This window comes from Mauremys reevesii, linkage group 8 (genome assembly GCF_016161935.1).
Source record: "Mauremys reevesii isolate NIE-2019 linkage group 8, ASM1616193v1, whole genome shotgun sequence".
NCBI classification, from domain to species: domain Eukaryota; kingdom Metazoa; phylum Chordata; order Testudines; family Geoemydidae; genus Mauremys; species Mauremys reevesii.
This window is the reverse complement of record NC_052630.1, coordinates 64,821,527-64,893,615: the sequence shown is the minus strand read 5'-3', so window position 1 is coordinate 64,893,615 and position 72,089 is coordinate 64,821,527. Positions and strand designations below refer to the sequence as shown.

General features: G+C 41.4%; 1 protein-coding gene across 6 annotated transcripts; it reads left to right on the top strand.

The window, feature by feature from the left end:
* The first annotated feature begins 33,683 nt into the window (after nucleotides 1-33,683).
* On the top strand, nucleotides 33,684-58,868 carry ZBTB41 (zinc finger and BTB domain containing 41). 6 transcript variants are annotated; one of them, XM_039485723.1, is made up of 11 exons: nucleotides 33,686-34,070; nucleotides 35,065-36,303; nucleotides 39,443-39,650; nucleotides 42,718-42,787; nucleotides 44,773-44,920; nucleotides 46,148-46,277; nucleotides 48,569-48,664; nucleotides 49,499-49,605; nucleotides 51,118-51,223; nucleotides 52,150-52,238; nucleotides 52,549-53,017. In XM_039485723.1, exons 2-11 carry the CDS (start codon nucleotides 35,181-35,183, stop codon nucleotides 52,575-52,577), a joined length of 2,106 nt encoding a protein of 701 aa, XP_039341657.1. In that variant the 5' UTR covers nucleotides 33,686-34,070; nucleotides 35,065-35,180; the 3' UTR covers nucleotides 52,578-53,017. The 6 variants fall into 6 exon arrangements, with proteins under 6 accessions (XP_039341658.1, XP_039341657.1, XP_039341653.1 ...); XM_039485719.1 differs by lacking the exon at nucleotides 52,549-53,017 and adding an exon at nucleotides 53,353-58,868 and having other exon boundaries at nucleotides 33,905-34,070; XM_039485722.1 differs by lacking the exon at nucleotides 52,549-53,017 and adding an exon at nucleotides 53,353-58,868 and having other exon boundaries at nucleotides 33,949-34,024.
* The last annotated feature ends 13,221 nt before the right edge of the window (nucleotides 58,869-72,089 follow it).

The following is a 72,089-nucleotide window of genomic DNA, read 5'->3' as shown; positions in this document are numbered from 1 at the left end:
ACAATAGAGGATTCTCTCCAAGAGATATTTACATAGAGATTTAAAGGCTGTTTGTTTATGAAATAGTACAGTGACTATAAAAACTGTGTCTTGAAAATAAAAGTTCCAAGAAGTCTTTTTCCAATAGTTGTCCTCTTGTGAGATGTTTGGAAAAGAACATTGGTGCAAGCAATGACTACGTAACACAATACATCTTCCAGTAAGAAAACTAATCAGAAACTAGACTTGAATGTATAATATATGTCACATTAGTCTTCCTGGCTCTAAAGTTTTGTTGTTGTATTTTTGAACACTGCTAATTTATGTAAATGTTTCTGCTGGGTTTTCAGGGTCTGATTTACGTTGAGCTGTAAACTGTACAAGTAACAATCTGACTGATGCAGCAACAGAAGGTGACCCAGATTACAAAACACTGTACGCTAATGCCAAGTCTTCTTTAATGGCAGCTGCTCAAAGCTTTGTCTTATTGCAATTCCAACTCAACAGTCACAAATCACACAGCCTCTTCACAGAGACACACACTCTCGCTGTCTTCATTTTAAACATGTTCAATAGCTACTGCCTTTCATAAACATACATCAGCTTCACCAGCTGAGGCCATTTAGTCTCCTTGGATTCTATTTACTGTCATCCAGCTGACAAAATTATCAAGGAAACCCATTGTGCATACTTCTGCTTATGTGGAAGTTTGCTGAAGAGATTTCTTTAATAAAAATGATCAGATGAAATATCAACTTTATTTACAAAGGTTAAAATCAAGGCATTTAAACCACAAAACAAATCATATTTGTTTAATTAATTTTCTTAGAGTTTTTTAAAAAATGATTGCACAGTAGTGCTTAGACAGTACCGTGATGGACACAATAACAATACATAATTTAGATGAGCAGTTAGTATAAAAAGTAATATGTTGGATTAGGAAACAAAAGATCAATCTCCATATTAACACATCATTTTAAACATCCAGGTTTAAATGGACTGTTTGTAAGGTTCCAAAAGTGCAAAGTTTAAAATGGATGTGTATTTTTATATGAATATTTCTTATGGGTTTCCTAGCACCCAACTTTGAATATTCAAACAAAAAAAATGCCAATGCTTTCATCCTCTACTAACATCAAACAGTGTGAACACTCAGATCTTAAAGCCATCCGTTCTATGAATTTATAAAACTTATAGTTCCCTGGACCAGCTCATTTTGGCATCTTTAACCAATAGCTTAGAGGCTTCCTGACAAAATGAGCTTTCTGCCAGAGGTGTTTATCTAGCCACCTACCCCTAGGACAGGTTAGAATGATAAGAAAAAAGAGCAACACTTACTTTTTAAATGGATGAGCAGCAAAAAACTGAGGTAGAAGATGAGTAGGGAGTTAATTCTAGAATGAGCCATATTCATCTTGATAGGACATCCTCCTCTAAGTTGCCTAGTTGCCAAGGGGCTGGTGCTGATGTTTACTGCTTTCTCCTTACCTCTGAGCCAGGATGATAGCCAAGGCACTACATGCCATCTCTGCCTGTGACTCTTCTCAGCATGTTCACTGCAAACCTACAGACTTTGATTCAAAAGGCAGTTGTGCTTGTTAAGATTTTAGTTGAGCATGTTTGGGTGATTTTTCAAACCTGGTGCAGATTTCTCTGCTGGCTGGATTGGAGTCTTTCCCCCGGCTTTCTATTATAGAACTGTGCCACTAAATGCCTAGCTGATATTTCACACACAATTCCAGGGTAATCTTTCAGGCTTTCAGAAAACAACACATTTTATTCTTTATTGAAGGCTCCATTATATCACACGCTCTCTGATATAACATTAAAGAACCATTGCTAATAATAATACTTTGTACATTTTGCATTCCTACTGTATTAACCTGCTTACAAAATGGATTAGAAACATAGAGCAATTTCATTTTAGTTGCAAAAGCCAGAGCTATTCCCTTTGCCTTTGGTTAGTTATTCATAGTGTCTTTTCTATTCTATGTACAGCTAGGCAGGTGCATTAAAAGGGGATTTTGCCCAAGTGCTCTTGTCTTCATTAGATTATATTTATAGTTCCAAGCTCTAGGTAAGAATCTACTATCATTTCCATTACAAATCCTGGTTTTCTGGGAGTTTATAAACTCAGACATAAAAGTTTGCTCTGAAATAAATCTCACTACTTAGACTGCATGTCCCTAGGTCCAGGAAAAAAATGGTTGTGTACCCTTAAAAATCTGTTTTGGCTGTCGCTATGTTAAAAAAGAATGCTTACTAATTTCGGTTTTCCTGGTACTTTCCTTTGACTCAAAGGAAGTTTAACCTTTATTCAGCAAAGCACTAAAGCACATGCTTAACTTTAAGCATTAATTCAGTGGAACTTATATGTTTAAAGTTAAGCACAAGCTTAAACACTTTGCTGAATGAGAATGGGATTGTTCATGTGCTTAAGTACTTTGCTGAATCAGGACCTCAGTTTGAGGGAGTTGGTTATTTCTCAGTAATTGATGGTGGGTAAAATACTCTCAGTGTCCACTGACTTGAACATCAACTTTTTTTACACACTGAAACCAACCCATTTTAGAGCACCTTTCCCCAGCTTTCTAGCCTTTTCTTCGCTTCCACCTCAATCAGGCTCAGGTGCCACTTGAGCCCTCCCCCAGCCTTCCATCCTCCTATCACTGGGGCTTCGATAGTCCACTTCTAAACAGGGCTGCGACCCTTTCCTCCCTTCTGCTTGTTCAGTATCTGAATTGGAAATCCAGCCACTTCCTTCTTTCAGGTCTATAGCTTCATCTGTGCCTTCCCACCACCAGTTGATTCTGAAAAAGACCTCCAATCTCTCTGATGGGGTTCAAGATTGACTTTTCTAGCCAAATCTAATCAGATGCAAATCTTACAGTGAACTGTATTCCTAGTGAGAAACAGTAACATTTTGCAGACAACCATAATTCCATGTTAAAGTCCATTTTAATGGTCAATCAGCTTTCTCTGTCTTTAAATCTTCCCTTTGATTTATATTTTGCTTCACTGCTTTGTCTCATTGCCAGCTATTTAGTTTATTTCTAAAATTACTCTGTGAAATACATGAGCATAAGTATATGAACATATAAATAGTGTTCTGCCTTTTGGGAATTTCTTCTGTTAGATTAAATTATGCCATTGAATTCAATGCTGAGTACCTAATAGCATTTAGGTTTAAATGGTTAATTATTACTTATTTTATTTGGAAGCTTGACTTTTCCCATTACAATTTTCATTAATCCCTCAATGTTTTTGTGGCTGTAGTCACTGCAAATAAGAATGTGATAAATATTATTGTGCTGCAGTTATGATGAATGATTAAATTAATCTTACTTAGATTAAAAAGACACTGGCACAACTCCATAGTTAGGGTTGCAATCTCAAATATAATGCTTATTTTAATCAGACAGACTCCCCTCCCCAAAAATTTGTATGTGGAAGAACTATTGGTCTGAATTTCACGTATTCACTGTAACAGTGGGGTAAACTTTTTTCTTCATGATTTTCAGAAGTGTATAATCAGAGTTGTTTATATGGCAAGGACTCAAAAATTCTATAGTTATCACCTTGATTAAAAAGTCTTTGGCTCTGCCTTGCAGCAAAACAGTCACAATAACCATTAAATCTAACCAACATTATCCATCCTTCAAATACATCTCTTATAACTGTGAATAAAAAAATCTTACTCTTATTCTTGCAAAAATTGTATAAAGTCTGTGCTTCTATACAAATCCACAGGAACAAAGACACGCCACCTATTTTAGATTATAAGAATACCCTATAACAGTGGTTCCCAGACTTGTTCTGCTGCTTGTGCAGGGAAAGACCTTGGCGAGCCAGGCCGGTTTGTTTACCTGCCACGTCCGCAGGTTTGGCCAATCGCAGCTCCCAGTGGCCGTGGTTTGCTCCAGGCCAATGGGAGCTGCTGGAAATGGCGTGGGCCAAGGGAAATACTGGCTGCCGCTTTCAGCAGCTCCCATTGGCCTGGAGCAGTGAACCACGGCCACTGGGAGCCGCGATTGGCCGAACCTGCGGACACGGCAGGTAAACAAACCAGCCCGGCCCGCCAGGGGCTTTCCCTGCACAAGTGGTGGAACAAGTTTGGGAACCACTGCCCTATAAACATCCATGTTTTCTCATTGATCAAAACAATTACATGCTCTCCTAACTAGACCATTACTACAAGATACAAAGCTAGTGTATGGACAAATCCTAATCCTTACTCTAGTTCATAAAATGTGTATCATCTTCAGGGCAGCCAAAAGAGACCACTCTTCTTCAGCATAACATCTCTCCATTCTTGAAATTCCCCTACACATTTTTAAAAGGTCTATATAAAATGTTTCTTCCTCTTTGCTAGCCATTGCTGTCCTGGAATTTAAATGTGCTTCTCACCATATTAATTTCAGATCACCGTGCTCCTGATTCACTGAAGAAGTTGAAGGAATAGGTAGGAAGGAACCCCATTATTAATACTATTTTGCATGCAGCAAACATGAGATATAAATTCAATTTGCATATAAATACAATTTAGCCTTGATCACATTCTTGCAGTCATTTAATTCCGTCATTAAACCATTTCCCCTGCATTTGACTCTCACAATCTCATGTCTTCTCATTGCAATCTACTGTCTTTTACCTAAGTGCTGTCTCTTGTAGTTCTGATTGCTCCACTTGTGGTGATTACAATACAGTATGTGTTTCACACTCTACCAGTCAATGTGATTTCTTCTAGAATATCTCTTTTCACCTCTGGCCAACAAACTTCAATACCTACATCTTTTTTTTTCTCTGATATAAGTGATGTTTTTCAACTTTGAGATGTCTTTAACACTGATTATCCCCACATCTGCCTCTCTACCATAGAGCATATTCTTTCTTGATTGTGTGATGCTATTCCTATTAAGATTGATCATTTTCTATTCCTTTTCCTTTTAGTTCCAATACCACTAGAGGATAATTTTCCTGGCTGATCAGTATTTCCTTTAGCGTCTGTGCAACATTTGTTTGTTTTTTCATGTAAACTGAGTATTACATGAACAGAAATCAAAGTAGTTGAATAATCTATGACAGGTTTCAGAGAAGCAGCCGTGTTAGTCTGTATCCGCAAAAAGAACAGGAGTACTCCTGTTTTTTTTAGGAGTACTTGTGGCACCTTAGAGACTAACAAATTTATTACAGCATAAGCTTTCGTGAGCGACAGCTCACTTCTTCGGATGCATAGAATGGAACACACAGACAGGAGATATTTATACATACAGAGAACATGAAAAGGTGGAAGTATGCACACCAACAGGAAGAGTCTAATCAATTGAGATGAGCTATCATCAGCAGGAGAAAAAAAAAACTTTTGAAGTGATAATTGAGATGACCCATAGAAGGTGTGAGGAGAACTTAACATAGGGAAATAGATTCAGTTAGTGTAATGACCCAACCATTCCCAGTCTCTGTTTAAACCTAAGTTAATTGTATCTAATTTGCATATTAATTCGAGTTCAGCAGTCTCTCTTTGGAGTCTGTTTTTGAAGTTTTTTTGTTGCAAAATTGCCACCTTCAAGTCTGTCACTGAGTGGTTAGAGAGGTTGAAGTGTTCTCCCACTGGTTTTTGAATGTTATGATTCCTGATGTCAGATTTGTGTCCATTTATTCTTTTGCGTAGAGACTGTCCAGTTTGGCCAATGTACATGGCAGAGGGGCATTGCTGGCACATGATGGCATATATCACGTTGGTTGGGTCATTACACTAATTGAATCTATTTCCCTATGTTAAGTTCTCCTCACACCTTCTATGGGTCATCTCAATTATCACTTCAAAAGTTTTTTTTTCTCCTGCTGATGATAGCTCATCTCAATTGATTAGACTCTTCCTGTTGGTATGCATACTTCCACCTTTTCATGTTCTCTGTATGTATAAATATCTCCTGTGTGTGTGTTCCATTCTATGCATCCGAAGAAGTGAGCTGTAGCTCACGAAAGCTTATGCTGTAATAAATTTGTTAGTCTCTAAGGTGCCACAAGTACTCCTGTTCTTTTTGTGAATAATCTATGTACAGGTTACTGTTTGAAAATTTAAGACATGATGTTACAAAGCTGTTGTTGAATAATGATGATAAACAGAATAGCTTTTTTTAAATGGATCTCTCCTGCCCATTGGCAATTAAAACACCTAGTAACTGGCATTATTAGTTAGCAGCAGACTTTTTTTTTAAGGTGGCTGCTTTCTCATGAGTGCTTCACACAGGCAGAGAACAAGATAATAGACCATTAGGCCTCCTGCACAAACTCAGTACTATTTCCCTTCAGTTCCAGGTTTTCCACACCTGATGCATGGGTTTATGTTGTAATGTGTTGCCTTTCCTCCGGGCTTTAGCTATTCTTTGCCTTGCAGTACTTATTGTCAGCCTTTTGTTAGCTGATAGTGAAATTTTGTCACAGATGTGTATCACCGGCAAGGTTGCATCTTGCAATAGGGGCCAATGGAGCAACCAGGTCAGAGTTTGGGCCAGTCATAGTTTTGTCTGAGTAAAGACTCCAGGCTTCGACCCCACATAAATATAATTTGTGAAATAAATGTTTTTCTTTTGCTGTGCATCAGTGCCTTTAAATTACTAGTTTGGCTGTGGAAGTCACAGTAATACTATATTTTTCTCTTCGAGGAGAAATGTCCTAAATAATTGTGTTGGTAGGGAAACAAAATGACCTCAAGTTATTCAGGTGCTAACTTAAATAAAAAGATAATGTAATGAAATCAGTACTGCAAGCTCTGTAATAAAAGTAATACATGTTACTCATCTGTGGCACAGATATCCTAAGTCATCAAGATAGAATATAATGAAGCATTAGTTGGCTTTCTATAATGCTTTTCATAGTCGAGGCATCATGGAATACTTTACAGTCAGCACACATCTTCAAACTGCTACCAGAAGAAAAGAAATGCAGAGGATACAGGGAGGTCTTTTAATTCCTGCATAATAAATAGATTTTAGGAAAACGTTCATCAAGAGAATGGTAAATAGAGGCAATTTAAAACAGGTGGATTGTAAAAATACATTTGAAACCCATACAAAGTACACAACATTTTAATTTCTGTAATACTATCAATATAGCATCTTTTATCAAGCACATCCAACTCCTTTACAAGCAACTAATTTGGTCTCTTAAGATGGTTGAGGCAAATAATTATTACGATATCCATTTTGCAGATGGGTAAACTGAGCCAATTAGAGGTAAGCAGCCACATTCTGTATCCCACACTACCCTGCTGAAGTCAATGGAGTTACACAGGGTGTAAGTCAATTTAGGGTTTAACTAACTTGCCTGGAGCTGTGCAGTTCAGACTCCCAGTTAGGTCATCTAACCAATGGACAACATTTTTTCCTTTAACTTTAAAGTATGGAGTCACTGAAGGCCTTGACTAGGGAGTCAAATGCTGCTTAAGAAAATAAACCAAACAAGTTGGACATAAGCTCATGTGAGTAAGGCAAGCAGGATTTGACCCTAGTATTGTAGCCATGGCTGGGCTGTATCATGGCAGCTGACTTTAAATTACATGTGACCAACTCAGAGAACAGCTGTAAAGTGATACTTTATTTAGTTCCACCACCATTGTGGATGTCCTTTCCATGAACTTAGAAAATAAGGTAGACATTGCCATCACATTTTTGGGCACTGAAATATGCACCTACCAGTAACCTTTAAATTCATGGAGTCTGCCAGAACCTGTGAGGATCTGTGGGTCTGAAACACACATCTGCTGGCTCCTGGGTGGTGAGGTAGACATGGCACCCACCCAGCAGTTCTGGCAAAGTGGGGAACAGCAGCCTATGACCCCTACACCACTGGATGTTTACACTGGCAGAGCCGACAGCATTTCCTGATTGGCCAAGCCAAGCCAAGCTGTTTAGGACCTTAGAAAAACACATGTGGGCTGTCCGTGCTACTCTGAATGGATGCCTGGCTTGCTGCTGCAAACAGACCCTGCTGTACACTCAGGATGTCTTGCTCCTGCTACTGGTCCTGGCATCTGCTCCTGACACCTTCCTCTATCTCTGTTCCTCTAACCCTACTTCGATTGACTCACTTGGCTCGGACCTGGTATAGCTCATCAACCTCAACCCTGAGCTCATCCTACAGTGTGACACTGGTACGGACTGATGCTTCTGGCCTTCACTCTCTTGACTGAACTCAGACCACATTCTCTAGTCCCCTCCAATCACAGCCTTGAGCTGGGCTCCGGTAGTTGGATTCCTGACAGAACCATGAATCCTACCAGAATCACACACTCTGCCAGCCCCAGGGCTAATACACTTGAGAAGTAGTTCAGATCCAGAATTATCTCGGACTGATGTCACTATTTGGGTAATTGGTCAGAATACGTAAACAAGTTTGAATAAGACTTGGCAGTCCTCTGGATAGTGAGCAGTCTCCAGTGAGGCAATAGAAAGCTATTTGACTCTGTCACAAATTTCTCAAAGGTCTGTTCATATATTTAGCCAGGAACCTAGTAGTAGGAACAATTACATGTGCATCTATTCCACACAACACTGACAAAAGCAGATGTCAATGAGGGTATGTCTACACTACGGGATTATACCGATTTTACAGAAACCATTTTTTTAAAACAGATTGTGTAAAGTCGAGTGCACGTGGCCACACTAAGCACATTAATTCAGCGGTGTGCATCCATGTACCGAGGCTAGCGTCGATTTCTGGAGCATTTCACTGTGGGTAGCTATCCCATAACTATCCCATAGTTCCCGCAGTCTCCCCCGCCCATTGGAATTCTAGGTTGAGATCCGAATGCATGATGGGTCCAAAACAGTGTCGCGGGTGATTCTGGTAAATGTCATCACTCAATCCTTCCTCCGTGAAAGCAACGACAGACAATCATTTCACGCCCTTTTTCCCTGGATTGCCCTGGCAGATGCCATAGCACGGCAACCATGGAGCCTGTTTAGCCTTTTGTCACTGTCACAGTATGTGTACTGGATGCTGTTGACAGACGCGGTACTGCAGTGCTACACAGCAGCATTCATTTGCCTTTGCAAGGTAGCAGAGACGGTTACCAGCCCTATATCACTGTCTGCAATTGGAAATTGGCGATGACGGTTATCAATCCTTTTGTACATCTGCTACTTTCATGGGTGCTCCTGGCTGGCCTCGCTGAGGTCGGCTGGGGGCGCATGGACAAAAATGGGAATGACTCCTCAGGTCAGTCCCTCCTTTATGTTTTGTCTAAAAATAGAGTCAGTCCTGCCTAGAATATGGGGCAAGTGTACTAGAGAACCAGAGAGCACAGCCGTTCCGGGTCAGAGCCCCAGATATCCTGCAGAAATGATGAGCTGCATGCCATTCTAGGGGGTGCCCCTGCAACAACCCCACCCGTTACATCCCTCCTCCCCCAACCCTCCTGGGCTACCGTGGCAGTGTCCTCCCATTTGTGTGATGAAATAATAAAGAATGCAGGAATAAGAAACACAGACTTTTTAGTGAGATAAAATGAAGGGGAGGCAGCCTCCCGCTGCTATGATAGTCCAGGCAATACAGAATCTTCATTAGACATGAAAGTGGCGGGGTGAGGAGCTCAGCTCCCAGTTGCTATGAGGAGGATGGTTTTTAATCCTTAAGCACCGTCTGCCGGGAATGACCAGGAGTCATTCCCATTGTTTCCCAGGCGCCTCCGGCCGACCTCACTGAGGCCAGCCAGGAGCACTCATGGGATGATGAGGACGGTTTCCAAGCCTTTTGTACCGTCTACCATCAGGAAAGGAAGAGGCGGGGATGCTGCTGTTCAGCGCCGCAGCACTGTGTCTACCAGAAGCATGCAGTTGACATACGGTGACACTGAAAAAAGGCGAGAAACTATTTGTTTCCCTTTTCTTTCACTGGGGGGTGGGGGAGGGAGGTAAATTGACGACATATACCCTGAACCACCCGGGACAATGCTTTTGACCCTTCAGGCATTGAGAGCTCAGCCAAGAATGCAAATGCTTTTCGGAGACTGCGGGGACTGTGGGATAGCTGGAGTCCTCAGTACCCCCTCCCTCCCTCCCTCCATGAACGTCCATTTGATTCTTTGGCTTTCGGTTATGCTTGTCATGCAGTACTGTGTTGAGTCCCCGCTGTGGCCTCTGTCTGGAGATTTTTTCAAATGCTTTGGCATTTCGACTTCTTGAACGGAGCTCTGGTAGAACAGATTTGTCTCCCCATAAAGCGATCAGATCCAGTATCTCCCATACAGGCCATGCTGATCAGTGCTCCACGCTGGGCAAACAGGAAATGAAATTCAAAAGTTCGCGGGGCTTTTCCTGTCTACCTGGCCAGTGCATCTGACTCCAGATTGCTGTCCAGAGCAATCACAATGGTGCACTGTGGGATAGCTCCCGGAGGCCAATACCGTCGAATTGCGGCCACACTAACACTATTCCGAAATGGCAATACCGATTTGAGCGCTACTTCCCTTGTCGGGGAGGAGTACAGATATCGATATTAAGAGCCCTTTATATCGATATAAAGGGCTTTGTTGTGTGGACGGGTGCAGGGTTAATTCAGTTTAACGCTGCTAAATTCGGTATAAACCCGTAGTGTAGACCAGGCCTGAGACACAGTCTGACATTACTTTTGCCCTGTCATTTTTGTGCAGAAATATCTTCTAATTCAGTTTTATTTTGCATATTGTTTAGTAAAAATATATTTTTCTTTTGAAAGTCCATTTTCTTTTAGCAGTTTAAAATAATTTTTCTTACTATTTTTAATTTTCTCTTGAGCTCTTGATTTTGCTGCTGTGTTGAGCTCTTTTTTCTTTAGCCAGAACAGGACTGAGAAGTGAAGCAGAACACCCTGTTCCTGTAGAAAGGACAGAACACAAGCTTCACAACTATGCCAATTTGCAGCTCATCAATGGACTATGAAGAGAAAGGGTTAGATTTGAAAATTCACAGTCCTTTTGCAAAATCTGCCAAGCCTACTGGTGCACTAAAAAAATGTTTCTGAGATTCTGGGCACAGAACTGTTTTCCCATGTAGCTGCTATTCCTGTCAGGCAAGGAGGGATTTCTGAACTGCTAGCCTAAAATGTCAGGTTAACTACAGATTGCTGAACGGTGCTGGACAGATGGTAGGACAAAGTCCCCACCCCACTCAGACATACTTCCTTTGCAGTGATCAGAAGTGGTGGGAGTGCTGGCCTTTTCTTGCATTCCAGGAGTGTAAGCAGATAAATTATAGCTGCCTCTAGTAGGTGTACGAGAGGGAGATGGGTCTCCTTGTGCATGGCAGCCATACAAAAAGTAGAAACATGGATAAATTGCTAAAGAGGAGTACAAAAGAATAGCACAAACCCTGAATTGGTGGTGAGTTCTATCATTAGATTTCACCAACCAAGTATCATGTGTGAACTCCTGCAGCATTATGGCAGCCTTAACATGGAGTCCCAGACAGTTCCCTTAAGCACTCCAGTCTACCTTGGCACATAGGCATGCCTGTCTTTGTGATAGATGGTTCCTTTCCTCCAAAAATCACAATATGCTGGTTACTCCTAGTCCCAAAGGACCAGTCACTTATGCCAGACCAATTGTGCATTATCTCTTATCAAAGACAACCCTTGTAATCAACTAACTAAAGACATATTAACTAGGAAAAAGCAGTGAGAGTTAGCTACAAGATTAAAGCAGGTAAACATACACACTCAAATGAGTTAGTCTTGGGTTCCACAAGTAATAGAAGCTGCTGTAATGTGCAAGCTCAGTATCCTTTAGGGCTAACCCAACCTAAGCAACTTGGTTGCTTATGCTTAGAAATATTGTCCTCTCCAAATTCCAAGTAGCATAACAATTCCTCCTTGACGGGGATTTTTATTCCCTTTCCCCATCATTCAAGCCATGATGGGATGAGGACTTGTGCTCTTACTCTTTTCATGGGTGTAGGGGAAGCAATCAAATGCGTCTTGTCCGTTTATATCCCACAATGGTTTGTCAGGTGTCTGTAGGCTTTCATTTATTGGAGGCGATGACACCTCTTGTATTAAACTAGTATTTCACACTTGGTAATGCTTCTCCCCTAACTGTGGAGATTTACAGTCTTAACAAACATATTTATAGTTAAAGAACGAACACTAACTATCAACTTATGACATGGGATACGGATATTATAAGTAAGATTGTGAGAGATACCTGATTCAAACTGCTTGAATCAAACCCAGGAGGAACTGTCTCTTCTTTCTCAGTGAAAGCAAAGTAACAGCAACAGAAATAAAAATTTCCTTTAGCAAACACACAATTGCAAATGTAGAAAAAAAATCATAAGAAGACTATCGCTTCCTAAATAATACCCACTATTAATTAGTAGAAACTAAACTAGGAGAACTTGGAGACATGACTCTCTCTCTAGATTCAAAAAAAAAAGAGAAAAAAAAAAAAAACAAAAAAACAGACAAAGGCTTCCACAGAGATTTTTGATTATTCTCTGATTCTCTGTCTGGTGTCAGGTGGTGGTCAGGGTACTGCATGTTAATACAGGTAAACAAAAAAAACTTTAAAACCTAACTATCTGTTTATGACAAAGATTAATACATGAAGCATCCTACAAGCATTTCATGAAGTCTAAACACTAAACAAACTCTTATAACTCTAACATCTATTTTAACAATACTAACACACAGGTGAGAGAGCACTGGTTTCCAGCTATGTATTCAGTGAGGCCTATGGGCGTTGGCATGAGCTGGCACCTGGTCTGATAACATCATAGTATCCTGTGAGGTCTTAAAGAACTTTGATAGCATTTCATGGAAGTATTTTCAAATCAGGATTGTATAGGGTCCTTGCATACTGCACACTGCAAATTCCCACAATTTGCATATCCTTCCTTCAACCAATCATATTATATGTGTAGTATAAACCCTATTGTGTTCTAGTATGACAGCAGAAATCATATTATTTGTATCAAGTGTTTAATACACAAGATTTGGAAAGCATACTAAATTGCTGGTAAATGTATAAACAATATGGGCCTGTGTCCTCAAGATTCTATGGTATTTGCTATTATTTTTATATAAAGAAAGATGTTTTCCGTGGCTGAAAATGAAGGGTTCAATTGTTGTGATGCATGAAGGGATAGCCATCTAAGGCAGTGCATACTTGCTATTAATATTTTTAAAACAAATTGCTAAATTACTACTATAGGCTGGTAGGTACCAGATTCTGATTTCAGTTACACTAGGATAGTGGAGATACCCTAGGGTAGTGGAGAGAGTTACACCAGTGTAAATCTGAAGTAATTGATCAGAATCTGTCCCCTACAATGATATTTCAACTGTATGTACGTATAACAGCATTATTGATCCAAGTACTTGCTCATGGTCAATTTAACCAGTTAAGGAATAGGCTGTTCAGATCACTGAAGTTTCAGACAGGAGTTTAGGCTGTTTTTCTTTTAACATGTAAAGTGCCCCCTGGGTATTTTACACTTTACAGACAAAACAAACTGACTCTACTAAGGTACTACTCCCGTGGGAGCTGCAGAACTCAGTAGCGTGTGATTCACTTATCCTTACCTTTGATGAATACTTGCACAAAGAACATGTTTTTACTGCATAGTGTGTGGTTGATACCACCAGGGAAGCGATTCCACTGTCAGAGATGAATGCTAGGTCAGCCGTTGTCACTGCAGATGAAAATCTTGTGATTAGTATTCTGTACCTTCCTGCTAATGAACTGTCTAATCATGACGTTTTTGTGGATCCTGATAATCTTCCAGTGATTGTCAAGGTTACAGAAAGGTTTGTTGCTCCGCCCCAGGTTTGACAAAGAGAGAAGTGATATTTTACAAAACTTTAACATACTCTGTTAAATGTGTTGCAAATTTTACTTGTATTGCTGTGCCTTTTAACTGCAGAGTTGGAGGTTCTATTTAAACCACTATAAAAAAGGGTCTGTGAGCTATCCCCCTATAATTTGTTTTCAAGGTTAGATATTTCACCCACTGAAACAAAAAGCCACAGGAGAGCTGAAAGCTAGTATATTAATAATAGGAAATTAACTAGGAAACTTGTCTGATTTAAAGGATTTTTCGGTCATCTAAGCAAAATTTCCAAGGGCATTTGAAAGAGATTTGAGTTAATTACATGTGCAGCATGGACTAAACAATGGTAAATCATTTCAGAAGGAGGAGCAAACCCAACAGCCTCTATTAGAGGGGGGCTGATCCTCCCCCATAAAAGGAGGGGGAGGATCAGCCAGAGCCAAGAAGCCAGGAGCTTCTTTGGTTACAGAGACCATTTTGATTTTAAATGTTAACTGTAAATGTATAATTTCATGTAATACTGTGCTCAATGCAGGTAAGGCATGATATGGTAAATAGGACTCTGAAGAGGGCCTGGGGGCTTATCTACATGGGTAAGTTAGTGTAAAAAATTCATACTGTAGCTTGCTCCACACTAATTTTCCCATGTTGACCAGCTCTTGGAAGAGAGATGGTTCAAAGGCTGTTGATCTGTTCTCTTAAGAAGTGGCCCACACTGAAAATTCTGGAGAACTTTTGGTTTCATAGGCACAGGACTAGAAGTGAAGATGCCAAGATTCTTTCCTGGTTCTGCCACTGACTTGGTGTCACCCTGAACAAGTTACTTAACCTCTCTGTGTGTTGTTTTTTCTCACAGAGGTGTTGTGAAGCTTCATTTTAGGGGCCTGACATTCAGGAAGCATAGAGCATTCATCCTCTAAAAATCAGACTCCTTTGAAGTGTCCTAGGTTTGCACCCAAAACCACTAATTCCTCTTGAAAATCTTGACCTTAACGTTAAAATATTAGATAATGTTATGGGTTCAAGAGCTGTACATAATAGTTGGAGCCCTCTGAGGGGTATCAAGTCAATGTTAAATATTGGTTAAGACAGAATTCTCTTAACGCTGATGCATTTTTCATATGCCACAATTTGTGCCAAACTAAATACTGGAAGATTGTCTGGAGTATTATGGATTTAGAAGTTGCACTCTCTGATCAAGAATACTTTGCATCCACTTTGTTTACTTGGAGTGAATTTCATTCTAGTGCAGAGGACATGCAGGAGAACTTGTGCACTATGGGCTTGATCCTTGATCCATTCAAGGCAAAGGAAAACTCCCATTGATTTTAATGATGCAGGATTATAATCTAGTATAGATGAGATAATATCTCTATTGAACCAACTTCTGTTGGTGAGAGAGACAGACAAGCTTTCTAGTTTACATAGAGCTCATCTTCAGGACCTGAAGGCACTTAGTTTATGGCATTTAGCTTAATCCTACTAATTGCTATAAACTTTCATTAATCTTGAAACCAAGAGTCACATTTGTGACTCATAGCCAAGTTAGAATGAAAACAAGAATATCGCCATTACCATTTATAAATGGCCGAACTTGATTGGAAATATGGGAATGTGCCCAGATAACAATAAGAATATTGTTGTGGAGAGTTTTCTATTTTGTTTTTTAAAACAAAACTCATCACTGAACACCACACTTCTTATTTTAATAAGTGTACTCTTTATAAAGAAATGTATAGCTTAAAGGTAGCAAAAATCTTATTATTCTCACATTTTGATGGAAAATATTTGGCATGCAAGTAAATTTTAATGTTAACAGCTAAAATCCTTCGATTCAATTTTTTGGTCAAAGATTTTTAGTCATTTTTGTGCATATAATCAGACTAATGTCAATTTTTTATTCATAATCTGATGCATAACAATGAGATGAAAGTGATAAACAGGTAAAAAAAAACATGGTAAACATGAAGTATTTCAAAGTCTTTTCTGAATGTTTGAGGGCATAACATAATCCACTGCAGTGTCAAGGATTTTCTTAGCTGTTGAACATTGCACAGTTAGCTAGGTGTACATGAGAAGAGGTGGGAAGTATCAAGTATTGACCAAGATACTGAACTTCATTGGCCATTGATCTGATTTGATATAGCAAATCCTATGTTATGTACATTATTGAAACATGCCATAATATTTAATAAATATTACAACCACAAACTCGAATACCGCCACTTAGAACTTTGGGACAATTTATATCTGAATCTGAACTCTGGGACACAGGTTAACTCATTTTTTATTGTGAACCAATCTGTTTACAAAATGTGAAAGAGAAATGTGAAATGTGAAAGAGAAATCAGTTCAGATGCAGTTGTCTTACAGCCAGGATTTGGTGCTAACTGAAAACAACGTTTCAGGACAAACATATTTCCATCTACGGTTAAAAAAATTATGGACAATGAGAATAGTAAGAAATCAGGAAGAACAATTGATTTGGATTAGACCTACTTAGCCTTCTTAGAACTATCCATAAAAGCAGCACTAAAACAGACTGCAAAACAGAACATTGTTTAAAAACAAGTAATGTATAAATAAAATTAAGACATCATTAGGACACATACAGAGCTTATTAGTGGACCAGTACTTTGACCTGTGTAATTCGAGGACCATAACGTCCTAGTCAGGGCTTGTTAACCTCATCACCTTCCATCATGTCAGCCTATACCCTTGAAAAAACATAGTCTTAATTTAATATAACTAAATTTTTTTAAAAATGGATGTGATTATATGGAACAGTTGCAGGGTGAGGTTTTTTTCAAAGCTGGTTTTATACATGTTGCCTCCTCAACAATTTGGGACTTTGAGAGAAGCAGCTCCCACAGACAAACTGCAATCCGCCAAATTATCTTCTCCACTGAGGACTCCTCTCCCTCCCACCATGGTGAGCTATGTGGCCTTTTCCTCTGCAGCAACCTCTTTTTCTTCTATATTCCCTGTCAAACAGGCTAGTTAGGAACCAGCACTATCTTGGGCACCAGTGCATCACATATCCCTGGAGCTGGATGTTTTTCCTCCCATAATGACAGAGCAAACTGCTGAGAGAGATCAGATGCTGTCACTATGAGGGTGCTGACTGCAAAGGCATGTTGTGGGGTCCTTTTGCCCCTCTTATGTTGAAGAGGAGGCAGAATCATTTAGTAAATCCCTCTTTAGTGAGTATTTGGGGAACTGCAAAGGACCAGGAGGTCCTGCCTCAGCAAATTGGATTCCAGGGACCCTGGAGATATCCCTTCATCTTGTTTCTTGAAGTTTTCTACTATTCTGTTCAGGATTGGTCATTTTACATTATGTTTGTCTGCTACATTGCCTATAGCTGAGGTAAAAAGGAAGGCTACCATTGCTCATTCTTAGTTGCAGAGACCACATTTCAGCTTGAACAAGGACACCCAGGACCTGGATGTTCCCTTCTTGCTCTGGCTATTCATCCTGCCATCCTCCACATGAGGAAGAGGAGATCTCCACCAATGAGGAGATAAATTCTGTTGAGGTAAGGTTGATCAGAAAATGAGTGACAATACTCTGGATGAGCAGATGTCCATGACCCAGAGGAAGGAGATGTCATCCCCAGAGTAAGAAGACAATTCAGCAAACACTAATAAACACCCTAAGGTATTTACCATGCCTATGGTTATCCAGAAAATTCTGGAAATGGAATGGAGACTACTTACCCATTTTGAAAGAAATAGAAGGTGAAATCCTGGCCTCACTGAAGTCAATGGTGCCAGGATTTCATCCATGTTTTTAAATGTGTCAAGCTGCACTCAGATACTAGAATGAGGGACACCGGTATAAGAACCTAAGTAGTTAGAGGCCACTTACTTCACTTGCACCCAAACAGAGCTACACAGCTCTGTGAGCACACAGCTTTGTGCATATAGTCATGTCTATGTATATATTTTGTGTTATTTGCACGTACAGATAATTGAATTTACATGCACATAACCAATTTGGGTACCCAAATTTAGTATAAACAGGGAAGAAATTGAGCAAAAATATTTTGATGCATATTCTATTCCTGGTGTGCACAAGTGAATGTTCATAAAAATTGGGAATGGACATGAGTCAAGTTGAGGTTCCTTTGAAAATATGGCCTTTGAAGCCTATCCTTGACATTGATGTAAATAAATTTTCATTAGTATCCATGGGAATTATACATGGTTATAACCAAAGGTAGCGATAGCTGGAGTGCTAATGTAGACAGGACTAAAGGCAGCTACTAGCCTTATAAACACCTTCCTGTCTAACCCTTCTCAAATCAGATCTACAGAGTACTGAGGTTAAAAATGCCAGCAGTGGGCAACACCTTGAGTACACTGGCATACCCACTGTTACTGCCATTGGTGAAGCTGCACTGGTGTTAGCAATGGTGGGAAATATTGCAGAAAGAAGCTGACTGTACAAAGAGGATGGATTAGAAATAACTTGCATACAGGACAATTTAGCCTTTTATATAGGAGTTTTACAGATGCTTCTTAAATTTCCTCTAACAAAAAGTAAATTCAATTTACAAACTAAGGGCCTGCTTCACCCCTGCATTGTTCCAATTTTATGTCGTCAATGAAGTTACACAGTTATACAATGGAATAAGACAGTGGTGACAGACCCTTAGTACTGCAAGTGTTTAAGGAGTAATATTTAAAGTAGTGCAGAAGATTTCAGTTATACTGACCCACATACCACTCTGAGGGTACATCTACAGTACGAAATTAATTTGAAATTATTCTATTCGAATTTTTGGAAGTGATTTTATACATTCGGTGTTGTGTGTCCCCACTAAAGCGTGTGAATTCATCGGAGTGCGTCCACAGTACCGAGGCTAGCATTGAATGTCAGAGTGATGCACTGTGGGTAGCTATCCCACAGTTCCAGCAGTCCCCACTGCCCATTGGAATTCTGGGTTAAGCTCCCAGTGCATGATGGGGCAAAAACATTCTCGCAGGTGTTTCTGGGTGTGTGTCATCACTCGCTCCTCCCTCCGTGAAAGCTACGACAGACTCCATACTGCCAGCAGATGGTGCAGTACGGTGCACCGCCTGTCTCCTGGTACTATGAATCCACCTCGCATGTCCTCTCGTCTTTCTATCTACTCTTTTATCTAACCATTTCCCGCCTTTTTTCAGCCATCATGAACTGAGCCGCACAGCTTCCGCCGCAAACTCTGCTTTCCCGCTCTTGCAGCGATAGCAAATTTCTCCATGTTGTCGGTCCTGGACTCCCATGGAAGCTACAGAAGGCAACCATATTCTGCCATTTGTTGGCCATTGTGAACTGAGCCACACAGCTTCCGCTGCAAACTCTGCTCTCCCGCTCTTACAGCACTAGCAAATTTCTCCATGTTGTCGGTCCTGGCTCCCATGGAAGCTAAAGAAGGCAATAGTTTTTCGGCAATCGTGAACTGAGCCACACAACTTCCGCTGCAAACTCTGCTCTCACGCTCTTGCAGATCTAGCGAGCTTCCCACCTCAGTGAAAGCTACAGAAGACAACCATTTTCCGCCTTTTATCGGCCATCTTGAACTAAACAGCTCTCCTACGTTTTGCGCCCTTTTTCCAGAATTGCCTGTGCAGGCACCATAGCGCAGCAAGCATAGAGCCTGCTCAGATCTCCCCTGTGGTTTTGACCATTGTAAATACCTCACTTATTATCCAGCAGTATGTGCAGTACTGCAAAACCGGACGAGGAAGCGACAACAGCGCAATTACTATATTGATGAGGACATGAACACAGACGTTCCTAGAATCACAGCATGTGGTGATCAGGATATGGTGGCGTTGGGCCAGGTTCATGCTGTGGAACGCTGATTCTGGGCCCGGGAAACAAGCACAGACTGGTGGGACCCCATAGTGTTGCAGGTCTGGGATGATTCCCAGTGGCTGCAAAACTTTCATATGCGTAGGGCCACTTTCATGGAACTTTGTGACTTGCTGTCCCCTGCCCTGAAGCTCAAAGACACCAAAATGAGAGCAGCCCTCACAGTTGAGAAGCGAGTGGCCATAGCACTATGGAAGCTTGCAACGCCTGACAGCTACCGGTCAGTCGGGAATCAGTTTGGAGTGGGCAAATCTACTGTGGGGGCTACTGTGCTGCAAGTAACCAGTGCAATCATTGACCAGCTGCTATCAAGGGTAGTGACTTTGGGAAATGTGCAGACCATTGTGGATGGCTTTAATGCGCTGGGGTTCCGTAACTGTGGCGGGGCAATAGATGGAACGCATATCCCTATCTTAGCCCCGTCACACTGGGGCGGCTGGTACATAAACTGCAAGGGGTACTTTTCCATGGTGCTGCAAGCACTGGTGGATCACAAGGGATGTTTCACTGACATCAACATGGGATAGCTGGGAAAGGTGCATGATGCTCACATCTTCAGGAACTCTGGTCTGTTTGAACAGCTGCAGGAAGGGACTTACCTCCCAGACCAGAAAATTCTCAGTGAAACAGGCAATTCATAGTACACAACACATGTTCTTTCTGTACGACTTAGCATTTTGCCTCTTGTACTGAAGTGCCTGCCGCTTTGGTGTGAGTAAGCCATCACACACAGCCAGGTAACAGAATTCAGCTTGCAGGCATGTTAAGCCCTAGGGGCATGTGGGGTTCTGCTTCTTCCGCATTCATTTCAATGCTTTCAAACTGCCAGGCCCCCTTTCCCATAGCAAGCAATGCCTGGGGGGTTTGCCTTATAAAAGGAGGGCCTACTGGCTCTCTGGGATGATCGCTTCACACAACACCGCCCTCTCCCCCTGCACCCACTGCGTGGCTCCGATGAGGCTCTGAGCAGAGATGAGACCTTTAAACTAAACGTGAACAGCCCAGCGTGGCTGGGTTTCCCCCCAGCCTCCCACTGCATGGCTCCGATCAGGCTCTCACTCACCGGAAGTACCTTCTCCAGGGTTATGGTTTGGGAGCCCGCCTTGGGAGTGGGGGGAAGCTAGTGGCTCCAGCGTTAAGAATAGTTCCTGGCTAGGGGGGAAAACGGATTCCCCACTTGCAGCCTGTGCACTGTCCTCCTCCTCTTCATCCTCCAATGACTCATCCTCCTTGCTCCGTGCAATTCCCCCCTTGCAGGTGTCCACGGACAGTGGTGGGGTAGTGGTGGCGTCACCCCCAATAACTGCATGCAGCTCACTGTAGAAGCGTTGTGTGTGGGGCTGTGACCCAGATCGCCTGTTCGCCTCCCTGGCTTTTTGGTACTCTTGCCTGAGCTCCTTGATTTTTGTACGACACTGCTCTGTGCCCCTGGAATAGCCTCTTTCTGTCATGGCCCTGGAGACTTTAGCATACGTATTTGCGTTCCTTTTTTTGGAACGTAGTTCTGCCATAACAGATTCGTCTCACCAACATGCAATGAGATCCAGTACCTCTCGTTCGGACCATGCTGGAGCTCATCTACGAATCCGGGACTGCTTGATCTCTTGTGATGGTGGCCGCTGCGTGGTCACCTGTGATGGTGGACTGTGCTGATGGTCACCTGTGCTAATGGTGACCAAACAGGAAATGAAGTTCAAAAGTTCCCGGGGCTTTTCCTGCCCACCTGGCTAGTGCATCGGAGTTGAGAGTGTTGTCCAGAGCGGTCACAAGGGAGCATTCTGGGATAGCTCCCAGAGGCCAATAACATCAAATTGCATCCACAATACCTTTAACCCGGGATTGCGATCTTGATTTAAGCACTACTCCACTTGCTGAGGTGAAGTACATAAATTGGATTAAAGAGCCCTTTAAATTGAAAAAAACGGTTTGGTGGTGTGGATGGATTCTTTTTTTTCGAATTAACTCGGCTAATTCCAAAATAACCGACTAGTGTAGACCAGGCCTGAAATGTTTTCAAGCTAATGGACTGCAGCCTTTAGCTATTTTTAATGGAGAGGCACAAAGCTCTTAAGATGCTGCAGTATTGATATGGGGAAATATTTACTACATAGACACAGTCAGTGGCAGATTAGCCACTGGGCCAATGGAGTCATGCCCAGGGGCCCTGGCCAGTTGGGGACCCCCTGGAAAAATGGGCACCCCTGCGCCCTGACATGATCTGCCCAGTAGTCCTGCCAGGGAGCAGGGTTGGAGCTCAGGGGCATGCCCCGCTCCCCAGCAGGAGCGCCAGGCGGGCAAAGCGGGGCCAGGCCCCGCACCTCAACACAGCTTAAGGCAGGAGTGCTGGGTGGGGGTGGGGCAAGCCCCCACGCCCCGACTCCATTTCCCCAGCCGGAGTACCAGGGGCAGGGCTGACTGCAGACAGAAGGGGTGGGGACGGGCCCCCACTTGCTCTGACCCAGGAACCCACAACCCCCTAATCCGCCTCAACACAGTATAAGAACTACTTCTAGTAGTGTTTTTCACTATACCATGAATGACTGACAAAACCATAAAACCATGTTTTTCTGCTATATGTGCTATATGAATTTTTAAAGCACTCTTCTGCACCTAATTCAGATTTTCCAGCATAAACTCCTATGCTGGCAGTTTATACATGTGGAACCACTAATTAGTCAGGATAACACTGAATTTCCTGGCTATTCTGAGTTAAATCAAACCTTTTTCTTTAATACTGTGCATTTATGTATTGTATAATAACCTAATTATGGCCTTTCCTAACAGAAAACAAGTATGTTCTGCTTTATATATTTAACAGTAGTTTAAAGTGTAATTGATCTTCATGTAATATGGATTTTCAGTTGAACCCTCCACACTGATTAATTACACCTAATTGTGTTTTCATAGTTAAGTTTTGTAATCACCACTTTAATATATATAATTAAGGAATCCGTTAATGAGTGTCACATACGTGAAAGGATGGTTCTATAAATGTCTGTTTCTAGTGTAGTCATGCTCCAGAAATGGATATGCTGCTCATGCTTTCATTTTGTAGTAGATTATTTTTTTCCTGTAGGTAATAAGATATACAGTATAAGCTTCATAAATGTATCCTCTCACACTGCATGTAACTGGACTGACTGAATTCATCATAGAACACACAAACTGGGCTCAGATAAATGCACAACATCTGATAAAAATACTCTGATGATCCTAAACGCATCCTACAGTTTCAACAAAAAAAGTTCCTTTAGGAAAAATGTGGTGGATAACACAATAATATCTATTCTATTTATTATTTAAAATTGATACTATACACATGTTTAACAAATCCTGATTAAAGATGGCACAGAATAGAATTTCCATCTCCATTTACACTGAGAAACACTATGCCTTTGAAACCGAGAGATGAATGTTGATTGCCTGACAACTGTAACCATGTGAAGTTTCATCACAATGGACAGGAAAAGGGAAGAGCTCTAGAAAGCCCTGATAAAAGCCTAGTTGATAATATTTTATTCTTTCCTAATTCTTCTAACAGTCTTTAGCATTACATATGGAATATTATGAGATGACAAGGTGGTTTAGAAGCTATTGGGAGCATGTCAGCTTAATGTGTTAATCTTTTGATCAAATAGCATTTCTGGCCTTTTAATTTTTTTTACAATATCAAGAAACTACCATGCTTGATATTTTATTCCTAAGCATTAAAATTTTCATGTAATGGTTCTTTGAGGCAATTTTTTGTCTCAACAAATTAAAAGTATTGAGTGCACTGAGTACATAAGTGTCTTACCATACATCCCAGTTTCTAATTTTTATTATGCAATGTCAGTATTAGAACATGAGTAGAGCTGGCTGAAATTTTTCAGTTGAAAAGCTTATTCTCCAAATGTAGTTTTGGGTCAACCCAAAGCTATTTGGAAATTTGCTGAATAGTTTTGGTAGCTAGATTCTCCAGGGGACTGTGGCCTCATTCATAATACCAGTGAAAGAGAAGTTAGTACCTTCCTTTGTATAGCCCAAGAGGTTAGGGTATTCCCTGAGATGTGGAAGACCCACATTCAAATCCCCACTCTAGAGGGATTTTAAGACCTTTTAATCCAGGGCAGCAAACTGAAAAATTGATTATTTGCAGAGCTCTACATGAGAGGCGAAATTATGTGTTTATTTACTTTTGGTGCAATCCCTTTAACTAAGGTGTAAGTAAGGTGCAGAATTTGGCATACTTTTCTAGTTGCAAATCAGGGCATACTTCCATGTGCAACTGAGAGAAGGATGGAAGGTCTATTAGCCCAAAGGGTGCAAAAATTGTACCACTTGCAAATTCATTATACAATAGTTTTGTACTGGGAGCATTCCTAAAATGATCAACTAAGACATTTTCCTAAAGTGTCTGTCACATCACCAAGGAACAGATACTTTTAAGTCGGGTATAATAACATAGTAAGTGCTTAGCTGAATAGCGATGGACCTAAGCACAAACACTGCGTCACTGCTTTAGTGTTGCTGAATCAGGAGCTATATAATACCCCAAGACCTCAATTCCAATTATTACATCCATTACTAAGCAGTTATATTTATTCTCCATTTTAAAACTAATGTACAAGCTAGAGCTTTATGTATCCTTACACGGGTATTTGATTCAAGGCCTAAAATCTTAACTAACAACCCAAAGCGTCAGTCTGAGGCAATATAACACAACAGAACTACCTTTAGTACTTTATCTCTAAAAACCTTAACAGTTTGGTAGGGCTAAATGTATGGTTTATTTTCATGCTTGCTATACCTGTTCCAGAATACTACTACTTCTCTTGAGGAGAAAAGCTAAATGTGTATGTAAGGAGGAGCAGGGAAAGGTAGGAAGACTTTCACATTTATCTTATGGCCCAATGGGCACTACCAAGAGTGATTGCAGTGAAACTCCAATTGCCTAAATCTAAGAGGAAGAGGGCTGGCATACCCTACTATCCAATGATATAATTGGACCTGTCAGCCAGGGATAATTGGTTTCTGGTTGACTGAACAAAGGGACAATGGCATCACCTCTCTGTTACCCTTTATTACGGGAATACTTGTTGTATTATAATAGGGTCTCAATGAATAGTTCACTACTGCAAGATGATTTGCAGGTCTTTTGGTGTGCAGTGCAGTGGGGTGCCCAGCTATGCTGGGGCTCTGGAGAGCCAAAGATTGTTTCTGTGCAGGGAGGTATGGTTTTGTTTCCATAACTGGAAAATGACCTTTTTGATACTAGGAGTATTTTCTCATAAGGGGCTAACATCTTGATTGTGTTTGCGCCCCCCGCCCCAGGGGGCAGCTTCAACATATAGAGCAGATGAAACCTCACTAAGGGACTTTAGCCTCGCTTTGCCATGTACACACTCTTCTCTCCAACCCGTCCCCTGACTTGTCTTCCCACCCCTAACTTGCCTCCTCCCTCCACATTACGCTGGAGGCATCATAGCTCTAGTTGAGGAGGTGGTAGCAGAAGGTGGTGGAGCAGGCACAGGAAGTGGCATAGCCAACACTGGCCAGAGATTTCCCCCAACACAGGGGGAGTTCTCTAGGAAGTTTGTCCACCAGCTCTGTTTGTAGCACAACAAGAACTCAGTGGATCCAAAAATCCAATCCAAGGACTATGATCTCCTCAGTTTTCATTACTCACCTTTCACCTTTTCATGGTCCTTCATGGAGATCTTTGAAAATAAATGAATAATTATGGAGCTTCAGAACAGTATAACGTGATATTGAACAGGAAATGAGACTCAGAAGGTTATGCAACCAAGCACAAGATTTCCACTGTTGGAATTTCCATTGAAATCCAGGGGAGTTTTGAGTATGCACTGATGAGAGGATTACCCCGAATAAGCATTCCACACAGTGTTAATATCGTAATATAACTTCAGGGTTTAATACAACACTAGCAGAGTGTCAAGCCTATTAAATTAGAGATTAACTTTGACCTTGTCTAGTGATTGAAACTTATCTAGAAATGTACGTTCGAGACACATACTGATAAGATAGAGGTGAGCCTAGTTTCAGTGTGGTTTGTTTTTTCTGTAGGGGATTTAACATTTTATATTCCACTTTCTGCTTCTTTTTATGGTCATTTTTGGGGCCATAACTCTGAACTATTTCAACAGAAAAATTACCTTGAGAAAATTCTCAGACACCAAGTGAAAGCTCCATCTAGGCGGGGAGAGATGCTGCTCACCTAGTTTCCCGGGTTCCTGGAATAGAAGTGGGTTTTTCTGAATTTAAATCAGCTGCTACACAAAGTACAGAAGATTTGTATAAAAAGAAGTCTGATACTTTCCAAGAGACTTTGTTCGGTTTCGATAAAGCTGGGTAATAGTTTATAGGAAAATTGTAGAAATCTGAACCACTGATCTTAAAACTATGAGCTAGTTTCACATAGGGTCCACAATGGCACAGGGTCCCTGCAGGAGAAAGTGTGCTTTCAGGGAGTCTGCGGCAGGGCAAGGCACATGAAACCTCCTTTCTGCTTGGAGGACTCCCTAAATGGCCAGCACAGCTCCAGGGGAGGACAGCTCTGGTTGAGGTTGTGCTTATTCAGCAAACACCCAGGCAGCCTCTGCCAGCTCCCTGAAGATATTAAAGCTACCCTCTGCAGACGAAATCCTGAAGCAGCACAAGCAGCAGTACTACTGCCAGTGGTCCCTTGCATTGATCGCTTTGCGGGGTAATACACCAGCTTGGCACAGTGAGAGAATCTGACCCTCATCTCTGCACATTGCTGCTTCTGGTGGTATAAAAGAGGAGAGGCTTGGTCAATAGGGCATGTATGCCGGGAAATAACATTAGTATTACAAATCTCTGACTGATTAGTGTCCCACTGAGAACTGAATTGGGAGACCTAGACTGTCTTTTCATGGCCTAGTTGAAATTGCATCTTGGTAGCATTTTCCCCAATAGGTTTAATTCAGCACAGTTTGCTAGAAAATTTGTTTAAGCCTCCAGCCAATATTTTGATTCTCTTTCTTCATGGCCTAGTTTAAAAGTTTTGTGTGAATGTGGCTACTAGAAATAAAATACAGAAAAATCTTAGAAAAGAGGGCAACCCAAGTTCCAGTCCTTTTTTCTTCAGACACTCATTCCTCACTGCTGAAATGAAGGAATCATAAAACAAATGTATGAATGAAAATATGGGTCATGTTTCAGAGACGTTAGGCTAAGAGTGATCATTAGAAGTTGCATGTACTGTATATCTTCAAGACTTGTAGGGATGAGAATTCTTACATTGGATAAGACAGAAACTATGGGTAAGGTGAAGACTATTTGTCAGAAGTGAACGTGGACTTTTATGCTAGTGGGTTTGTCATGGGAACATGTTGTGGACGACTGCTGGAGAAGATTTTAGTTTCCCCATGAATCAATGGGACTTGCTGTCACCTTTTAAAAGCTGCATGCTCTTTTTGTGTAATTTTGCTTCTCTTAAATTACTGTTAGGATGATTGGATATAATGATCTTACTACTCACTGCATTAGATCTCATCGGAATTTTTTTTTTACTAGAGCCTAGATGTGAGATTTTTGACCTGGGAGCACGTGTGTAGGGTTGAAACCACCACCTTTAATAACATTGCAACTTAGGGCAAAGCAGAATTTCCCTGATTTTCTAGCATTGCAGATGCATTGTACTTTATAGACCTATTTGGTCTATGGTTAAAATTCCATAGGATTACTCATTTTACTGAAGTGCTGTATTTCTAAGCTATGTAATGTATCACAGGGCTCACAGCTACAGTGCAGTGGACTGAAGTTAAAGCTGAGGCAGGTAATTGGATAGCTGATGAACATAGGTAAGGCCAGTGGGTGTGTGCAAAGTTCTTTGTGGCTGATAGACAAATGCAAATACTGAGCTCCATAATGCAAAATAAAAACAAGTTGAACTTTACCTAACTGTGTTGCAGTCTCTTTTTAGTTTGACCTAAATAGCAGCATTTCTTGTATTGTTACTTTGCCTGAAGTCTTCAAGGTTGTACTGAAAGCTATTTTAGGTTCAACTCCTCCTTTCACACTAGTTCATATCAATGCTTATCTGGCATTAATCTTATTCCTCTATTTTATTATTTTAGAATATATTTTACTATTCAGTCTCATGAAGAGATGTTATCAGTCTGGGTATGAAAAAGGATTACTATTTTTTGTCAAAAAATAACTGACTGTTAGATCTTGGAGTCATCGTGGATAGTTCTTTGAAGATGTCCATGCAGTGTGCAGAGGCGGTCAAAAAAGCAAACAGGATGTTAGGAATCATTAAAAAGGGGATAGAGAATAAGAAGGAGAATATATTATTGCCTGTAGTGAGGCGGCCTGGCTCCCAGCCGCCCCAGAGAGGGACGAGCCCCTACGGACGCCAAAGTGGGCGGAGTCACTGGAGCCTGCGCCCGCCCCCCAGAGGTCAAGGCGCAGGGCAGGGAGTGTAAAAGCCCAACCCCAGGGCTCAGAAGTGGCCTGGCCGCCGGAGAGGCCAGACGCTGATGCCCCAGCTCCCGCTGGGGAGACTCCCGCCGCCTGTGACCGACCCGAGGACTGGTCATACGTGCAGAGGCTGGACGCCGACCAGACGCCAGGAGAGCCAGTGAGCCGACCGGTACAAAGGGATCCAGAAGAGCTGCCCAGTTTACCCCTCGCTCAGTATCCCGAGGAGCCCATGGTGTTGGACACTGTGGAAGATGCCGCTGAGACGCAGGTACTGGTAGAGGGGGAGGTCGGAAGTAGCCCGGGAGCAGCCGACCCTAGTCTGGCTGCAGCATACCCAGAGCCAATGTCAGTGTGTTGCGGCCAGGATCCCCACTGACACAGCAGCAGGCTGCCTGCCGCTGTTAGGGCCTCGGGCTGGGATGCAGAGGAGTGGGCGGGCCTGCGTCCCCCCTGCCACCCCACTCCCAGGTGGCCGTCTCCCCCTTGCCCCGACGCTCAGGACCAGGAGCCTGGGCTTGTTAAATCCTGAACTACTTTGCTCAGCCCCTGCCTGAGGGTCTGAGCCCCTGACTGTTTCCTACATCACCAGGCTAATCTGCCAACGCTCCGGATTCATGTAGTGAGGCGGCCTGGCTCCCAGCCACCCCAGAGAGGGGCGACCCCAACAGCGGATGCCTACATCGCCCTTTTTTGACCGCCTCTGCACACTGCATGGACATCTTCAGAGAACTATCCATGATGACTCCAAGATCTTTTTCCTGATTTGTTGTAGCTAAATTAGCCCGCATCATATTGTATGTATAGTTGGGGTTATTTTTTCCCATGTGCATTACTTTACATTTATCCACATTATATTTCATTTGCCATTTTGTTGCCCAATCACTTAGTTTTGTGAGATCTTTTTGAAGTTCTTCACAGTCTGCTTTGGTCTTAACTATCTTGAGCAGTTTAGAATCATCTGTAAACTTTGCCGCCTCACTTTTTACCCCTTTCTCCAGATCATTTATGAATAGGTTGAATAGGATTGGTCCTAGGACGGACCCTTGGGGAACACCAGTAGTTACCCCTCTCCATCCTGAAAATTTACCATTAATTCCTACCCTTTGTTCCCTGTCTTTTAACCAGCATTGTATAATTTTAACATAGCATTGTATAATTTTTATTCTTCATGAAAGATAAAACTGACAGTAAGTCTCGCCAAGGGGAAGAGAGTCCTGTCTGCTAAATTTTATACTGTAAGCAACTCAGGGCAAGAACCATGGTTTTGTCTCTGATTTTCACCACTATTAGTGTTCAACTAACAAATAATATTAGCAGTAATAATGAAGAAGAGGAGGCGATAAGCAGGTGTTTTAATTCATCTGTTTGTGAGGGAGGGGAGAAAATCATTGCTTTTGGCCAAAATCCATCCCAACAGGCAACTCCTATTGCTATCAATGAAAGATGTGTCTATTTTGGGGGGATAAATTGGACATTAGTATTGAATTCTGCGCAGAATGCACATTACTTCTGTTTGGACTGTTTTTTTCAGTTTAATATTTCTCAATGAGAATAGCAGCTGCCTGAGAAAATCCAAACCAATAAAAAGATTTTTCTGAAACTGCAATAATAATGTTAAAGTAGCTATCCATCTTGTTCAGTAGAGAATAAAAAACACCAGTAGGGCGGAGGGAGGGAGATAATACTAAGTATTTCTCCTTAAATGAAATCAAAGTGCCACATACACCGTCCCAACTGAAGTCTGGCGGAACTTAAATAATCAGCAGAATACTCCAAGTTTAAGCATGCTGAGTTTCCCTTTACCCACATAAGGGACTGGCTTGTGAAATTATGGTCTCTAGAGGAGGTAGTAGTTGTAATCTGCAAGCCCCATGGATCCCACCAGAGAAGAAGACAACCGTGATGTTGCCAGGCCACTTCTACAAAGGGATTTCCTAGTATTTTCTCCCTGCTGGTAGCCTGTACTGCCTGGGGGTTACCCATATCCAATCTTATTACTTTTAAATTGAGAAAATTTGATATGGAAGAATGAGACCTAATAAACATGAAATCCACTACATGTTGTGATAAGCATGTGTAGGACTCTTCAATCACCTCATTCAATGCACTATCTGCCCCAATTAAAACCATGTGGGTGAAACCAGACAAGCACTATGCTCTCGAATGAACTCCCGTAGGAAAATGATAAAAGGCAAAAACACCCTATCATGTGTGGGTGAACACTTTTCACAAAGTGATCACTCTATACCTGACCGATCGGTCGTCCTCCCCAAAGGAAACCTTTCAACACTTTCAAAAAACAAGCCTGGGAGCTTAAATTCATAGCTCTACTAGACACTAAAAATTATGGACTGAACAGAGACACTAGATTTATAGCTTATTACAACAATCTGTTACCCACTAATCCCCCTTTTTATCCTATCACTGCAGGGATGTTAAGGGACCACTTCACTTTCAATGGTCTCTTAAAATACGCTAACTACTTATGCTAAACTATCTGTTCAAACTTATATTTAGCTGTGCCAATCTAAGGTGTGTCTACACTTACAGCTTATGTCGGCATAATTTATGTTGCTCAGGGGTGTGAATAAACAACCCCCCTGAGCAACATAAGTTACACGACATAAGCACCAGTGTGGACAGCACTATGATAGTGGAAGAGCTTCTCCCGCTGACATAGCTTTTGTTGCTCGCAGAGGTGGTTTTATTATGCCTTTGGGAGACAGTTCTCCCGTTGGCACCAGACGTGCTGCAGTGGCACAGCTGCATTGGGGCAGCTGTGTTGCTGCAGCACTGTATGTGTGGACATGCCTTTAGTACCTTTCCCAGACCTGAAGAGAACTCTGTATAACTTGAAAGCTTGTATCTCTCACCAACAGAAGTTGGGCCAATAAAAGATATTACCTCACCCACCTTGTCTCTCCAATATCTTGGGACTGACACGGCTACATCAACATGGCATAGAAAGAAAATTAGATTTTTACCTTTTGCACAAGCAAAACCACAATGACTACTGATTGCTGGATTGTTATTTAATGATGCCATTATTACATTTTTAGACCAACAATAAAAATGAAGGAAAGAGTTGAGACATATTTCAAGTATTATTTGAAAATTTAACCCTAAATTTTAAAAATATAATCTCATTTCATGCAATATTAATCAAATTCAAAACTAAAATATAGCCAAATATAAAAGAGCAGGAGAATTCAATAATTATAAATAGATGGGTTTAAAATATGAAAGTACAAATAGACAATAAAAATAGCATAATGGTTAATGAGAGGATATACTGTTGATGAATACAATGCATTAGCCTACCTTTTTTCAGTACTAATTCCTGAAAAACACCTCTTGCTATGAGCAACAGAAGTCACTAAAGATATCATTTACAAATCATATCCATAATTACAAGGATCCTGTGGAATAAAGACCAAATTTCCATTTGTGTAACAGTACGTATTTATTTGCAGCTTTCATTAGTATTCTAGATCATATTGTCACCAAGGACTAGTTCTTTGTGGAATGGTGAAATGACAATTAACAGAACTACAGAAGCCCCTTGATATGCTGATAAATTGCACCCCCAAGTGGATACATGTCTCATGTATTTCTGACAGTTGTGGTTTTTTGCTTCTTTTTTTCAATTTCATAAATACTTTTTGTAAAGTGTTTTTAAACTCTCAAGTGAAAAGCACCATAAGGGCAAAGTATTATTATTATTGAAAGATATTTTACTTTGTCAGCAAGAACTTTCTCAACCTTTTTTTTCTGGACAGCTGTGGTAAGGACAATACACCTTTGCACTTATACAGCCTTTCCAAACTATGGGTCACATGCTATCTTTTGGATGCATGTGTATGACTTGTGTAAATCAGTGGGCGCTCCATATATACAGTCGAACCCATTTATCTCGACCTCGGTTAACTTGCCAATCCTATTAAGTCGACGTTTTAGTAGTGGAACCGCCAAACTCCCTCTTTGTCTTATCGATTTCTCATCGGTTATGTCGATTCTTTAATCTCGCCGAACCCTAATATCTCGAGCACAGAAGAGCTTTTGCCACTAACCGAGGTCGAGATAAATGGGTTCAACTGTAACTCCGGCGGCGGCCCTGCCCGGCTCCTGCCGCATCCCTCCCCGGCCACGCGATTCCTGCCCTAGCCCCGGCTCCCCAGCCCCGCGGTTCCCCAGCCGCCCGGCTCCCCGCGTCCCCGACCCACCGTGTCCCCAGCCGCCCGCTCCCGGCTCCCCAGCCCGCGGTTCCCAGCACCCACCCATCCGCCCCGCCCGGCCCCGCTTCCCGGTCCCGCCGCGCCGCCCGTCCGCCCGGCCCGCTCGCGGTCCTCGCCGCCGCCCACCCGCCCGGCCCGCTTCGCGGTCCCGCCGCCACCCGCCCGCCCGGCCCCGCTTCCCGGTCCCCGCTTCGCCGTCCGTCCGCCCGGCCCCGCTTCCCCGGTCCCCGCCCGCCTGCCCGCCCCCGCCTACCCGGTCCCCGCTTCGCCTGCCGCCCGCCAGCCCGGCCCGCTACCCGGTCCCGCCGCCTGCCGCCCGTCCGCCCGGCCCCGCTTACCCGGTCCCCGCTTCGCCTGCCGCCCGGCCCCGCTTACCCGGTCCCGCTTCGCCTGCCGCCCGGCCCGCTTACCGGGTCCCGCTTCTTTGGCTGCCCGGCTCCGGGTCCCCGTCCACGGCCGCCCGGCCCCGCTTCCCCGTCCCGCTTCGCCGGATCCAGCCACGTGCAGGCACCGCGGTAAGGGGGCAGGGAGGGGGTGTTGGAGAGAGGGCAGGGGAGTTCAGGGGTGGGGGGGTGGATAGGGGTTTATCTCGATCATCGGTTATCTCGACTATTTTTGGCAAACCCCTAGGCCGGCGACATAACAGGGTTCAACTGTAGTGGAATGTGCCCATATACACAGCACAACTTAAAATAGCCATGTTTACTTTATTCACAGATGTCAGGTTTTCACAGGACTCTCCTTTAGTAATATTTGTTTGCATTGAAACCATACTTCAATCTGTCCCTGCTTCGCCAAAGTTGGTAGTCACATGATCTGTAATTGTGTATCATAGCTTTTCTTTTGTCAGTGCTTAACTTGTAATGAAAGTTGTGCTGGGGCTCAAGCAATTTTTTTACATTCATAACTGATACAGCAAGCCCAGAGGTGCAGACACTATGAACTGCCAAGCCTAGAGGGGCTGGGGCTCAGCTCTGCCGCAAATTAAGCACTGCTCCTTCTGTCGCTATGTGCCAGCTATTGGCACTTGTCTGCTCACTGGAACCGGTGGGGCACCCCTCCATCCTCCTACTGGCTGCCTCTCAGTGGTACTGCATGTGTAATTGCTAGTTTGTGTCTGGACAGCCAGCGGTCACGGCGGGAACGCTATAGCTCTGCTTCCGTAGTAGTTACAGTGCTGGAGAGAGACTTGCTGCGCCCGGGCGTGCACGCGGGGCGGGGAGTGGCCCCAGTGACGCGCTTTGCAAAGTGTAAAGCGTCCACGGACACGCAGCACGCTAGTAACGGGCAGGGCGGAGATGGGCGAGAGCTGCGACCCCGCGTCCTGCCTCCAGCTGCCCCGGGGCAAGGGAGGAAGGTCCTCGCGGCCCTGCCCCGGAGCGTGACAGAGCCCCCAGCCTATAGCGGGCTAGGCAGCCTGGGCGCGGCCTAAGATAGGGCGGTTTGGCAGGCTGGCTCCGCCCCGCTCCCTGGGCGGGGCTCTCCTCCACAGGGCTGGCAGGCAGCGCACACGAGACACCACGTCCTCCGGCCACGCAGTGACGTACAAGAGCCGCGCTCGCTACCAGCGCTAGCCCCGCCTCCCGGACGTCGAGGTGTTCGTTCCCAGAGCGAGGCTGCGTCTGAGGCGGGCGCCGGAACCCGGAAATGGGGGGGCGGTGGCTCTTTGCGAGCGCGGCGGCGGCGGAGGTTAGCGGCTGACAGGCGGCGGCGGGGAGCGCCCGGCCCGGGGCAGGTGTGTTCTGCTGCTGCTGTTGCTGCGTCCGCCGCTGAGCGGCGCCTCTGCGCCTGGCAGGCGGATCCAGTGGGGCGAGGCGAGCGCTTTACGGCCCCCGTGGCTGGAACGTCGCCCGGGTGAGCCCCACAGCCCGCTGGGGCCGGGACGCGGTTCGCGGGGTTGGGGACTCTGCTCCTGCTCCGAGGCGGGGGAATCGGGGACCCTCCGCAGGCCCCGGGGCGGGGGGCAAGGGCGCTCCCGTCCCTCCCCTGTGGCCGAGGGACTGTTCGGCGGCCTGGGGGTGAGGTGGAGGGCCCCTCCCCCCCGTCCTTGGGGACCGTGCGGCAGTGACCCCCGCCTGTCTCTTGGGGGGAAACAAAGGCTCTCACACGCACGAGGGACGTGCGGGGCTGGGGGATTTGACATTTGGAGGCAAAACGACCCGCCACCCGAAATCTCGCCAAGCCGCACAGGAAGTGTCACGCTGCTGCTGCTGTTCGGCAGGAGCACAAAACTCCCCAGTCCGGATGTCAATAGGAAACTGGAGTATTGAGCACAGAATATGTGATTGGTTGGCCTCCACGTGAATGCACCCGTTTCGAGTTCAGCGAGTGCGTCCCCCAGCCAACATCAGTATGAAAAGTGCACAGTTAATACGGACAAGATTTAATGTTAATGATGCTGGTTTTTGGTTTTAACTTTGTTCTGGCTCTGAAAGGATGCTGCAGAGATCAAAGCAAATCTATTTAAGAATGGTATCTTGCATCTGTCTCAGAGCATTTCACAAACTATAGGAGCGCACTCTTCAGCTGCCTAATAAATAGATATTTCATTTATCAGTGCACAGCAATGTTATATGATTAGCTTGAATGGGAAGAGATTAGGTTTAAGCATTTACTAAATTATTAAAAGTATGCAAACCCATTAAAAGTAAGTAGAAATTGTATGTAGTGTTAGTAAGTAAGTGACCTATTGTTGTGTCCTAAGTGTAATTATTAATATTCTTTTACAGATTATGAAAATATTCTGATCAATGTGTTTAAAAAAAATTCAGAACTGCATTAAGGCTTCACCATAAATCTTTTTGGTTGCTTATGAAGTTTCTGATATTAAAGCTGCACTATTGAAATGAAGAAAAGGAGAAAGTTCCCTGGAAATCTAAATGAGAAGATACATCTTGGCCATGAGAAGAATATTTCTGATGGGGTTCTTATAGTAGATTCTGACCAAAAAGCTGTCTCCAAATCTGCAGAAGTAGCTATTGCAGACCAACTCGAGTGTTCCCAAGAACTTCCTCCATCACCAGAACAAAGAAAACTCTTAAGTTCACTGCAGTATAATAAAAATCTACTTAAATATTTAAATGATGATAGACAGAAACAACCATCTTTTTGTGACTTACTTATAATAGTAGAAGGAAAAGAATTTAGCGCACACAAAGTTGTTGTAGCTGTTGGCAGTAGTTATTTTCATGCTTGTTTGAGCAAAAACCCAAGCACAGATGTTGTCACACTGGATCATGTAACTCATTCTGTTTTTCAACATTTGCTTGAGTTTTTGTACACATCTGAGTTTTTTGTATATAAAAATGAAATCCCTTTAGTGTTGGAAGCAGCTAAATTTTTAGACATTATAGATGCAGTCAAACTGCTCAATAATGAAAATATTTCCGGCATACAATCTGAAGCGGTAACTGAAAACCCAATACCAGCTGAAACTCTCAATGAGTTGACTGGTAAACTATCAAATAGTCACCAGTGCACTTTTTGCAGTCGAAACTTCTGTTACAAGAAATCCTTAGAAAACCACTTGGCTAAAGCTCACAGATCCCTTGCACTGGAAAAAAAACATGGTTTAAAAATGGTTGAGAAAGCAGACTTTTCTACCAGAAGATCTACAAGGAACCGTAAATGCCCAGCTAAGTTTGATAACAGTGATAACGAAAGCAGCGATGTGTCTGACAGCAACTTTGATAAAGTCCATTCTGAGAGAGAAATATCAGTTAAAAATGAATGTGAAGATAGTGGAAGTGACCGCAATGCAGATGAAGAGGGTCAGGAAGAAGAAGAAATATCAGATGAGTCTGATGCTGAAGAGCAAAGTAAAAAAGAACATAATGATACTGAAGTGAGTCCTGAGCCGGTTGATTCAGTAGGAAATATTCCTGAAGGTTTAACTCCAGTAATCATTCAGAGTAGTAGCAAAAAACTATTGCAGTGTCCCAAGTGTGACAAAACATTTGATCGAACAGGTAAGAGCAATTAAAGTTTTGTCTCCTTCCTCTTTACCACATGGTGTTACTTTCAGGTGGAAAATAAACTGAATTCTTTTTTACTTTAATGTTTTAGAGAATTAGTGTTGGTTTGCTAAAATTTAGTATGAAATGCCAGTCCTTATAGATCTTGAAAATCAGAAATTATCATTACTGTAGCACTAAAATTAGGAAGTGAATTAATAAGAGTGCTATTTTTAAAATCTTGCAAATGACAAATCTTTCTCTTCCCCCAGTCATGATCCCAATTCTTAGTATACAAAAGAGGCTTGAAGATAGAGTGCAGTAACTTAGTAGTAGAATGGAAGGTAAATTGTAAGAAATCTGAAACATGGGCTTGTCTTTCCACCAAACTGTCCAACTTTAGCTGGTTAAGTAAGGTAGCTGACTTTTCTGTTGGAGCTATAATATGTAAAATGCTACATAAGCAATTATTTCTTATGATAGAAACACTGTCTCCCCAGCACGTGACTCCCTGATGATGAAAACACTTGAATGTACAGTTGTAATTCATAAGCAATATAGATGAGGTCTGTTTCAAAATGAGCCTGGTGTGCTTGTACAAATATAGTAACTAGTTTTACAAGATGTTTTGACATATCTGCATGTCAAATAGAATAACACTAAACTCACTTCTAGATTTAAACTGGGTCTGATTGCAATATTAAGTGGTCTTGCCATTAGTAAATTTAAATTTTGTTGAGATCTGAAGGCAGAATTTTTCTTGTGTGGGTCACTAGTAATAGTGGTTACTTAATTGCATTTTTACTTACAAGACATTGAAATTTTGTCAAATTAAATTTTATACCACTTGTTGAGGGACATGCTGGCTGAAATTTTAGGTGTGGGATAAAATAACCCTGCTTTTACAGAGCCAGGTTAAAGTCCTTTAATCACACATTATGTTCTGGTTTAGGTGTGATAAATGTTCCTCCAGCACTTCAGTCTGTACCCAGAGCTTCCCCACTATCTAAAGCATGAGTTGGCAACCTTTCAGAAGTGCTGTGCCGAGTCTTCATTTATTCCCTCTAATTTAAGGTTTTGCGTGCCAGTAATACATTTTAACGCTTTTTAGAAGGTCTTTTTCTACAAGTCTATAATATATAACTAAACTATTGTTGTATGTAAAGTAAATAAGGTTTTTAAAATGTTTTTAAAAAGCTTCATTCAAAACTAAATTTAAATGCAGAGCCCCCCGGACCGGTGGTCAGGACCCAGGCAGTGAGTACCACTGAAAATCAGCTCACGTGCTGCCTTTGGCACGTGTGCCATAGGTTGCCTACCCCTTTTCTAAACTGAGGGTCAAATCGTGCCTGCCCCATTCACATAAGCAGTCCTGTTGACCCCATGGATTTGGCTCTGAGTTTTTCCATTTTCCTGGGTATTTTTCATTTCAGCTGGGATAGTTAATGTATTTTTAAGCTTTTGATTATGAGGTGCTGAGCCTCCTCAGCTGATTGCTGAAGTCATGGGAGTTATGAGAGCAGCATCTCATGAGATCAGGCCCTTTTTAATACTGTAGCACTACCACTGTAAATGTTTATCATCCTGAGATCTGAGTGTTTATAGTCATTATATGGAAAAGAGAAGCTGACTTGTGTGTTTAGACATATAGTGAAATGAGTAAGCTTGCTCTGATGGCATTTGAATTTAATCATTAAGGCAGGAAACCATTTTGGTTTCGGACCTTTCTTGTAGCAAAACATTATTAGCTAGATACTTGACAGCTTTTATGTAGTGCTCTTCATCTTCAAAGCACTTTACAAGCATTAACTAGTTAATCCTAACAACAACCTGGTAAGTATTATTATCCACGTTTTACAGATAGGGATACTGAGGCAGAGGTGAAAAGAGTTGTCCAAGGTCACAGATTATATAAACTATTCACCATTTTTTTTAAAAAGGTGAGCTCTCTGTCTTTTAACATAAAAACTTGTTGAAAATTCTCTCAATTTTATAACAGTAGTTGGGGGGGGGGGGGTTGGGGTTGAGGTGGGTTTTTTTTGTTTTTGTTTTTGGATACTGAAAGTCCAGACTACAGAGCCTAATAGTCTGAAGCTTAAGGGTTTTGTTTTGTTTTTTTTAAATGAAGTATTTTGAGTGGTAGCACAAAGTCAAACTCTTTTTCTCTTTGCACTTTTGTATTTTAGAACCACAAAACTTTTGTGTTTTAAAAGGGGGTTGGGAGAGTGGAAGGAGGAATAAAAATCTATCTTCCATTGGTCATTTTAATAACCACAATACACTTCTTTCTTTGTTAATAGTGTGTCCAAAAAATAGTGTGTAGATGTTCTGACAGAGAAATAACCCCCTTCCAGTCCAAGGCCCTGCAGTTGATTCCACAAGTGCGGACCCATGTTCCAGGATCAGGGTCCAATTTTAGCCTAGTCATGAATGAGAATGAAAATCAGTGTAGAAGGAATGGAGAGATTATTAATTATTATTTTAGTATTGTTGTAATGCCTTGGGACTCAATCATGGATGAAGTATGAAGGTCTCTATCTTTCTTAGTCTTTGATTATACCGAAATAAATGACATGAAGCTCTGTTTTTAAGTTTCCAAACTGTTCCCTATTTTGAAAGAGGTACTTCGTGAACTGTTATTTAAAAAAAAAAAAAAAAAAAAAAGGGCAATGCATCTCTCATTAGTGTAGGATAGAGACTGCTTTACAGAGATCAGTATGTAGGCTAATGCACACAGGATGTGGTAACAGCATATGTAGAGTAAATATAAAACACATTTTTAAAACAGTGAAGATTAAAGTATTTTGGGAACCTTTATTTGATTTATCTATATAATCCCTACAAGCTACCCAGTGAAACTCAGTAAAATAATTGTTCATATGTATGTGGAATATGCCTAGACCTCTGGAGGGTTGGCTGAAAGCATTTAGTGCATGTAATATACAAGGACACCCTGGTCTGTGTGCTGTGAATCAGAACTGTGTAAGGCCCTGTATTGTTTTAGGCTTCAAAACACAGTGGAGATTCTAACAAAAATAGAAATGTACTGAAGATAATAAAGAATGTAAGTTAGTTTGTTTGCCAGTCAGTATGTGTCTTTAAGCAGACTGTAGCTGATGGTTGTTCTATGTTAAACTAAGATTTTATTTTTTAGGGAAGCTCGAGATCCATACCCGTGCGCACACAGGTGAGAAGCCCTTCGAGTGTGATATTTGTCATCAGCACTATTCCACAAAATCTAACCTGACAGTTCACAGAAAGAAACACAATAATGAAACAGAATTTCATAAGAAGGAGCACAAATGTCCATATTGTAATAAACTGCATGCAAGCAAAAAGACCCTAGCAAAACATGCAAAGAGGTAAGTATGAGCAGGATTGTCTGTTACACTTCTGCTTATTGTATTTTCCAGCCCTAAAGCTGTGGTAGATAAAAACAAAAAACATTGGAAAACTATTTAACTTTTGGTTTCTTTCTAGAATTGTTCTTAAAATTGCACCTTTTTTAACGGGACATACAGTAAGCCACCTTCCATATAAGATAGTATAAGGATAAGTTTCTACGGCACTTTGAAAATGGAAAAATTATATAACATATTAGGGTACTGTGAAATGACAGTAGAAAGCTATGGTGACACTATAAATTTCAACTAGCTCAAGAAAGCTACTTATTAAAGTTGATGCGCTCAGTAATTATCACCTTTTTTTAGGTAAGATTGTGAGGTTGTTTTTTTTTCCGGCAAGGCAAATCTGATAATATCCAGAATCCTCCTGTTTCCCTGATCCCTTTCAGTATGTTGTTAGGTTGGGTTTGATGCAGGGACAGCACTGGTTTTGGTGGCAATGATGTATTCTCCTGGTGAATGAAGAAAATCAAATGTCCATGCAGAGTCTTAGATCTATCAGATGCACTTAATTTAGTTAACAGTGAAGTATTTTTATTTCCCTGTAGACCGTGGCAGGGATATATTCATTTAGTGGCGCTGTTCTTTTTAAGAGGACCTCTAGAGTGGTGTAATACAAATGATCTGGCCTACGGACTAGCATGAGGTATTGCAAGATTCCTTAGTCCATTTTTTTTTTTAAATATGCTACACTTTCATGATTCCAGTGTCATCAGCCTGCTGATGACAGCTTTGTCAGTTCATTGGATTGGAATGGTAATGTTTGACTGGCTTTCATGCTATACAGCCAGATTTGAGGCCTGCATCAGCTTAAGCTGGGTGAACTTCAATTTAGATACAAATGGTAATGTTCCTTTTCAAATAAATACAGACTGTTAAGAGGGTAGACTGTAAACTGGGTTTAACATGTACATTAGAGCTGTCCAGGGCCATCTGTGAATTATATTTCTAGTCTGGTTTGGGGCAGATATACCGTATTTTCCGCACTATAAGGCGCACCTAAGAGCCTTACATTGTCTCAAAAATTGGCCGTGCGTCTTATAATCCGGTGCGCCTTATGTGTGCACTGAGTTCCAAAATCTTTGGTAAGCGCTTTGCTTGATTGACTGTCGGACCATTTTTCGCTGACACAGGGACGTAATACGTAAACTACGTACGCTGGCAGCGATAAACCAATCAGAGAACATTACGTAATACGTACAGTACGTACGTTTACCTTCTCCACTCCTCCTTAGACATTTGTTTGTCTAAGGACCCCCGAAAATGGCACCAGTGAAGAGACATGCTTACGAGGCACAATTCAAACTACAGGCTATCAGTTACGCGGTTGTAAATGGGAATAGAGCAGCTGCGAAAGAATTCAACATCAATGAATCTATTGTTCGGAAGTGGAGGAAGCAAGAAAATGAACTGCGCCAAGTTAAGAAGACGAAACAGAGTTTCCGCGGGAACAAATCGAGGTGGCCACAGTTAGAAGACCAACTTGAACAATGGATTATTGAACAAAGAACAGCCGGGAGAAGCGTCTCTACAGTCACCATTCGACTGAAGGCAATAACGATAGCACAAGACATGGAGATCGAACACTTTCAAGGAGGTCCGTCTTGGTGCTTTCGTTTTATGAAAAGGCGTCATCTCTCCATCCGCGCAAGAACTACCGTGGCGCAGCAAACTGCCAGCGGATTACAAAGAAAAGCTGGCCATCTTCCGCACCTACTGTTCCGCAGTAACAAGATTACCGACAAAAAGATCCAGCCCAACCACATCACCACCTCGCTTTTGACATCCCCGTGAACCATACTGTGGAGAAAAAGGGGACCAGCACGGTATCGATATGCACCACGGGGCATGAGAAGTCGGCTTTCACTGTTGTTCTTGGTTGCCACGGTAATGGACAGAAACTACCACCTATGGTCATTTTTAAGAGGAAGACGCTGCCAAAAGAAAAGTTTCCAGCTGGAATCATCGTTAAGGCCAATCAAAAGGGCTGGATGGACGAGGAGAAAATGAGAGAGTGGCTGAGAGAGGTGTATGTAAAGAGACCGGATGGTTTTTTCCACGCATCACCGTCCCTGTTGATCTGCGATTCCATGCGTTCCCATCTTACCGCTACTGTGAAAAACCAAGTGAAGCAAATGAATTCGGAGCTTGCCATCATTCCGGGAGGATTAACAAAAGAACTCCAACCGCTGGACATTGGTGTAAACAGGGCGTTCAAAGTGAAGTTGCGAACGGCGTGGGAGCGATGGATGACAGACGGCGAACACACCTTTACTAACACTGGGAGGCAGCGCCGGGCGAGTTACGCCACCATATGTGAATGGATTGTGGATGCCTGGGCTAAGGTATCTGCTTTAACTGTTGTCCGAGCTTTCGCAAAAGCTGGCATCATTGCTGAACAGCCACCTGGCAACGAGACTGACTCCGACAATGATGAGAGAGAACCCGGCATGTTTGATGGCGAAATTGCCCAGCTGTTCAATTCAGACACAGAAGATGAGGACTTTGATGGATTTGTGGGAGAAGATTGATTAAAAAATAATGTGAGTGTATTGTTAAATAGTAGAATAAAGTTTTTTTTACTATGAACACGTTACCTTTTTTTGTAGACCGTATGTTTTAGCATGCGCCTTATAATACGGTGCGCCTTATGTATGGGTTAAGTACAGAAATAGATTCCGTAATTGAGACTGCGCCTTATAATCCGGTGCGCCTTATGGTGCGGAAAATACGGTAAACATATTTGAAATTATACCTATATTGACCTGATCTTAACTTATGTGGTTGAATGCATATAACTTCAGAATCTGTTGTGTCAAGCAATAAATATTTCATATACTGCATATTTGAACAAAGGCTATGTTTAAAAATTTGTCAAATGTGGAAATAAGTAGACTTGGGAATGACAGGAGAATTATATGCTAGTACTGCTTGCTATGCTAACTAGCATGTGTTAATATAAATAACATAGCAGTTAAGAAATGTATAGCTAACCTTACTCATTTTCACTGATCTTTCCTCCTAGGTTTCATCCAGAGAACATACAAGAATTTCTTTCCATTAAAAAGACCAAGAGTGAAGGCTGGAAATGTGATGTAAGTATTAGTTTGATTGTACCAAAAAATCAAACAACTTGAGGGTTTTTTTTTCTACTGGGATTTTTTATAATTAGTTTATACAGAAATTGGTTTAATGATTTAATGAGTATTTTATTTTCATTGCATTATTCACCCTCAGATCTCAATAAGCTGTGTAAGCCATAGTGAAAGTTAATATTTGTGTGGATCAGATTGATATTATTAAATACTGTGTTTTAGAGTGTGCATAAGACTGTGGCTGTATAGAAAGTACCAGATTTCATTTTACAAAATATCTGTGGCCATTAAAATTATTAAAGTAGGTATGTTTGCATATATTTAACATTAAATAGGAGTTGAGTATTATGACTAGCAAAAAGACAAAAAAATAAAGCCAATACTGAGAAACTAGTGAAATATCTTATCTTTAAAAATGGGAACAAAGAGGACACTGGAAGTTATAGACCAGTCAGCTTAATTTCTATGCCTGGAAAGATCCTGGAAGGAATTATTAGCATAGTTTGCAAATACCTAGAGGATAATAAGGTCACAAGGAATAGCCAGCATGGATTTGTCAAGAACAAATCGTACCAAATCAACCTAATTACCTTCTTTGACATGATTACTGGCTTAGTGGATAGGAAGAAAGCTGTAGACATGATGTATCTTGATTTTTAGTAAAGGTTTTGACACCGTTCCAACTGATGTTCTCATAAACAAACTAGGGAAATGTGATGTAGTTTAAGTTACTATAAGATGGATAAAAAATTGGTTGAAAGACTTTACTCGGAATAGTTAACAGTGGTTGTCTGTCAAACTGGAAGAATGTATATCTAGTCGGGTCCCACATGGATCAGTCTTGGGTCTGGTACTATTCAATATTTTCATTAGTTACTTGGGCAATGGAGTGGAGTGTGTGTGCTTATAAGATTTGCACACAACACCAGGCTGGGAGGAGTTGGAAGAATTAAAATTCAAAATGAACTTGAGAAACTGGAGCATTGATCTGTAATCTACAAGATACAGTTCAATAAAGACAAGTGCAAAGTACTGTGTAATAGGAAGGAAAAATCAAGTGCACAACTGCAAAATGGGGAATAATTGGATAGGTAGTAGTACTGCTGAAAAGGACCTAGAGTTTAGAGTGGATCACAAGTTTAATGAGAGTCAAGAATGTGATGCAATTTCTAAAAAGGCTACTGTCTTTCTGGAGAGTCTTAACAGGAGTGTCCTATGTAAGACGTGGGAGGAAATTGGCCTGCTGTACTTGGCATTGGTGAGGCCTCAGCTGGAATGCTGTGTCCAATTCCGGGCACCATACTTAAAGAAAGATGTAGACAAATTGGAGGGAGTCCAGAGAGAGCAACAAAAATAAGATTTAGAAAACCTGATCTATGAAGAAAGATATTTTTTTTAAAAACAGACACATTTAGTTTTGAGAAAAGAAGACTGAGGGGGACCAGATACATATTCAGATATGTTAAAGGCTGTTATAAAGAGGACGGTGACCAAAATTTCTCCATGTCCACTGAAGTCAGGACAAGTAGTAATGGCAGTACACTTCTGATTTCTTTGATCATAATCATACACTCCATACGCTAAGGTATATTCTTGGAGGTTTTCCGGCAGGAGAAGACAAAAAAAGTAACGTAATATGGGCAAAGCTCTCCTCCCCGCATACTTTCTCATTTAGCTGTATGCTGATACCAATTGAACAATAATCAGATAGCAATATAGGCTTTAAGTGCTCTAAAAGTATTGTGCAGACCTCACAAATCTAGATTTGGATATAAAGCCATAGATACCTTTTCTAGGTTTCCCCAAGAAATTGAGTATCAAAGTAATAATTTTAGTATGAAAGTTTTGGCTGTGTGATTTCTCTCTCCTTACCTCCCACAGTTTTTTCTTTTTTTTTTTTTTAAAAGAGGCTATAGAAACATTTTTTAAAAAAATATCTGAGTTTGTCTCTAGCTAATGTTTGACCAAGTATTTTGTCATTTTAGATTTGTAAGAAATCTTTTGCTCGAAGACCCCATTTGGAAGAACACATGATTCTTCACACTCAGGATAAACCTTTCAAGTGTACCTATTGTGAAGAGCACTTTAAATCCCGGTTTGCAAGATTGAAGCATCAAGAAAAATTCCATCTTGGTATAAAAACCTCCTTCTGACATGCAAACAGTAGATTTGAAGTAAAACAGTCTTCCTCCAATGGGTGCAGAGTTTGATTTTTTTTTTTCCTCCTTTGCTCCTTTTAAATATTTTATTTTATTAGATGTCTTAAGTTTTGAAAGCTTTAAAAAAAAAGCATGATACTAATTTTTGATTTTTTTCATTAAACTGCAATGATATTTTTAAAAAATGCATCCAAATAACTGTACCATGTACCAAATCCAGGGTTGGACTAGCTGACTGGGAAATTCTGGTTATGATTAAAGGTGTAGGTATGTTAATCACCTACAAAGTACATGTGTTGCCAGTTCACTTTATGATAGGCAACACTGTTATACAAATAATAGATAATTCTAGGAGGGAGAAATATCCCATGAGTCTGGAAACTTTAATAAAACAAAATCCAAAAATATAAGATTAATATAAACTTCTAAAGATACTCAAATTATTATGAACTGTTCAGTCTCTTGTACACATTTTCTGATACCATAGCAACTGAGATATGAGATCTTAGAGTGATAACTGTCTTAAGTCTGTATCAGTAAAAACGAGTCCTTGTGGAATCTTAGAGACTAACACGTTTATTTGCGCATAAGCTTTTGTGGGATATAACCCACTTCATCAGATGCATGGAGTGGAATATACAGTAACCAGGTATAAATATACAGTACATGAAAATATGGGAGTTGCCTTACCAAGTTGAGGGGCGGGGGAAGGCTCAGTGCTAATGAGGCCAATTCAGTTAGGGTGGATGTGGCCCATTCCCAACAGTTTACAAAAAGGGGTGAATATAAATATCCACTTTGATTGAATTGGCCTCATTAGCACTACAAAAAGTAATTTTCCCTTTGTTGATATTCACCCCTTCTTGTCAACTAGAATAGTTTTTAGAGGAATCCAGGCGGATTCACAGCATGGTTGTATATTATTAGTACTGAATTGTTATGTTTTTATGGTAGTTGTACATGAGTTCAGAGCATTAGATTATCAAACTTAAATTTAATTGTTGACACACACATTGCAAAAAATACTCTCATACTTAAATTTTACATACTGAAAAAATTTGAGGCATGTTATAATAATTCATTAAACTAGCCTTGTCTTGTAGCTTGATTAAGGCATGCATCAGTGACCCAAAATATATATCTGTTTGTGACTTAATGTAATTACTTACAACTAATAGCAGTTCTGCTTATTTTCTTTCAGGCCCTTTCCCATGTGATATTTGTGGTCGTCAGTTCAATGACACTAGAAATCTAAAGCGCCATATAGAATGTACTCATGGGGGGAAGAGAAAATGGGTGTGTTTTATATGTGGAAAATCAGTCAGAGAAAGGTAAGAAGGAATATCTCAATCAAGGCTTGGTATAACATGAGATTTTAATTTAGAAAGTAACTAGCTTTGAGAGTATAAAATCAGTTAATTTCAGAGGGTTAATAAGCCAGTGTATCAAAGAAGCAGTATCTCTGCCACAAACAACATATGCATTTATGGTATTATTTTAAATATGAGAGTGGAGACCAGAGGTAATTGACTGCAAAACACCAAATATAGAAGACCTAGTGGGGAAGTCTGTTGGCTGTACTGGAATTTGCTGCATTGTAAAAACATCTTTCATTGGCTACATAACTGAAGAGGGATTGAGATTTTTCTGTACATTGCTGAGCGTGATAATGAAAAATAGGAAAAAGAGAAACAATTTCTAGGAGTGGCTGGGGGAAACTGAGAAGTTCTGAACTTCCATTCCTGCCCCTCTTCAAAATAAAATATATATATATATATATAATGAAAGATTTTAGAAAATTGATTGGAAAAACTCGTCTTTTTTCCACTTCATTTCCTAAATGGAGCAAAACTTACTGATTTCTAGCCATGTGCAATTTGAATATGGGTAATAGCTTCTGCCATTCCAGGAACTATATGCATGGTAAAGAGATATAACCATAACAATAATGGCAGATGCTTAACTTTTATTGCAGAATGCAAGCATTTTAATATAGCTGGGCCAGTGAATGGCTCCTGTAGAAACTGTATAAATCTGTACAAAAGTAGGATTCTTGTTCTTCAGGGGTTAATGCTTAACTGATTGTATGAGAAACTGGTATGAGTGGTTTTTTGTTTTGTTTAAAATGAAACAGCCTTTTCACATAGCTGTGCAAAGCATCTGAGCTAAACTAGGCCTTTTTTTTTTTTAAATTGGTTGAAACATCTTACATTAAACCTGGTATTAGTTTACCTTTTTACATGAGATTCAAATATACTTTTTTCCCTTTTGGAGAAGGTAATTTTTATTACTTTCTTGGTTTGACATAAATAATCTCTGCTTTTTGTCATTGGGGCTGAGATTTTCCACACATCTTAAGAGATTGTACATTTAAAATTTCTGAGCTTATGTATGTTCTCTATGGACTCGTTTCAAATAGCTGACTGCTCCCACTGAGTACTGTTGGAAGAGGATTTGGCCCCAAGTGGGACTAGTTTTGTTTGTTTTTTTAAGCAGGTCAAGCAGAACACAAAGTGGAACATCAGTGCTTCTTAAAATTATAGAACTGAAGGGCATGTACACATTTAAATAAAACATATACAAATATAACAACATGCCAGTACATAAAGTACAAAAGCCCAGCATTTTTTTCAATTCCCTATAACTCATTTTTACCTTCTAACACAAGCAGTTGGTTTAAAAAAAAAAAAACTACTTTGCATTAACATAAGTTTATAGATTTTAGTGTAGTTGTATATGTGCACAGAAGTAAATATATTTGGAGTTACTGGTTTCAATAGCAACTTAAAAAATCACAGTACTTCTAACTGAAAATATTTTACCTATTACTGGTAACATCTAGAATTATTAATTAAAAGAAACTAGAGCATTTTTTTTCTTTCAGACAGCTTATATATTTGACAGCCCTCTGTGAATAGTCAGTTTCACTGTTTCAGTTGTATAGTCAATCATTTCCCTCTGTTGCCTGAGTGGCATCACAAAGTCGCAGGAGAAGAATTAGAAAAAGAAAAGAGGAAACTGGCGGGGCTGCATACTTTCACATTAGTGTGTATGTGAATTAGGCTTGCAGTGAGGACTATAATTTTGATTTTTCTTTTTTTGACTTTAAACTACAGATTTGCAGTAACTTTTTTGCATTGAATTTTCTTGTCTAAGAAGCAAAGAGAGGTTCCAGTGATATACACACACAAATCCAGAACTTTTGGGTGCATGCAGTGAACCAATATCTTAGGATCAGGCTGAAAAAGTAGTTGTGCTGGGGAGGGATAAGCCATCGTTAAGACACAAATTGTCAATAACTGTGGGGACAATATAGAAAATATTAGCAAAAACCACTTTTTGTATAAACATGCATTCCTTACGTGCTTTGATATAATGTGTCCTTTGAAGAGTATCTTGTTTCCAGAACAAGCCTGTAGAGAGAAGATTAGACATGATGAATGAAATTCAGGAATTTTTTGTTCATATTCTATATAATTTAATACAAATACTTGAGTACTTAATCCTCTGTTTACCTAAAGTAATGCATCAGGATTAGAGAACACGATTCCGTCTACACTTTAAAGTAGTAGTAACACTGAGTTTCTAAAACATTGCTTGCTTTGTTTTTGTTTTAACCCAGAACAACTTTGAAAGAACATTTGAGAATTCATAGTGGGGAGAAACCTCATCTTTGTAGTATTTGTGGGCAGAGTTTTCGTCATGGAAGTTCCTACAGGTAATGAAGCAGATTCTAATTCTGTTTAAAGAGATTAAGCTACCACTTTCTAGATGGTGAAAGATATATAGAGAGAGCTCTCTCCCCCTTTTTTTCCCCCCCCACACCTTGCAGAATTACGTTGAGAATGTTTGATTTGGGTTTCCAATACGAGTAAACAACATTTTAAAAAATTGTTTTTAACTTAAAGAAATGTGGGGAATTTAGATTTATATTGGTGTGTAAAATCCTTTTTATTTTTAATTATCTAAATTTGGATCTTAAATTACATGACAGAATCCCTTTCACATACTAACCATATCACAGTTTCAATGACAAACTTCAAGAAACAATGTTTGCATTGTTCTTTTCCTAAACTTCAATAGAAATTGTATTATAGTTGACTTCTTCCAGACCTTATTCAGAGTTTGAATAAGTGCTGTTTGGGGGGGAAACCATGGCAAGTAATGTACTGCAGTTTCCATGTTCATGTTTGTTAAGGTGAAGCTATAATCTAAAAAGTAATTAAAAAGACATCCTGAGTTCTCAATGACTTCCATATCAAGTTTGCCTAGCTTTACAAGTAAACAAGAAAAATATTACAAGTACTGCAAATTTAATTTGGGATTTGAAAGTAGAGCTGTCGTCTTTCTCGCTCATTTAAGAACAGTAGATGATTCTGCAACTGGAGGTTATTTAGTTGTGTGAGCCAGAATGGAATCCAGCTTCATATCCTACAGCTGTACTAGTTCTGCATGCAGATCTGTTGAGGAAGATGCTATTTTTATAATCACATTTATAATCATAAGCATGTTAAGCTTGAACAGTGACAAATTGCTCTACGTATTAATATAGACTTCATCTACGAGTTCACCATAATGACAAAAGATATGAATGTGAAGAATGTGGGAAAACGTTTATTCGGCATGACCATCTAACAAAACACAAAAAAATACACTCAGGTAGGCTATATCTTTGGAAGCTTGATCAAAGTAAGAGTGAGCAGAAAATTAATTTGGGATGCTTGTACTTTCTTTAAGGTTTTAATAAGAGTGGTATTTAAGCCTATTACAAATGTTACTTATGGTAGGATTTATTTATCTCTTCAAACACTTGCAAAGTTTAAGAGTAGAATGTTTCCTCTGTGTTAATAGAGAGAGCTGAGGGACAGTCAAAAGATGTAACATTTATTTATTTGTTTAAAAAAGCAAATGTGATAAAAGAGGATTTTTTTTGAGTTAAGATTTCTTTTGTATTAGCAGCTGTTTGAAACATTAACACAGTAACACAAACGAAGCTGTCATTCACACAGTCTCTGTTGAAGTTTTCATCCTGATCACTTTAATATAGAGTTCAAATATGGGAAAATAACACTTGAACTGTCTGGGTTTCTAAAGTTCCCCATTGTGGATTGGTAGTTAGGAAATCCTATATATGGGGAAAATCAACAATGAGCACAGTAAAACAGGAGGAAGAATAGAAGAAAGGGTTTTTAACCACTCCCCTCCCCCTCAGCTATTTTGCATCTTGAGGCAAATGGAAAGAGGATCAGATCTCTAGAGAAAAAGAAAGATTGGATTCATTGGGGATTTCTTTCTTCCTCCAGAACAGGCTCCTAAGGGAATATAAGATTCCCCAGAGGGTGGAAATTACTTTCCAAAACAGTGTGAAGATCTGAAAGTGATCAAGGACTAAACTTTGTGAGCCCTTGTTTGAATAAAACAGCTTATTTAGTGTTTGAAACCCTAACACCCACTATAAAACAAAGAAATCTTTGAAAACTCAGATAGCAAAAAAAAAAAATCCCCTTTTCTACTCTATTTGCCTTTTTTCCTCTAGAAAGTTACTTACTTTGACTGTCCAAACTCCCTCTGATTACATGAGAAGAAATATTCTGCCACTTTGTGAAAGATCTCAAGATGACTCAAAAGAAACATCAAGACTTTTAAACAACAAAAAAGGTAACTATTGAAAATCAGAAAAAGGATTAACATTTGTATATAGCACTAAGTTCTTAAAACTGATTGTTGAACTGGCAGTGCAAGAGACACAAGTCCTACACTTACTCCAAAATTTAGGCTTTTTCAAGGCTCTTGGAGCTTGGATTGTAAAAGGTGGAAATTTCAAGTCTCGTGAAAGAGGGTGAACTTTCAGTCATTCTTTTGGCTCTCCCTCCTCTTCTCTCTGTGGCAGTATGGGGTAATGTCCCCCAGCCATGAAGATTAGCTACCATGTAGGAGGAAGAAGAGATCAGGGAATGAGGAACCAAAAATGAAGAGATGGGTAAAAACTACATGTTTTCCTGGATCAGCCCAAGGTCATGAAGTCATTGCTTTGGGTAATAGAAAATCCTTTTGAGATACGGAAGAGCTTTGGTTGTCTGGACCCTTTGTTCTAAACATGGTTGTACTTTTTCGGAAACTTGAATTCTTGTTACAACTTAATTTATATTTGTTATTGGTCTCCTTTTAAAGGTGAAAAAGCACATCAGTGTGAGGAGTGTGGAAAGTGTTTTGGCCGTAGAGACCACTTAACTGTCCATTACAAAAGTGTTCATCTAGGAGAGAAAGTGTGGCAAAAGTAGGTATTTTTTTAAAGTTTAAAAATTTAAACATTTCCATATTGTAAATGAAATTGGACAAATTTTCATAAATTCTGATATGTGAAATATTAGTTTTGCCTTTCTCTGTAATTCCATTATGCCAAGGTTCTTAAGTGACCCTAAAGCCAGTGCCAAGATCTGTGTTTTGAAATGGCCATGTAGAAATCATAACCATCTTGGCAATCTAAACAAGACCTTTTTCATACCATAGTTAGGCTGAATAACCTTAAGATTTAAAAGGGATCAAACTTAGTTCTTCTGTCAATCTAGTTCAGTAGTCTGTGAGCTCTCCCAAAGTCCTTATGCTTTAAGATGGAATACCAGAACTAGCTTTCAGGACAAACGCATTGCTTTCAGTATTCATATTTTGAATAATTTTCTGTAAATCTTAGCTAACAGAAGTGCATAAAATCAATTACAGGGTTGTTTAACTTTTATTTTGTCAGTACTTAAATTCACTGCCTCAGTCAACTTGTTTCACTGTCACTTTTTTCTGCTTGGGAGGAAAGGAACATAAGCCAGTCTTAAGGCTTGTTTTGTGGCATAAGTTGCTGCCAAACTGAAGACCAACTTTGGATGTTGACCTGAAGAATCCCTGTCTGAAACCCAAATGTGCCCTGGAGAGAAGTTTTTTAAATAGATTTTTCTGTCTGAGCACAAAGTACTAGACTACTCTTTGCAGAGTAGTCTAGAAAAAAATCTAGATGGCCCTCTGACAAGTGGATGCCTAAAGGAATTGCCTATCCTCTCCAGATGTGTTTTATATTGTAATATAAATGTAGAGGGAGAAATACAGAAATATGTAACTCTTATGCAGTTTGTGGAATCTTTACAGGCTATGTACCTATTCTGAGACCTTGGAAAAACCCGATCTTCTAATGTAAACATGTTTTCTTCTTTGCAGATATAAAGCAACATTTCATCAGTGTGAAGTCTGCAAGAAAGTTTTTAAAGGGAAATCAAGTTTGGAAATGCATTTTAGGACACATTCAGGTAAAACTTTATCTATCACTCTGTGTAACTGCCAACTTGGAGTGACTGGAGATGATGATAAATTATCACAGCACTGACAGAATTCTTCTAACTCTTTTCAGGCTTTATGACCCTTTAGGGCAGCAGTAGCATGAACTGAGCTCCCTACTGCTTGTTGTATGCCATCCCTTGCTGAATGTGCATACTTCCCTCTGAATGTAGTAGCCAGTTCTTTTTAGACTTCCCTAGGCAAAGGTGCTTCTGGTTTTTTATGTGTTCTACTAATGCTCGTTGTATATTCTTACCAAATTTACTCATACCTTCTACTCAGTCTGGAGATCATGGGAATACTTGATTTAAGTTACAAACTGAAATTAGGATTTGGAACCCAACTACCGGGGAAAGGTTAGTGTCTTAATACACTCAGCTCTTCATCCTCTGCTTCCTCTGTAAGAAAGTAATTGTTCACTAGAAAGACCTACAGAAAATGCAAAATAGAGGTTCTTTAGCAATATACAGTAATGCAAATGTTATTTCTCTTTGTTAGATTTATTGACTGGTCCCCTTCATGTGCACTTGGCAGAAATCTGAACTAGTTGGATTTGACAAGAATGCTATACGGATATCACTTCAAAATAACTTTTCTGTTTTTACTTAGTGACTTGTATTCTCAGATGCCAAACATTTTTTTCCAGTACAGCTACTTGAGAACCATGTTTATTATATCGTATAGCCCAGGGGTAGGCAACCTATGGCACGTGTGCTGAAGGCGGCACATGAGCTGATTTTCAGTGGCATTCACACTGCCCAGGTCCTGGCCATCAGTCGGGGGGGCCCTCCATTTTAATGTAATTTAAATGGAGCTTCTTAAACATTTTTAACCGTATTTACTCTACATACAACAATAGTTTAGTTATATATTATAGACTTATAGAAAGAGACCTTCTAAAAACATTAAAATGTATTACCAGCATGCAAAATCTTAAATAAGAGTGAATAAATGAAGACTCAGCACACCACTTCTGAAATGTTGCCAACCCCTGGTATAGCTCCCCATCCCCAACCATATGATTTCTACATAGTGATACTTGACTTCACATTTTATCTATTAATACTGACTCACTTTCTTCTACAGGTGAGAAACCATACAAATGTCAAATTTGTAGCCAGTCTTTTAGAATTAAGAAGACATTAACAAAACACATGGTTATTCATTCAGATGCTCGACCTTTTAACTGCCAGCATTGCAATGCAACATTTAAACGAAAAGACAAGTTGAAATACCATATTGACCATGTACATGGAACAAAGGCTGCAGAAGAAACAGTAACCACTTCTGAAGAAAAAGTAATTTCCTTGCCAGTACAGTACACCCCTGATGACAAAGTTTTCCAGATTGAGTCTAAACCATACATGGATCAGCCCGAAGTTTACGAAACAGAAGTCAAACCTATGCTACAGAATGTACCAGCAGAAGTATGTGTGCCAGTAACACTGGTACCAGTTCAGATGCGGGAACCTCAAGCTGATCTAGTACAACATACCACTACACTCTCACCCCAGTCTCATGGCATTCTTCCCCCACAGGCAGAGCAGCCAGATTATCAACGAACAACAGATTTGGCATTTCTGGAAAAATATACTCTCACTCCCCAGCCTGCAAATATAGTTCATCCTGTCAGACCTGAGCAATTGTTGGATCCTAGAGACCAGTCTTACCTTGGAACTTTACTGGGGCTTGATACAGCTCCAGCTGTACAGAATATGTCAAATAATGAACATTCATGATTGGACCCATAACATTCCACCAAACTTACTAAGCCATTAGCCACCAGAAGACTAATATGGCTACTGAGGTTTTTTTGTAGTTTATTTGGACTTCTAATATTCTGAACAGTTTTGTTGAGTGCAAGGAAAAAATAGATTTGTTTGCATATATGAACATTAAGACACATTTTGATGTATATTTATAGTTTCTTGTGGTTTTAAAGGCTTTTAAAAAATCTTATAGAAGGTCTTTTGAAAACAGGTTCTCATATCTTTTAAGGATACTAGCTGCAGCAAACTTTAATCCCAGACCTGGCCATTAATAAAAATAATTGTTCACTTGTCTGCATCTCACTTTCCAAATAAACCTTTCTGTGGATAATGGAAAATATACTAGAAGGGTTATAGCCAATTCATTAGGTCATGATTGAAAAAGAACATGAAACTAAACCTCTTAATGATCCCTCACCTTAAACTAAAATTTAACTTTATCCCAGACAAACCGGTTACATTTTTTTACTGTAATTCATATCTGAATAGTGGAATTATGAATCTGAGACTATAAACAATACTTGTGCTCTCTTAACCTTGGTTCAGTCTTCTAGAACGTTTCCAACATTTGGGCCTTGAAAGATTTAGAGATTTGGTGGTAATACACTGAAACCCTCGGGCAGTAATAAAAGATTGGAATAGTTCATCCTTGTTCATGAGCACAGAATCAAACCAAGCTGAAGCTCTCATTGGTGTGCCCATTTCTATATTACTGCTGTGTAAAGTAATTTGAAAAGTAATTTGCTTAAGTTTATTAAAAGATTAATGAAATCAGCAATTATAAATCTTTGGTTGGCTTCTGGAAAAGAAAGTGAAAGGAAGTCCATTTGTTTTTTCACCTTACATGATATACATCGTATATAGGTGACAAATAATTAGGAAGAGGAAGGAAGATTAGAACATGTAAGGGCTTTAACTAATCTTTTACTGTTTTCTTACTGTTTTTTCTAGGTAGAACCATATCAAATCCACTATCTAGAACAATTTAAATGATTAAATCCCTGAAATTCTCTTCTGAGTGGAGCACTGCAAATCCATGGATATCTGCAGATCATTTTTGTGGATTGTGGGTCGGATGCGCATACAAACTTTGTATCCGTGCAGGGCTCTACTTCTAACCTCATTACCTAAATAATAGTTTCCTTGTTTTAGACTCAGTCAATCTTGTGCCAAAGGAAATGCATAGAATCATACTTGTCTCTCAATTATGTCTCATTAGGGATTACGTTTTAGACTAAACATTCTCTACTTTCCATAAAAATCTGGTTTTCTCACTTTTATTATTGTAAATTATTTATATCCAATTTCCAAATTATGAAACTGGAAGTTCATTTGCTATGGTGAGTTATTAAACTTCTGCATTTGGTAGGAGCATAAATAGTTTCTGAAAAAATGTCAGTATCCTACTTCTACAAACTCTTAATGGCCCTATCTTGTAAAATGCTAATCACTTTCTGTGAGGTGTTTGAGTGCTTATCAGGATTGGGGCCAGAGCTGGGTGTTTGGTCATGTGTAGAGGCTTTTCAACCTCACTGATTCTCATCTAAGTGCACCAAAGATTTCTATTAGCAGTTGAATAGTACTAGCATGCATAGAACTTAAATGTATCATTATTTATTTAAATAAGGACTTGTCCAAAGAAGCACAATAGAAGTCCTAGACTTACAGATCTTTAAAATTCAGTTCCTATAGTAGGACTAAGTGTATGTTTAACTGTTTTGTGTTTATATGTACAAAGCAAGATGAGATAAATACTCTGGGAACGTTCAGACTGAGATGCTTTATATATGTCAGGTAAAAAGATGAGTACTAACATAAAACAAGATTCAGCCCACTGAATGCCATCTTCTAAAAGGACACTGTCAAGTACTGTGCTTCCTGCTTGTTCTCTGCACACAAAAAAAAAAATCACCATACTTGCATTCCAATGCACAAAAATACTATTTAGTGTGTACCTTTCAAGTTGACAAGCACGGGAGTTTTTACCCCTCTGTACGCCCATACGGTTTGTGAAACACAAACCAATGTGGTTTCCAAAGGTTATGCTCATACATCAAAGATAAACTGACAACAGTGCTGTCAGCACAGTTCTGAGACTGACATTCTAACTTTGCATTCTTTACTGACTTTCTTCCTCTGAAATGAGTGTGGAGAGATTACAGTTAAACAGTGGCATAAAAATATTGGTAAGGTTGTTTTTTTTGTTTTATTTTTAAATCCAATCAGGCTGGAATACTTCACATTATTTAAATGTTGAGATTCAATTTGGGGCATATATTACTTAATGTTCTGTTTAGGTCTTTCATGATTGTGCCTATTTATGCATTGACTGGTCACTCTAGTTGATTGATTATTAAAGCCAGTATTTTCAAAAGTGCCTAGTGACTTTGGATGCTCAACTGGAGACACTTTAAAGGTGTTTACGTTGGGTACCCCAAACCACTACGCTCTCTTAAAAATGTTGGCCTAATAGTTCATCAGTGCAGCTTTACAGTTAACCAACCTGCTGGTCAGGCTCAATCCTTGCTTGAAGGGAAAAAATAGTTCATGTAGGAAAATTTACATAGAAGAAAAAAACTATTTTAATAATTTAGTGTGTGCTGGGCTTTGATTCTCATGGCCTTATGGGTATAGTGAATTTGCATGTGAGTCAAGTAAATCACGATGGACTGGTACACCTCTACCTCAATATAACGCTGTCCTTGGGAGCCAAAAAATCTTACCGCGTTATAGGTGAAACTGTTATATTGAACTTGCTTTGATCCACCTGAGTGCGCAGCTCAGCTCACCTCCACCCCCGGGAGCACTGCTTTACAACGTTATATCCAAATTCGTGTTATATTGGGTGGCGTTATATCGAGGTAGCAATGCACTTCATTCTATAAGCATGAACAGATCTTCAACCTGAGAGAGACCTATTTCTGAATAAAATGGTTTGGATTGGGAGAAAAATATGAACGATCTTGACTGCACAGGTCAGAGCTTCTTGGCCATGGTACTTTCATATCAATAAACACATGTATTTGTACCTATATAACTAGAGCATATTCTATAAGCATTGAGAGAGAGGGCGCTTTTTTACAATAAAGGCTGCTTTAATCTTGTAGCATTGACTCAGCTCACCACTTAGACTCGCTTCCTCATTCAACTTTCTCTTTAAAATGTCACTTTCTGATCAGTGCCAAGTATTTAAAAGTTGTGGTTTTTTTCCTCCCACAAAAACAGCTTAGGAGGAAAAGTGGAATCTTCATTTGTGCTCTTCTATCTAAAAGGGTCTTTATGAAATTTTCTTTAATCTTAAAAAGAACAGGAGTACTTGTGGCACCTTAGACTAACAAATTTATTTCAGCATAAGCTTTCGTGGGCTACAGCTCACTTCTTCAGATGCTCCTATGTAGTTCTGCAAAAAAAAAAATACTGCATTTATGTTCTGTTTACATATTGCACATACACTTAAAAAAAACTTTATTTTTTTTTCCCTTGTATTTACCGGGTTACTGGTTATTCCAGGATATCATTTTTTTTGAATGGGTTATATTTTTTTTAAATAAATTCTTCCTGAGCATTGCTACTTTTTCTACAGTAGTATCGTTTTCCAAGGCTGTCATTCTGAACAACAGCGGCAGTGGTAGTAGTAGTGATAGTGGTATAGGTTGGCTTATATTGTGGTATACCTTGAAGATAAAATATTATTACTTTACATTTAATTTGCATATTTTTAAAGATGAATCATGTCTCAAATGCCCCTCAGAAATGAAAGTCTTAACATGTAAAGAAAATATACACAGTAGTGAACAATCCTGGTCAGAAACATACTGGGAACAGAATTTTCTGGGAACTGGTCACTTGTTCCAATATCCAAAAACATAATGCTTCAGAGCAAGTCAATAACCTCTTCATAATGTGCTTGACCAGGTGTAAAATGCATTATTATGTAGACAGGGAATGAATTACCCTTTTTTCCTCTTCTTTTTTGTGTGTGGGTTTTTTTTTTTTAAGATGTAGCTTTCACGTAAAGCAGACATAAACTGTGAGAATATAGTTGCAGATTAGAGCTTTTTTCCTTCTTGGGCTGGGGATGGGGAATCCATTCATGGATATCTGCATAAAAGTAACAAAAGCAATTCAAGATCAATTTCCATAAATTGATCTCACATGAATAATAACTTCAGGCTTCTGGAATGGATATGGTGCTTGTGCGCAGGAAGTGTATGTGTGTATATATATGTGTGTGTGTATCCTTATGATTGCTGTCATCTTTGACCTTGCTTATAAGATCAGGAGTATTTAGGTCATGTCATCAGGGGCCTTTTCTTTAACAAGCTAACATGCATAAGTATTGATTGAATGTTACTGCTGAAAAAAGGGGCAGACACTTTGATAAAACCCATAACTGTCCTTTCTCTATTTTATTATGACTATTCTGGTGCATTAAAGGTAACATTATTTTCAAATTGTTTGAAGTCTCCCATAACAAAGCATTTTGTTCATTTTAAAATGTTAAACTTTTTATATAAAAAAGCAAAATAAAAAAATAATTTGGTAATATTTTGCCACTGTTATATGAAATACTGTGCTTTTTAATGTGGTCTGTAATAGGTTGATATTTTAGGTGGAAGTCTTTAAGTACAATTGTCTTTAAAGAAAAAATCACTCTGCTATAAGGCATTGTAAATGTAGAATAACTCAGTCCTCTGTGTAATTGTTGGATATTAAAAAGTTTAAAGTTCCTTTGTCCTAACGTTGCTTGCATTTCAACACTTCTTGCAGGAGTGGTTGTGTAGGGGCAGGATTTTATAACTGTACTATAAGAATTAAAGTATGATTTGATTATATCCTGTCAGCCACCCTTTTTGAATAGCAGAAAGGAGTGAACAGACCAGAACAATCCTTATGACTGATTATGGTCACCCTTTTGTTTTAGGATAAGTTATGTCTACTATGGTTTCCCATATGCATTACGAATTGGGCCCTCTTTAGTTCTTTGTTTTAAGGTTTAGATAGTAAGAGACACAATACAGAATTCTATCTATGTTAAGTAGATTAGGGGAACACTGAAGGCCTGGGTCTCAATGTAAATTGTCTTGGTTATTGGTTATAAAACTTAGCAAGGTTTAATTTGCAATGCCTTTTTGCTCAATATAGACTAACGCTGTATTCTCAAAGCTCTATTTGTGTGAATGAGGAATGTATGCATCAGAAAAAAAATGTGTGAAGGCCATTGTTATAGCCAAATGGTCAAGGAAGGAGTGAAGAGACTTAACCATCAATGTGCATCCATAATGAAGAGAGGGCAGATTGACAACCCTAAGGTGAAGGCTGGCACCTCTAAGGACAATTAATTAAATCTAAACCAGGACAGAATGACCCTCCTTGGAGGTGTATTGGAATGTTAATATAAAAAAATACAGCACTTAAGAAGCGACAGAGTCCTGTGGCATTACCCACAAAAGCTTAATACCCACTTTGTCAGATGCACATGCATCTGACAAAGTGGGTATTCACCCACGAAAGCTTATGCTCCAGTACGTCTGTTAGTCTACAAGGTGCCACAGGACTCTGTGGCTTTTTACAGGTCCAGACTAACACAGCTACCCCTCTGACACTTGACACCAATTAAGAAGTAACCCAGTCACAAACTGACACAGCAAAATCCATAGGCTTCAACAGAAAAAAAAACCCTATAAAAACAGGGTGCACTGCCATGGGGCTTTGGGTTCGTCTTGCCACGCTCCAGAAGCATCGGATCGTGACCGCCAGAGCCCGGCTCCCCTCTGCAACCAATCTGGCTGGCCACTAGATTGATCCAGACTCTGAACTGGTAACTATAAACATCAACTGGCTGTGTTTGCGTGTGAGAGAGAGAGAGAGAGAGAGACACTAAAAAGCATATGCACACTGTTGTATTTTCAATAAATGTGGCATATTTACCTTTTCCTCTATAAAAGATCCCATGTGCTTTTGTATAGCATAACAGTTGTTGGTCTAGATTTGAACTGATTTTAACAGCATGAAAATGCAGTATTCTGCATGTCTTTCAGATTCAAAGATAATGGAAGATAAACTATCTGGTTTTGGGTTTTTTTGGAATTTTGTCAGATTTGTGGCTGTCTCAAGATCTTACATTTTATTTTGTAAATTAAATTTAATATAGGAAAAAACCCTTGGTTTGATCTGTTCTTTGAATGTGGGAAGCCTTGTTTAATAATAATTTTTAAAAAGGCTTACCAAAGCCATTTTTAGTTCATCTATCAAAGGAACTGCACTTACTGTGCAAATTAAGGTAAAATCTCCAAAACTAAAACAGGAATAGATATTCATATACCCAGTTATGCCTGATTTCTCAAACCACTTGCAAGCAATAGATAGTAGAGGTGGATAATGCATTGGCCATTCCCAATGGGAAGTTAGGGGGGAGACTTTCAAAATGTGCCTTTGAAAATCTCCCCCGGCATGGACAGCTTCCAAAATGCCTGGGTGAACTTAGAGAAGTGAAATTGATTTTTTTTTAATGCACATAAAAATCACAAACTTTCTACTTGGTCATTTTAGCTGATTAACTGCCTCTGAATTGGTAAACTAATGAACCTTGGAACGATCAGACAGTCTGGATGTTGCAGTTATTCTAGGCTTTCGACTTGACAGGCTTGATCATGGAATATTATTCAAATCCAGCCCAGGTTTGGACTAAGCAAAAGTAATTGTCATTCTCGGAACCATCATAATTTTCCACTGGGACTTTTATTTTTTTTTGACATTCCCAACATAGGAGAGGGAAATAACTGCTTTTAACCTGAAAGGTGATCCTTGTCACTCTAGATCCAGCAAACTAGCCATTTTAGATTTCTTTTTTGGGGATGTTAAGAGTCAAATACAGGACTGGGGTTTGCCAGTGATGTAATTTAAAAATACTGTCTGCCATTGCCTCTATTTCTATAGTCTCTCTTCCCCAAACAGATGTTAATCTGAATAAGGAACTAAAAATATACATTCCTATTCATTGAAAGTTGCCAAATGAAAGTATTCACACAATGTTACCTGTAAACATATTCCAATTCTGTGAAACCTTATCACATTACCTTGTGACATACTTTTCATCAATTATCTGACAATAACATAGCTGGGTAACTAAGTCCAGCAGTGGAAGTGTGAAGAAACTGGCTTGGAGAGGAAGGGTGGCAGTAGCTCAGTGAAGATTTCATGGTATGCCTACCTGAAGCTATCAGCCTTGTGTTTATCTGATGTTGCAAACAGCTATTTTTCCAAAGATATTACCATCTCACAAGCTGTTTTGCTAATCTAATGTTGTTGAACATCCATATACAGGATGTTTATTAGCATACAGGGTGTGAAGCCAGCATGGTTGACACCAAAGGTTTTTAAAATACATTAACCCTAGTTGACATCCTACATTATTTATGAAAAGTGAGTCAGAGATGGCCTTTCCAGCACTCTGTCACCATTTGTGTAAGTGACTTCTTTTTGGGCATAGTTCCTTGTTTAAAAAAAAAAATCACTTTCTAGGCTGACTTTAGCCCAAGAAAACTTAGTTGTTTTTAACATGTACTAACTGGTATCTGAGACCTTAAGGATTGACTACCCTGCACCGTCCAGTGTGAGTGGTGGGGGGTGGGGGGGCACATCTGGCTGGCTGAATGAAGAGAACAGTACTTTATGGCTGGAGGCAGGGGGATGAAAACAGTTGCAAAAGGGGCCCCTGTGGTCGCTGTCTCATCCCCTAGGAATGCAGGGTTTAAAAGGGGCAGCCCAGTGCCTGAAGCCTCCCTTTTACATGGAGAAATCTGAAGCAAAATGTCCCCCAACAACTGAGCTGTGGTAATTGGGTTAGGCGCTGGTTTCAGGGTTTTTGTGTGGGGTGCACCCAGGGAATTTTCACTTCTCCCTTTTCTGTTGGGCTCAGCACTAACACTGGGAGAAGGGGGTGGGGATTCAAAGGCTGCACAGGGCATATATAGTGGGGTTATGGGAGTTAGGGGTAATAGGCATGCTACTGGGGCATGGGGCTGGTGCTAGGCTGGGGTGGTTGGGGCCCCAGGGCTTTCTGTTTCATTACCAAAGGCATTCCTCCCCAGGTTCATGGCTTGGTGGACTCCAAGGGAAGCAAACTTCTACCCCAGTCAGCAGGAATTTTCGTGCAGTTGGTTAAGACTGTTGTTTCTAAGGTTGGAAACCCCAAATGCTGTGAAGACAAAGTATATAGGAACGCCCAGAGAACTGATGTTCATTCTTCCCAACTGATTACCAGCTGTGAGGGCAACACTGAAAGCAGGGGTGTGTCAGGGCAGCAACAAATGCATTTGGGGTTGGGTGCTGACTTTGGAAAGGTGTATACATCCATCATGGCAGGTGTGTTTATGGATTATGTTTTGGGGCACATGCAGTGTGTTCATGCCACAGCGGTAAGGAAAGGGTCTCAGGGGAAACCAGCATAGGGGTTAAATCAAGTGCCCCCCAACTCAGCTGGAGATGTTAAGGTTACTCATTTGGAAGTACCTTAATAAAGCAGATGGGGGACACATTTCTGTGGGTTTAGGATTCTGTTGATGGAGACTATAAATAATACACTTGTGACACCCTGTCACCACCCCACTATTCACCATTGTCATATAATTAGGATATGTTTTGTACAAAGTACGTTGTGTTAGGTATCATTCTAAAAGTCTTGATCTGCTAGACAATATCTTGTTGGATTGTACGTGTTATTGTCTTATGTGAAGTTATGCAATTTGGCTATGTATGTATTACTGAACCATGGTGTGAGGCTGAAAGCGCCCACAAGCAGCCTTTCGGGTATAACAGTAAAAAGGCCAAACAATGTTAATGGCTTATTGAGGAAATGCACACACGCAAAAGGCTTACCCCAGGAACTGTGTACAATAGAAACCTCTCACAGATAGTTAGTTCCTACTGTATAGTGCTGACCCAGCAAGTGTGAAGAAGATATAAAAGGGGGACAGTGACATCATCAGGGGACCTTATTCTCCCTGCAACAAGACACCTGGAAACACCTGCAGGGCAAGGACTGAAGTGTGGGAAGTGATGGTCCCAGGCTAGAAGGATCTTTAGCTTGTGTATGAAAACCTGAGAAAGCCAAGGCAACTTGTGCCTTAAGAATCTGCCAGCCTGTTTATCACTCAGGGTGAGAATTTGCTAATTTCTATTCTACCTATGGAGTGTGTTACGCTCAATTGGTGGTGGTGCTTTACTAAGTTAATCTGCTTTGATCTATTTGCTATCCCTTAAAATCTAACTTTTGTAGTTAAACTTGTTTTTTTTATTCTAAAACCCAGTTTGTGGAATTCATAAGGGAGAGGAGGGCCAAAAAGCTGTGCTTATCTTCTTCCACATTGAGGGAGGGAGTGAATTTCATAAGCTTACACTGTACAATTTTCTGTGCAGTGCAAGACCATACAGTTTTGGGTTTGCATTCCAGAGGGATGTGCACTTGAGTGCTGGGCAATCCTATAGGGGTGGGTGGGTGGGTGGGTGTGTGCGCGCGCGCTAGAGAAGGCTTGAGGGCCGTGATGAGCTGCCAAAATCTTAACCGGTTCCCTATAAAAAGTTCTGATTTAAGGGGGGGCAGGGGCCGGGGGAGAGATCCTCGTGGGGCCAGCGGCCCCTGCAGGGCCTGGGCCAATTGCCCCACTTGCCTCCTCCCCTCTGGCCAGCCCTGGAGCTTGCAGCATCCCCCTGCCCCCACACACACCTTGCCGGGCCATTCAAAAAGCGGCAGCAGGATGACTCCAGAGCTCAGCTGAGCTGCCCAGCTGGTGCCGGCGGCTGGCTACGCTGCGGCTGGGGGGAAGCAGGGGAAGGGCTGGGGGAGCCTCAGCCTCCCCAGCTGGGAATCCTGGGAGCAACAGGATGGTCCGGCCCACGGACCAGTGTTCTTTGCCCACCCCCTGGCCCTTTAACAACCGGTTCTCCACAGAGGTCTAATTTTAGCAACCGGTTCTTGAGAACCTGTGGGAACCTGCTCCAGCTCACCACTGCTTGAGGGCCTGGCACAGCAGGATAGGGTGAGGGAGCCCAGGCTGGTGGAATGGGCGGGCTCACTGGGACTCCAGTACATCAGGTGGCACCTCGGAATGGGGGGGGGCAATCTATCACAACACTGTCAAACAAAATCACTTTCAGTGATGGGCGGGGTATGTAATGTGCTGTCAAACAAAACATTAAAAGTTGGGGCATGCTTGGGCTACATGGTTTAAAAAAAAAGTGGGGGTTCCCCAGGAATCAATTGAGGGCAGAGTAGCTGGGTCCTTCATACAGTGACCTGCACATAACTTGCAGCTCTATCTCATGGGTCTTGGTCTACAAATAGGATCCAGGATAATATCCATTACTTTATTACCGTTCCTGGATTTATTCTGCCATAGCAGATGCCTTGCCTCACTTTTACATAACAGGGTTTGGAAGCTGGCACCAGGAGCCAGCCAAGAACCGGAGTGAATTCTGCTAGCTACATGGAAACTGGGGGTAGGATGGTTAGTGATGTAGCATGGAGATCCACTGCCTCCTTTCTGATGGCAGAGCTATGGGACAAGTCTTAACAAATTCATGTAATCACAGGAGTGGAAAGGCTGGTCACCAAATGTCCACTTACAGTGCAGCAGGTGCTGCAGTGCACAGGAAACCTGTCAACTGGAATCCTCAACAATCTTGAATCGCCTCTCAGCTGTTACATTTGTCAGTGGGCTAAATGGTTATCCATATCCACATAACAGTCTTAACTCAAAGGTTGCTGGCAGGGTGGTTGTATTCCAATGGTCCCATGCAGCAGTCATGCGGGCACATCACAGTTAACATTCTCAGGGATCTAAATGGCCTTGCTCAAAGCAGCATTCTTAAAGCAGTTTTGGTACTTTCAGAATCAGCAAGCTGATGCCTGGGTTATGTAGGAGCACTGTCGAGGGGGAGCTTGGAACTGGGTGATGTACACTGGGAGGGGCAAGCAGGAATATTAAACTTGCAATGATCAACGACTGATCAAGGAGACTGGACAGCATTTGTTATCTTCTGGAAAGGCTGAGAGCTTGGTTCTGCCCTATGGAATTTGGTTCTCAGTCATTCATAATCAGAGGTCACAACAGCAGTGGTGCAGCGGGATACAGGGGCACAGGCAATTCTGACAATTGGGTGTTGACATTTGGAAGCATGCAATATGGTATGCAATCTCGGATGGTCAGTTGCCATTAATGTGTTGTGATTCCATTCCAGATGCCATGGAGGTGGTGGTGTGGGTCTGTGGGCACAGGATTATTTTTCTTATGCACATAGGCAGATGTCCTAGAGGCTTTAAGGATTGGCAACCAGGGTCCAGGGATGGGGAAAGTCTGTGTTGGCATGGAAGGAGAAGCATGGAATTGGACCAGTTCATGCCACTGCTGTGCACCAAGGGGCCTGTCAGCAGTCACTGACATGATGTGGCACACATTGGAAAACACTTTTGGGAATGTGTAAAGGAGTTCAATTACTGCCCAGAACAAGAAGGGACTTGATGCACAGATCCGTGTTGTCAGACATGTATTCACGTAGGGTCTGGCTGAGAGCCGTGGAGCGCCACCTGGGTGCACAGGGCTCAATGGAGTCTAAAAGGGGAGGTTGCCAAATCCCTTAGGGTCATAAAAGGATCAGTAATTTGGGCATCCTGGGGAAACAAATTATTCAGGGAGTATGGGGTTCCCTTGTAAAGCTTTGGAGCCCATTTGTTTTGGCCAATATTAAAGGGGGAGGCAGTAAAAGATGTCTGGGAATATGGGACTGGGTTTGGGGGAGGGGAGGCAGCTGAGCTAATTGCTGGCACCTCCTTGTGGCGGATGTCCAGTGCAGGTACTCCATAGGAAAGGTATACAGTAGCCAGAAAAAGAAGTGTTCATTAAAGGAATGAATAGGGAGCAGTTGGGGACTCCTATGATTGGTACAGCATGGAGCCAACCCCACATTCTTATAGCCCACCTTAACCCTTGTATGAGGGTAAGGTCCCAGCAATGGATTTGCTTGAGGGACCTGGATGGAAAGAGAGGGAGAGCTGGTAAAAGCCCCCCTGAGTAATTACAGAATAAGCATGGGGTTACCTGCACTGTACACTTTTATCTGCTGGGTAGTCCCAGACATCTAATAATAAAGTTGCGGCCTGATTAAGCCCATGTCAAATGTCTCCTACCCTTCTTTTGGTATAGCCAGACAATACAGTATTCTCCTGCTTTGTGGTTTAACCTTGTCTTATATTTAGTTAAATTAACCTACCTTTAAGTTCCTCAAAGCAGGTACCTGCATAAACTGGCTTGTAAAATGTCATGTGCATTCATGGTACTCTAGACTTTAATTATTTTAGCTTCTCAGTCAGAGGATATAGGGAAGATCCTGCTTCCATTGAAGTTAATGGCAATTTTGCTATTGTAGAATTGCCAATAGTAATTATATGGCAAACCAATATTCCCTCCCATTGCATTAAAAACTAGAGTATAGGGTGGATATTTGCTGCTTTAAAAGTCACAGGTGAGAACCAGTATGTTAATGTCATGCAGACTATAGCATGAATGAAGTTGACAATTACAAAAATATATCCTCTATCATAGTAAAAATTAGTATGTTCTGATGCATGGGTGTATTTTCAGAATTGATCAGTATTCAGCAGCTCCTAAATCAAGTGGGCAGATGTTTTAAAAAACACTCAATAGTGAACAGCTCGTACTGTTTTCACTAGGAGCTGCTGAGTGCTTTTGGAAAGCTGGCCACTTCATTTAGATGTCTTAAAGGGAGCTGAGCTCATTTGAAAATCTGGCCTCAAGTGTAGGTTCCAAGTATTTCTGAATATCTAGACTGCGTTCTGTAAAGAAGACTACACAGTATATCTGTCTGCCAAAAAAACTCTATTGAATTAGCACAGCAGTTTCTTCTATGGAATGGCTGAGTTTCAATGTATGTAACTGTGGCAGGTGCTTAGGTGGTCTGATACTCACTGCATGCTGTTAGGATATAGATATGCAAGCCTGTCTGTAAAGGCCTATACTTTAAGAATTTAGGTATGTTTGTCATTTAGCTAGTTATAGAGGTATAAAAGAGAGAAAGAATCTGTGTAAGGGCCTTCTCTCACTGTGACAGTCTGAGGCCTTGTTCTTAGGTCAATGCAATATAATATAATTGTGTCAGCCTCCCAGTAGGATTGGGCCCAGTGGCATCAGCCCCCATCCTCCAGATCGGGCCCAGCAACATCAGCAGGAGGCCAGGTTGCCCCCCCACATAGGATCATGGGTCCATTGGCCCTGGCTGGAGCAGGCTCCGTGGCACTAGGACCACGGTGGCAGGCGGGCTGCACAATTGAGCTATGTGCAGCCAAGGTAGGAGACCAGCAGGCCCAGGGAGGGGGATGCAGGGGACTAGAGCTGCAGGGAGAAAAGTGCAGCCAGTGCATGGGGGACAGACTTTAGGTGGGGGGGACTGATGGCTGAGGGTAGTCCCTGGATCAGGGGCTACATAATGGGGCACAGTCCCTGGATAGGGGGTTGAGTGCTGGAGGGCAGTCCTTGGGGGGTAGAGGGGGGGAGGAACTGGGTACTGGGGGCAGTTGCTGGTGGGCAGTCCCTGGGTCACGGGTGTGGGACTGAATGATGAAGGAGGCAGTCCCTGGATGGCCTGTCCTACCCTGCACAGGGCACCCTGTATCTGAAGAACAGGCACGTGTGCCAGGGGATCTGGGTGCTGGGAGGACAGGCCAAGAGGGTGTGTTTACATGGGTGGGTTCCCCCTGGCCGGGGAGGCTCCCCCTCTTTGCAGGCAGGCACCAGAGTTGTGCTCTCCAGGCACTCAACCCAACCATACTGCCCTTAGAGTAAATTAATTTTAAGTTAATGTTTTGACTTATTTTGCTAATGCAAAATGCTCTTGGTAGACATTTGCCAGTGTTGAAGTGCAAGGTACTATATTGATCTGAATCGTACTGCTGCCATATAACAAATACTAAACTTTTTTTTTAGATGTACAGGTGGATGGCCCACATAACACACAGAGAGCTGCATATGCAGCCCACAGTGATAAACAGGTTGAGAACCACTGCTCTAAAGGCTAGTGTACAATTAGTGTTATATAAATACAGTAGTGTAGACTTGTATGCAGTGTTGTAGCCATATTGGTCATAGGATATTAGAGAGAAAAAATAGGTGAGGTAATATCTGTTATTGGACTAACTTATCTTGGTCATCTCCTCCCCCCCAAAGAGCTCAAAAGCTTGCCTCCCTCACCAACAGAAGTTGGTCCACTCACCTTGGCTTTAGTGTGTAATAGTGTACACTACACCTTATTTCATAAGATTAACAGATGTGTGTTTTGATCATTTTGCAACATTCGTGATGTTTATTAACGGGAGAGGGCAGAGACAGCAGCAGCGTAAGTCATAGATGTCAAGCCTAGAAGGAAGTATTAGGCCTGGTCCACACTACACAGTTAGGTTAAGGTAAGGCAGCATATGGTGACCTAATTAATTATGTCAGTTTACACACTTACACCAGCAGGACAAGACTGTAGTTGTGTCCTCTTACATCAACATAACTCCACCTCCGGGAGAGGCATAGCGCTTATGTCAGTGTAATTAAGGCGATGTAGAGTAGACACTACCTTATTTACATCCACTGTTAGTTGTCTTGTCAAGCTCACAGCTCCATGCTGGAGCCCTGAAATTGACAAGAAAGCAAGGTGGCTAGAGCTGGGCTTCCTGGGGCTCCCCACTCTCGTCTGTGAAGCTACTGTGAAGCTCCCCTCCCTGTGTGGAGAAGCCTGTTTTTTGACCACCAGCCAATCAGCGATGGGGGACTCTCCTCCTGGGGCAGGGGCTGAGTGACCCCACCCCCATGGTGCCACCCCACCTCCTTCTCCTACCTGCTTCTTGTGGGCAGCAAGCAGCTTTCTGTGGCTCTGCAGCTGAGCAGTTCGCAGCCTCGCTTCAACCTCTCAGCCAACTAAAGGCAGTAGCAGGTAAGTGTATTTCAAAGGGGGTCTTGGGATGAGGGTGGCTGGGGGGCACTGAAACCTCTTCCCAGCCCCAGGTGGCTGTGCTAAGAGCCGGCACCTCGCTGCTGGAGGGGTCGCTGTCTGCATGGGGGGGCACCGGCTGCAGCCCAGCTCTCTGCATCTGGCAGGGGGCTCAGTCAGAGGTGTCTCCAAAAACATCTCGGGGACCCCTGCAGCACAGAGAGACTGAGAGTATCAGCCCCCACTGGGCAGCTGGACCGGGACGGGCATGGGGTGGGGGAAATGTCTCCTGGGCTGTTGCGGGGTGCGGTGCCCCCTGCTTGCCCTCTCTGCTCAGGCAGAGACACCTGCCTCTCAGAGACTGTGGCCATGTCCATGCAGTGTGCTTGGTCCCCCTCCCTGGCATCTGGGTGACTGCTTCTTACCGGGGTGGCGGGATGGAAAGGAAGAGGCAGTGGGGAAGGAATAGAGTGGGGGGGGGGGGAAGAGAGGGAAACTCAAGCTACCAGGGGAAACCTTCCAATCAGTGCAATCTCTGTCTTGGGGTGTGGATGGAATAATCCCTCAAGGGAAGGGCTAGTGTGTGATCCCTGTGCTTTGGAAAACACAAGTCAAAATGTAACCCTTCTGCCGGGCCGAAACGATAGCAGCAAGGGCCGGGTTCAATACATAGGGGTCCCTTCCCCACAACATAATGCAAACCAGCTCGAGCCCCCACCCAGTGACCTGGGAAAATCTTACACTCACCGCTGGGCACCTCGAAGAGGCAATACTTCCCCTCTCGCAAGCACAGAGTCTTGGTGTAGCAGAAAAGGTTTAATTACATGACAAACAACAAGCATTAAACTGGGAAAATACCTCAGCTAGAGTTCATAGGTCAAACCGTGAGCAAAGACCCACTCCAGCAAATTGGGCCATGTCCTTCTCTCGGGGCCCTTGAGTCCAGCAACCCCCAAATCACCCACAGTCCCAAAAGTCCCACAATCCAAAAGTCTCTGTCCCGGGTCAGTGCAGCCCCAGAGCTCAAGAGTCTCTCTGCAGAGGTCCCCCTCCCCAGCCTGGGTAGAAAAGGGGCACCTTACGTGGTTTCGGGGCCAACTGCCCTGCCTCTTTGTGGGGTTCTGCTTCCGCTAGTCATCTCCGCAAACAGCTCAGCTCCGCTTGCTCTGTGGGCTGCTCCGCTCTGCCAGCTGCTCTGGTCCACCAGCTGTCCTGTGAGCCACTCCAGCCGTCCTCACGAGCTGCTTGGCTCCACTCTGCTCTGCCAGCTGCTCTGCTCCACGGTATGGCTTCAGGCTCCCCCACTCATTAGCACAGTACTCAGTGCTCTCAGCTCAGCAAGTCCAGCTCTTCAGTGATTTCAGCTCTTAGTGATGCCACCTCTTAGTAGGGGAACCCCAGTACCAGTGAATTCAGCTCAATAACCTGCATTTAGACTCTTAAGGGAATCAAAAATTAACTCTGACATTCCACACTGGAGAGAGACACAGGTGGAACTGGTGCTTCTGGCTCACACAAAGAGCCTGCACCACCAAGTACAGATCTCTGTCCCCAGCCTCTCTCTTTTCAATGGGTTTTGGAACCCATGTGCCCCATCTAGCAAGCGCTATCCAGCTGACAATGAAACCCCCCATCACAAGACAATTTTGTAGTTCCCCATTTACCCAATCAGGGTGACAACATTTCATTCCTCCTGCCCCAATAACAACGAAATTGGGGCTCCCACTGCTGCGAAAATAACCATCCCATGCTGCTTTGCGGTATGCTAAGTGGGGTGGGAGTGCCCATGCAAATAACCGAAATACCAATGCAACACTTTCCGCACTCCCCATAATTTACCACCAGATGTCAGGGTGGGGCTCATCCTGACTCTGCTTACACAAGCATCATATTGGGGGTGGGGGGAGGCATTGCTGAGTCCCAGGGTTGAATAATTCTCTAGTGATGGTTATTGAATTGCTAATTGTCATTCATTTACTGCACAATGGCTGGTGATGGTTGTGTAACATCCACCCAGACATTTGGTCAAGTGCCTTTTTGTTTCTGGGGAGTTGCCTTCTGCGCTACTCTCAAATTTGCAGCATATTTCATTAACACCATACAGCACAATCTCATAATTTTATACACTTTAATGATATACATATGTCGACAGAACAGTGGGGTTCAGCAAATCATAACCTTTCCCATGATACCTTACATGGCATGCTTTATATGAAATATAAAGAATATATACAAAAGATGAATTTGAGGCTTACAGCGCACAGACCACCACTCCCCAAGGTATAGAGCAGTAGCTCTCAAACATTTTTACTACTGACCTCTTTCACACAGCAAGCCTCTGAGTGCGACCCCCTTATAAATTAAAAACACTTTTATATATTTAACACCATTATAAATGCTGGAGGCAAAGCAGGTTTTGGGAAAGGTTTTGGGGTGGAGATTGACAGCTCGCAACCCCCCATGTAATAACCTTGCAACCCCCCTGAAGGTTCCCGACCCCCAGTTTGAGAACCCCTGGTACAAAGTGTCAGCTAGAAACTCTAAGGCTTGAGATTTTTAAAAGGAGACTAGACAAAACATCCAGTAAGGATCAGCCCTGCATTGGCAGGGAGATGGACTGAGCCAGGGTGATCACAGAGGGCTTTTGCCCCTGTAACTTCTATAATTCCATCCCAGTCTCCTGGGAATACAAATTCTGGTACTAAAGACCTGGTGCCTGGATCCCATATTACCTTGCACTGGGACTGGGAATTAATGCCCTGACATGCAACTCCTCCTATTGGGCCACTGTAGATCCTGCTGTTAGTACAGCTATTTGCAGGTGCCCTTGTGTTTAGTTGAACCCTTGGACTCAGTCCCTGAGCCTATCCCCACTAAACTGAAAGCTAAACTGACACTACTATCCTGCTGTGTGGATCCCCATGTGCTTGTACTGTGAATTCTTGGCATGCACACATGGCTGTATTCATCTCATTGTGCTGGTAGTGCTACTTCCTTGGTGTAATGATGACATTATGCTAAGATGAATCCTGAAAATAGTGCCCTGGTGTGATGCTCACTGTG

Bases quoted from the DNA above. Each gene is read 5' to 3' on its own strand.
- ZBTB41 (XM_039485719.1), top strand. From the start codon at position 35,181: ATGAAGAAAAGGAGAAAGTTCCCTGGAAATCTAAATGAGAAGATACAT. The intron at 39,651-42,717 runs GTAAGTATGAGC...CTTTCCTCCTAG, and splicing joins CTAGCAAAACATGCAAAGAG to GTTTCATCCAGAGAACATAC. The intron at 49,606-51,117 runs GTAGGCTATATC...CTCCTTTTAAAG, and splicing joins ACACAAAAAAATACACTCAG to GTGAAAAAGCACATCAGTGT.